We start from the raw sequence: 72,089 nt of genomic DNA on the forward strand, positions 1-72,089 counted from the left end.
AGTGTACTTAATTTGTATATATGTGGGTGAGGGTTGCTGCTGCAAATCCCATTGATTTCAATTGCTACACGCTGCCCCTTGAACTATGCTTAGGAAAAGGGCGCAGAAAAAGGGGAAATCTTTCCAGCCCCCTTCCCTCTGTTTCTCTCCCCTCCAAGCACAGACCAAGGGGCAGCAGTTCAAATTAGCAGTTGAAATCAATGGGATTTACTTTTGAGTAAAGGACAACCACCTGCCAGGGATGCTTTAGGGTGGATTCCTGCATTGAGCAGGGGGTTGGACTCGATGGCCTTGTAGGCCCCTTGCAACTCTGCTATTCTATGATTCTATATAATCCCCTACTGGGATTTCCAGTACTGGGTAAGTGTCCATTGGATAGGGTGACCCTATGAAAAGGAGGACAGGGCTCCTGTATCTTTAACAGTTGCCTAGAAAAGGGAATGTCAGCAGGTGTCATTCGTATATATGGAGAACCTCTTGATCACAACAGTTAAAGCTGCAGGAGCCCTGCCCTCTTTTAAATCTGCTCAGTCTAGTATAGCTCCTGCATGTTTAACTGTGGTGATGAAGAGGGAATTTCACCAGGTTCTCCATATATACAAATGACACCTGCTGACATTCCCTTTTCTAGGCAACTGTTAAAGATACAGGAGCCCTGTCCTCCTTTCCATACGGTCACACTAGGTGCGTGGAGCACCTGAGTCCTCCAACTGCTCCGCCCCATATCCCGGAAGTCTGTGCATTAGGAGCCCATGCAGTAGCGCCAGCCATTTTTGCGTGGACTAGCACGTAAATGTACGTTTTTACGGGGAAATCCTCCGTTCCTCTAGTGGCTCATGGCCTGTCATGCTCGCGGCCATTTTGAGTGTGTCTGCTGTGCCGGCTAATGCCATCCGCCATGTTGGTGACTCCTCTTTATAGTACAGCTCCAGCGGCCATTTTGAGTGTGTCGGCCATGGGAATGAGCGGGCCAAAGCAAGCGAACGGGACGCATCATCAACAAGCGACATCGATATCATGACACAACAAAGGGAAGAAGTGCCGGGCAATGAGGAAGTAAATGTGAGTTTAACACGCGCCTGTTCAATCAGACGTAACTGCATCAAAATCTTTGCCGACTATGCAAAATGGTGGCCTCTGCAGACGCTTAGGCAAAGCAGCCGTCTGGAGCAGTGAAATTGCCCGCAGTATAGAGCAGCCATGGCAATTTTGGCCACTCTATACTTGAGGCTCTATTATTTCAGCATGTTAACCACAGACATGTGTCAGATGACACTTTTAGCCATGGTTAGTGCTGCTAACCATGTTCCATAATGCCAAGTTAGAAGCATATGGGTTCATCGCCTGATTTTTGGGAGTTTTTAAAAAAGTTTGAGGTTTTTTTTAAAAAATGAAAATATGCTGTCATTTTAAAAGGTAAAGGCATGTAGCTTTGCACCATGGTAGGCCCTTAGTAGGGCTTTAGGCATGCCAAGTTAGAAGCATATGGCTTCATCCCCTGATTTTTTGGAGTTTTTTAAAAATCTCAAACCTCGTTGAGGACTAGAAGCTTGAGAAGGAAGTTTCCCAAAAAAGAAATGGAATTACAGATACAGACACAAAAATTAGCACCATGGTAGTGCTTCAGTAGGGGTTTAGGCATGCCAGGTTTGAAGCCTATGGGTTCAGCCTCTGATTTTTAGGAATTTTTTTTGAGTGAGAGTTTTGGTTTTTATAAAAAAATTAAATACTCTGTCATTTTTAAAGGTGAAGACATGTAACTTGGCAACATGCTAGATCTTTAGCAGGGCTTTAGGTATGCCAGGTTAGACGCATATGGGTTCATCCCCAGTTTTTTAGGAGTTTTTTTAAATTCTCCAACCTCGTTGAGGACTAGAGGCTTAAGAAGTTTCCCCCAAAAGGGAAGGAAATTACTGAAACAAACATAAAAATTAGCACCATGGTAGGTCCTATGTAGGGCGTTAGGCATGCCAAGTTTGAAGCATATGGAGTCATCCCCTGATTTTCAGGATTTTAAAAAAATTGAGGTTTTTTTTTAAAAAAAATGTTTAAATACGCTGTTATTTTTAGAGGTAAAGACATGTAACTTGGCAACATTGTAGGTCTTTAGTAGGGATTTAGGTATGCCAAGTTTGAAGCATATCGGTTTATCCCCAGATTTTTAGGAGTTCTTTAAAATTCTCAAACCTCGTTGAGGACTAGAAGCTTGAGAAGGAAGTTTCCTAAAAAAGAAATGAAATTACAGAAACAAACACAAAAATTAGCACCATGGTAGAGCTTCAGTAGGGGTTTAGGCATGCCAGGTTTGAAGCCTATTTGTTCATCCTCTGATTTTTAGGGATTTTTAAAAGTTTGAGTTTTTAAAATTATTTTTTTAAAAATACACTGCCATTTTTAAAGGTACAGACATGTAACTTGGCACTATGGTAGGTCCTAAGTAGAGATTTAGGTATGCTACGTTTGAAGCAGATGGGTTCATTGCTTGATTTTTAGGAGTTCTTTAAAATTCTCAACCCTCGTTGAGAACTAGAAGCTTGAAAATTTACCAAAAAAGAAATGAAATTACAGGTACAGGCATAATAACTAGCACCATTGTAGGTCCTAAGCAGGGCTGTAGGTATGCCATGTTTGAAGCATATGGGTTCATCCCCAGATTTTTAGGAGGTTTTTTTAAAATTCTCTTACCTCGTTGAGGACTAGAGGCTTGAGAAGTTTTCCCGAAAGGGAAGGAAATTACTTAAACAAACATAAAAATTAGCACCATGGTAGGTCCTAAGTAGGGATTTAGGTATACCAAATTTGAAGCACATGGGTTCATCCCCTGAATCGTTCAGGCTACACCAGTTGAGTCACATTCAGGCAGTTTGTGATGGCATCTAGAACTGCGGCTTTGCCTTGTGGGAAAGTCAGATGTCTCATCATTTTGCGACCAGCATGCAGCTACAACCCCCACAAAAGAGGGGCGGTGGGTGTGCAATTCCCCTGAGTTATGCCCATCATGGTACGACTGGAGGAGGGCTAACATAGGAATGTAGGCCTGATTCTGGGATGCCATCACTGGGCCTCGGGCCTCTCCTGAACTTGTGCAGGCTCCTACTGCATGTGCTATTAGTGGCAGCTGTACTGCCTGCTGGCCATTAATGACTCTGAATACTCTTTAGAACCCTGGACTGCATTGCAGGGTTGTTGTAAATCACCATTTCAGCCTCAGGCCAGATCTACACCGAGCAGGGAATGACACTTTGAAGGCGGTTTGAAAATGGTATATGGAGCATGTCCTGGGCCCCATCAGTTGTCAATACCATTTTAAATGGTTACAAAGCAGTAGTGTAAGGGAACAATTCTATGCTCCCTAGACAGTGTCTGGGGGGTCACAGGAGACTGAGGATTCCAGGATCATGGAAGGCAGCGCTCTGACCTCAGATCTGGAATCAATCCTCTGCCCCCCCTCCCTCCTCCTTGCAGCCAACACAGAAAGAACCATGACTGATGCCTCTCCGAGGTCAGGAACTCCCCCAGTGGGCGGGGCAGAGGGGAGGGGATTGGGGAGGTCAGGATGGAGGTTACCTGAGGCTTTTCCAGCCTCCTTCCCACCCCCTCCAAAGCGTCCCAGCTAGACGGGCAAACAAGCCGATCTCATGAAAGGGCAGAGAGGGAGGAGAGGGAGGCGGAAATTACTCCCGCCATGTCTCTGGCTCTCCATGGGATACTTGTGAGGTTCTACATTCAGAGGCTTCCGACCATCGAGGCTGGAACGGATAGGATGGTGTCTTAACATGACTTTGAACTGCTTAAAAAAAGGCATAGGATTGAATCCATTCAAACCGGGCAAAAAAATTATTATTTATTATTATTATTATTATTCCACCTTTCTTCCTCTTGCAAAGAACCCAAGGCAGCTCACATAGTCCTCCTCCTCCTCTCCATTTTATCCTCACAACAACCCTGTGAGGTAGGTCAGGTTGAGAGTCAGGGACTGGCCCAAACTTAGCCTGTGAGTTTCATGCCTGAGTGGGAAAACCAGATCTCCTGAGTCCCAGCCCAACACTCTAGCCGCTACACCACACTGCCTCAATGCCTTCGGAAGTGGTTTAAGCTGGTTCAGAATGCCAATCAAGTAAATATAGGTCTGCGTAGGGACTCCTGCAGATATTAACACCATCACCTTAGCAGTGCTGAAGAAATGATCACCAATTACTGTCGCAAAGGGTTGCTGTGCTTGTGATGTTGGGGACTGCGTTGAATAATCAATGCAGCACCACTGCACAGGCACCACGGGGCAAAGAAGACATCTAGACAGCCCCCTAGTTTCCTTCTAGGGCACCTATTGATTTAGACTTTTCCCCCTCTCCCTTATATTCATCTATCATCTATCGCACCAAGGTCAATTCTTTTGGTTACATTTCCTTCAACGTAGAGTTCCCTGAAATTCTTATAGAAGTGTTGGAATGTGAATTACAGAAAAATTAGCCAATTATTTTGGCAACATCAGGGCTTCTAACAGAAGGATGAAAATTGCAGTATTAAGCCATTAGACCAAACATTCCAATTAATCATGTCAGATATATCGTATAATAGAGACGAGGAATAATCAAAACAATACATTTAGGCAGAAAACCCATTGATCTCTCACAACAAGTGCTTTAAACCTTCCTTTCTATTGCAACTCAAAGGATCCATGGCTAGGATTATGGCTCATGGGTCAGTGGGGGGTGAGGGTGGGGTGGGGTAGAAGGCCCCCTTCACCCCCCTGTGGTTGCCCATGGTGGTCACTGCCTATATCAAAATCCCATCCAGTCCAGAGCCGGATTCTCCACAATGCCGGAGTTCTAGCAGCCGTGGTGACGCAGGATTCCAACCCCGGGAGACCGTTGGTGTCTTGAGAGAGTGTGGAGGATTAGTGTGGGAGTGTGGCGGATTGGTGTGGGAGTGTGGCTGTTTATAGTGTTTCTAGTGCTACCAGCATTTATTGTTCATTTTTCTTTGTAATTTTAAAGTTAAAGTTTAATATTTTGATAGGTTATTAGTTGCAAACTTAATTGTTTAATAGTTTAGCCTTCCCTTCCCTCCCCTCCCTTCCCCCCATCCCAGAGAGCCGACCCCCTTCCCCCTCCCCACACCGTCTTCCACCCACCGCTGCTCACGATGAGCATCATCAACCCAACGTGGCGCAAGGTAAGAAGGGTTCCATCTTGGTGGTTTAAATTTTTTATTTTTTCCCATCAGCAGCTAAACAAACATCCCACATGGTACATACAAACAAGGGTATACATATAACCACTACAATTACACTCAAAACACTTAAGGGTGAGGTTAAAGTATATTTTTCTTTTGCCCTCTTCATGCCAAAAATGCTGATTAATTTCTTCATCACCCTTTATATATCCAATTCAATTTTTCTTATGATCTTATAATTTATTAAAATCTCCTACATTGGATTCACAGAGTTATGCTTCTTTCCTCCCTTTCCCCACATCGCTGTAAGTTTTTCCATCTCTGCAAGTTCCAACATCTTCAACATCAATGCATTCATTTTTGGTGTTATTTCATTTTTCCAGTTCTGTGCGAATAGCAATCTTGCTGCCGTCACCCAATACGAAAACAACATTCCCCCCTTCTCTTTTATTTGTTTGTCCATTACTGCAAGTAAGAAAGCTTCTGGTTTCATTTCTTTAATGTTTTTTGGATTAAGGAGGGATTTGAGTCCAAAAGGTCTTGGCTTTTTTACAAGTCCACCAAAGACGATAAAAGGTTCCTTCTTCTTTTTTACATTTCCAACATTTACTTGAAGCCCCTTTAAACATTTTAGCTAATTTTACAGGTGACATATACGATCTGTACATCATCTTATACAAATTCTCTTGAAGATTTGCACATTGTGTAAATTTTAAACCCTTTCCCCACATATTTTCCCATTCTTCCATTAAGATATTATGCCCAATATTTTGTGCCCGTTTTGTCATACAATCTTTTACTTGTTCATCTTCTGTCTCACATCTTAACAACAATTTAGGGTCCCATCTTGGGAAGTGTCAGCTGGTGACTCTGGAGAGAGAGGGCCAGCGGGGAATCGGGGGCTTTGCTTCTCCCACAGGCACTGGAGGAGATTTCATGGGTTAGGGGGTTCTGCCACAAGTGAAGTCAAAATTGGGGCAGCTTTGCAGGGGGGAAGGCAGGGCACGTCCTGGGGCAAGAGGGAAGAGCCCTATTTCGATGACACCTCTTTCATGCCAGAAGTTAATCGCATGCACCTGGCCGCAGCTCTTTTGCCATCGCTCATATAAAATCACCAAACTTATCTTCATTTTCTGCAGGAGAGAACGAAGAAATGTACTAAAAGTGTGCATAATTCTGGACTGCCTTTTTCAAACCACTTTTTCTTTTTGTGGGGATTTGCACCAAATCACACTTGCACAAATAGGCATCACTAATGCACTTTATTAGATCTATGCTAACGGGCATTAGTGTAAATGGGATGAAATTCTTGGACTTCCTTAAAAAAAGTATTGATTTTTTCAATGAGTGGATGATGGAACGAAAGACACCTGACAACATGCAAAACACAGGCAGAAAGACTGAACGAAATGCGTACACCCTGGGCCCAGCAAGTGCAGCCTGAATTACAGGAGTCAGAAGCGCTGCCAAGCCCTCTGTGGTCCACTGGAAACAGGCCAGTCTCCCCCAGGTAGACCACGCTCTGCCTCCCCCCCCCTGTCTTTTCTCAATGCCACAAGTGGGCTGACTTGCGTGATCCACGCTCTTTTCTTTTTTAAAAATGGAATTCCACTTTCACAGAAGTGTGTTTTACACAGATAAAGCTGAAGGCATCTGCCTGATCTCTGAAGCGCTACCCTAATCTGTTAGGCGATGCTGAGTGTGTTGTCTCCCTTCTGCCCGCCCTGGATCTCCCCTAAAACGTCGACACGTTCTCAGTCATCCTGGATTGGATCCGCCAGTTGTTGACCTGTTGTCCATCTTTCTCTTGCAGGACCTGGGTGTGACCAGCTACCCAGCAAGGCGGCTGCTGTGGGATTTCATGGTGGCGCAAGAACATCAGTTGCGTGTAAGTCTCCCAAAGCGCTGAACTTTCCTGTAGAGGTGGGAGGAAAAGTCAGGTAGGAAGTCCCAATTCCCAGACCTAGGAAGATGCCCTTACCTTACATGCAACAGGCCATAAAAACAACTAGTCGGTAGGTACATATTCAAAATGAATCTCAGCGGCCCCCCTCAGGAATGGGACCTTCGATGCCTGGAGGAGCCAGGGGAGCAGCTCCAGCCCATTAACTGAACCCATGTCCATAGGTGAGATTCCCTTTTCAGTGCATTTACAAACTTATCCCACGACTGAAAATTCCAAATGTGGACAGGTATAATCTAATGTTTCTGTATCTTTAATAGGTGCATCCCATAGTTGTGGGATAAGTTTGTAAATGCGCCGAGAAGGGAATTTCACCAATGTATGGTAGCAAACATGTATTACCCCCAGCGCAACAGATGAAGGATAAATGAGGGATGAGGAGGAAAGCCTAACACAGAATTTAGGAAAGGCCTACGTTTCCCCACCCCCAACATCTGCAAAGAGCAACTGAGTATTCATTGACAAAAAACATCAGTTTCAAAGTTCAACAGCTTGGGAGACAGAGTGTGCGCCTCCTTAAGCACTACACACACACACACACAAAAGCACACACTTTTGAGAAAACACAGGCAAAAGCTGCAGCAGGAGAATTGTCGTTTTGTTTAGTTACAAAGTATCTTTGCGGGGGTTGATCCAGGCATGGTGAACACAGCTAGGGTCACCATATGGAAAGGAGGACAGGGCTCCTGCATCTTTAATAGTTGTATTGAAAAGGAAATTTCAGCACATGTCGTTTGTATGCGTGCAGCCACTGGTGGAATTCCCTCTTCATCACAACAGTTACAGCTGCAGGAGCGCTGTCCTCCTTTGTGTCTGGTCACTCTAGTATAGCGCCTGCAGCTTTAACTGTTGTGATGAAGAGGGAATTCCACCAGTGGCTGCATGCATACACAGGGCATGTGCTGAAATTCCCTTTTCTATGGAACTGTTAAAGGTACAGGAGCCCTGTCCTCCTTTCCATATGGTCACCCTAACACAGCATTCAGAGTGGGAATTTGACTTGCCTTCTTGTGCGATTGTGCTATCGGCGTTTTGTCCACTCACACCCCCTTTTTTGCTTGTCTTTGTGTTTCAGTGTTTGCAAATTGTAAGTGCTAATTGTTTTAGCATCTTAGTTCTCCAAAATCATGTTTCCAGTTTCCTTTTCTTTGCATTTGGACGTATACTTTGCCTAGCCATGGTGAAGAAGTACTATTTGGTTAACTTTAAGATGACACCTTGGTTTGTTGCTTTTTATTAAATTGTATAAAGAAACAGTTTTCTAAGTGTCCACCCTCCACCTCTGCTTCTCGGGCGTGAAAAACGTCCGTAAGAAACTGTTAAAGGTACAGGAGCCCTGTCCTCCTTTTATATAGTCACCCTAGCCATATGGAACGGAGGACAGCGCTCCTGTATCTTTAACAGATGCATAGAAAAGGGAATTTCAGCAGGTGTCATTTGTTTATATGTAGAACCTGGTGAAATTCCCTCTTCATCACAACAGTTAAAGCTGCAGGAGCTATACTACAGTGACCACATTTTAAAGAGGGCAGGGCTCTGGTCATCCTTTACAAAAAGTCATGAAATTCAAAAAACAAAAACCAAGCCCCCACCCCAGCCCACCCCACTTACCTGCTCCGTCGTCGCTGGGCCCGGGCTTGGATCGAGCGCCCTGGTCCGCCCGGAAGCAAGTCCGCACCTGCAGCCTTGCTTCTGGGTGGACTCGGGGGCTCGATTCAAGCACAGGCCAGGCCTTGACGGAGAAGGAAAGTGGTGGGGTGCGGGGGGGGGGGGCTTGCCTGGAGCTGCCACACTTTGTGCAGTGGTGGCGGCAGGTCCAGGAAAGGGGCCAGGTGGGGAAGGGGGTTTTTTATCTGCTCCGTCGTCGCCTGGCCCAGGCTTGAATAGAGCCCCTGGGTCCACCCAGAAGCAAGGCTGCAGGTGTGGCCTTGCTTCCGGGTGCACCAGGGCGCTCGGTTCAAGCCCGGGCCCAGCGACAACAGAGCAGGTAAGTGGGGTGGGGTAGGGGGGGGCTTGCCTGGAGCCGCCGCCCTACGTTCCCCATCCTGCTGTCCCAGCATTCCTGACCATAGGACATACTGACTTGCAATGATGGATCGTCGTAGTCCAACACCTTTGGAGGGCACCAGGTTGGGGAAGGGCTGCTCTAAACAAAAAAAGAAGTAGGTGGCTCTAAGTTGTTCGTCATCAGTTTTCCACAACCCCACAGTCACAACCCCACTGACCTGTCACTTTTTGTTTGATTGGAGGTACCCCTCCTATTACTACTTGTGTGCTATCTATTGATGTGTTTGTATGTAAATGATTTTCTTTATATTACTCTGTGTATAATATTGTGTTTTAAGGGTTTTTGGTCTTTGTAAACCACCCACAGAGCCTAGGCTATTGGGGCAGTACAGAAATGGAATGAGAGAATGGGTGAATCAGTGAATATCAAGGGAGGGCCAAGTTAACCTCCTCACTCAGGGGAGAACCGAACTGGGCGACCACAGGCCAGGCTAAGCTAGCTGACTTGGTTAGGCTCTCGCAGCATGACCTACATCACACAGTTGTAAGATATTCACACTTTTAAGGATGAATTGCGGCGGGGAACAGAACCATGGAAGCCCTATTGATCCTCTTCAAGAAAATGTGGGATATCGGTAAATAAATGTCTGCGGTTTTGTCATTCTTTCTGAAGCAGTATGCAGGTTAAATTCATGGTGGATTTCTTTGCCAGGTACTCTTCTCCCTTTCCCTCAGACACTGACATGGTTTGTGTGTTTTTCCTTCACAGAATCCCCATCAGAATCGCCTCACCACAGCAGCAGGCAAGGTTAGTGCCTCTTCCGTCTTCCCTGTTTTGCTGCCAAAGGCTGTTAATGGGAGGACGGCATGGGTTGCGGTTTAAACTTCCTTGGGGACCAGTAAGAATGGAAAGAGAGAACTCCAGGGCTCTTCTTCCAAAGCCTTTTGTGGGGGTGATCAGGTTTCTTTGTGGGATTGAGAGCATTGCAACATGAGGCTTTTCTTGTGCGCTCTCGATTGGTTACTCAGTTGGTGGTCAAGCCCTTTGGGGACTGGACATGTTGGTGGTCACACCCTCTTGGGCCGGCCATTTGTCCTCCTCTTTGGTTTCCAAAATATGGCCCCCCTATTATTAAGTGACCCCAAAGTTCAACTCCTCACTCAGGGGAGAATGTAACTGGGGGATCATGGGCGAGACGAAACTACTTCACAGGTTTAGGCTCAATGAGCAGACCCTACCCCACAGTTGTAACTTACTCACACATTTTAAAGGTAAAATGGGCTGAGGAGAGGAAAGAAAACTGTGGAAGCTCTATTAAACTCCTTCAAGACAACTTTGCCTATAATAAATAAATACCACCTGACACATTTGTCACAGTTATCATCAGACCTTGCCATTGTTTGTTTATTTTTGCTTCACAGAACGCATGCCTGGCCAAAGGCCAGCCAACCCCTGTGGTAGTCAAAGTAAGTGTGGCGTCTCCCTGTTCCATGTCTTGCTGCCCTGTGGGGATAGTGGGAAGACAGCCTGATGCACCCAGTTTATACATTTATATAGTTACGGCTTTACAAATTCTAAATTTAGCAGAAGGGTATGGTTCAATAAGCTCTGTCTCCTCCTCCCCATTGATATCAGGTTTCACTGGAACCATAAACGTTGCCTCCTTCCTCTTTCTCATTTGGGGGCTCCGTTCCACTGCTGATCTCTTTGGAAGATCTGGGTCAGTCACTACCTCTCAGCCTAACCTTCCTCACAGGATTGATGTGGGGGTAATGGGGAGGAAAGGCAGAACATCAATGTCATTATATATGTGTGTGTATATATATGTCTGTGTGTGTGTATACACCAGAAAAGCAGAACGACATCAAGAATGTGTGGTAGGTGCAACTTGCGCTCAATCTCAGTAAGTTCACCCTGAGGTTTGGCAGCGCTGGTGGCCCTCAGGGCTGTTGTTCCCTAACCTTGACGTACAAACAAAGGGTGGGTTGAGAAGAAGACACTACCGGAAGAAATTCGAGCAAAGCAGAGCCTCCCACTGACTGAACCTTTTTGTCGCCTGCTCAGGAACCCATGATACCATCCAAAGAACTGTCCCACCAAATAGCTGCAGCCCTGGAAGCCTTAGAAGTAAGTCTTCTTCAGGTCTAACGTTCCTGATGGAGGGTGGAGCGAGGAGCCAGGGAAGGAACAAGGAACGAGGCCGTGAATGTGGCCTCTGTTGTGCCAAGAGCATCCAAGAGATGCTTCCTTTTCCTCGGGGGCATTTCCCAACATGTGCACCTGAATGCAAAGTGAATTCAGCGTAGATTTCATAAAAGTTTGATCTTCTGCCTCCCCTTCAGACACCCTTTTATGGCTCTTTTTGTTTCACAGAAACATGTGGTTTCAAGGTGGCAAAGTCTGCTCGCGGCTGTGGGAAAAGAGGTCAGTGGCCGTTCTGTGTTGTCTGTTTTGCTGCCCGGTGGTGTTATTGGGAGGAGATGGTGAGCTGGGATTTAGATGTCCCTGGGCCCCTGAAAGGATATTGTTGGAAATTCGCAGCGTGTTACGCCTTGCGCTCTTCTTTCGTTTTTGTGGCGTATTGGTGAGATTAATACGGTAAGTGGCTGGATGAGGGTGAACAAGCTGAGGTTGAACCCAGGGGAGATGGAGGTGCTGTTGACTGTTGTCTCATCCTTCCCATTGATCTGTTGACTGAGTGATCTGTTGACTGAATTTTTCCAGGAAACATCTGTACCGAGCAGTGCCTGGGAAGAGGCAGTCGCAGAGGCGTTGAAAGCCCTGGACGTAAGTCTCCTACAGATCTGACATTGCTGGTGGATGGCGGAGGGAGGGAGTCAGCGAAGGAGCAAGACCATGGTTGGGGACATTCTAGTGTAGGTTGTTACGGGTGCCTGACTGGGTCCAGGAGTCCAGAGGACTCTCCACTGCCTCTCCACCCACTGGGCCCAGCGTCTTTGGGTGCAACCAGGTCACTAAGAAGCTCACGCAGTGGCATGAGCAGGGGCGGGATTGGTGGTGGCGTGGCAGCTGACTAAGGCAGAGGCGGGCAAGTCTCTCCAGTCATATTCTAGCGCCAGCAGCATCCAAGAGATCCTCCCCCCCCCCCCACGAGGGACTTTTCCTGAAGATCTACATCAAAATGGGTGGTGAATTCACGGTGGATGTCCTAAATCCCTTTGGATTTAATTATTTCTCTTTTTTGCTTCACAGACTCGCTGGGCTTCCTTAGGAGAGGCTTGGGCCACGGAGGTGACTAGGGAGGTCAGTGGCTCTTCTCTTCTGTCTGTTTTGCTAAAGACAGGAGACAATATATTAATTTCTTATTCATTATGCAGAGTTTTATACTGCTTTCTAATAAAACTATCAAAGTACTTAACATAATAATAGATTTAGAGTAAACTATAATAAAATATTTATTTATTTATTGCATTTTATACTGCCCAATATTTGAAGCTCTCTGGATGGTTTAGAAAAATTAAAACCAAAAAAAGCATTCAAAATATAAAACAAACAATATAAAAGCATAGTATAAAATATAAAAACACAACCAGAGAAAACTGAGCAGCAATGCAGAAATTAATACAGATCTAAAATATAAATTCATAACAGGAAAGTTAAAATTAAGTTAATAGGCTGTTAAAATGCTGAGAGAATAAAAAGGTCTTCACCTGGTGTCTAAAAGAGTACAGTGTAGGTGCCAGGCGAACCTCTTTAGGGAGCTCATTCCTCAGCCAGGGTGCCACAGCACAGAAGGCCCTGCTCCTCCTGGTAGCCACCTGCCTCACTTCCTTTGGCAGGGGCTCACGGAGAAGGACCCCTGAGGACGATCTTAGTATTGTGGCAGGTACATCTGGGAGGAGGCGTTCCTTCAGACAGCTTGGACCCAAGCTGTTAAGGGCTATGAACGTTAATACCAGCACTTTGAACTGGGCCTGGACCTAGCAGCTGGAAAAGGACTGGCGTGATGTGGTCTCGTTGGCCAGTCCCTGTTAGCAAAGCTGCTGCCCCGTTTTAAACCAGCTGAAGTTTCTGGACACTTTTCAAAGGCAGCCCCATATATAACACAGATCAGAGGTTATCAGAGCATGGATAACTGTAGCAAGACTATCTCTGTCGAGATGAGGACGCAGTTGGTATATCAGCCTAAGCTGATAAAAGATGCTCCTTGCCACTGAGTTCACCTGTGCCTCAAGTGATAGTTTTGGATCCAAGAGCACCCCCAAACTAGGAACCCAATCCATTAGGGGGGAGTGCAACCCCCTCCAGAACAGAGTGAACACCACCTAGCCGAACAGGTGAACCACCTGCTAACAGTACCTCTGTCTTGTCTGGATTGAGTCTCAGTTTCTTGGCCCTCCTCCAGTCCATTACCGTTCTCAGGCACTGATTCAGAACAGCCACTTCCACCACCTTCTGGAATTGGCCCTCCAAGTAGGAGCAGAGCCACTGCAACACAGTGCCTCCAACTCCCAGCCCAGGCAACCTATCCAGAAGGATACCAAGGTCGATGGTATCAAAGGCCCCTGAAAGGTCCAAGAGAATCAACAGGGTCGCACTCCCCCTGTCCCTCTCCCGGCAAAGGTCATCCCACAGGGCGACCAAGGCAGTTTCCGTTCCAAAATCATAACTGAACAATCAACCTCTAACTGCCTGTGGTTATTTATTTATTTATTTATTTATTTATTTATTTATTTATTTATTTAAAACAATTCTATCCCGCCCTATATCATTAATATCTCAGAGCAGCGTACAGCTAAAAACATACAGTATAAAAACAATAAATATGCACAGTTAAAAACAAATTAAACCATGGTTTAGACTTTGACTGCATTCTGACGTCACAATAACCCACCATGGGTTATTTAAGAGAGTGGATTGATTAACCCTTCGTGGGTTATCGTGTCATCTGTCAGGAGCTTTTTTAGCCCACGATGGCTTATTTGGCCCAAATAATACAACATCAGTTATCGTGTCATGGGGTGGTCACAGTGGGCTACCTTGGGTCGCACTCCGGGTTGTCTGGGAAGAGCGGCCAAAACCGCTCCCACCACTCTCCTCCAGCCGGCAGATCTCTGTTTCCAGGACCCTGTCCCCTCCCCCGACGTTGGCCCTGTGCAACCCCCCCAGGTGTCAAACACCATCTTGGTGGGGAGGCAGCAGCTGCCTGGGGCTGCGATTCGCCCGGTGTGCATCCCTGCCAGTGGATGCTGCGCCTGAAGTTTTGTCCCGCTCCTGCAAGCGTCCCTGGAGTTATAGCCGCCCCCCTTTTTGTGATTTCACTTGCGTGGCTTTGTCAGCATGCAGGATGTTCAATGGGCCTGCTGGGCATCTCTCCTCAGGGAGACGGACTAGGAAGCTGGATTCCCATCCTGCAACCTTCCAAGGGTTTCTTTCAGTGCTCCTCTTCACAATCTTCCTCCGCCCTTCTCTGCCCGCTCCTCCACGTTCTCCGCTATTTTTGAGGCCAAGGCTGCCCCTCCTGCTCATTTCATGCTCTCCACCTTTCCCAGTCCAGCCCTGCTTGATTTCAACCAGCTAGCCTGGGCAGGGAGCCAGGCAGCCTCTCTCCCCCTCTCTCAGGCTCCTCACAGCAAGCACAGATAAGACGTATCGAACCCAGCAAGGTGACAGAGTTGGCCCTCTCCTGAACATCAGGGAAGCATCATGTGATGCAGCCTTCGCCAGGCGGCTGGGGCATGGATTCGGACATCACCAGAACCCAACATGGGTTATTTAAGAGAGGGGGTTAAATAATAATGATAATAATATTAATAATAATTTAATAATATATTTATTTCTTACTAGGGATGTGCTCCGCTCCGATTAGGAGCGTAGAAGCAGTAGCGGATTGGCCTGCTCCGCCTTACCCAGAGGCGGAGTAGGAGCGGACCGCGGACCCCCTAGAAGCAAGGCGAAGAGAAGCGACCATTTTTCGGAGCTCCGAGTTCAGGCGGAGCGCTCCGGTCGCCATCTTGAAAACATTTCGCCATAGGATTGCATTGCGGCAAATAATCGCGCATAACTACGTTGTTTTTGAAGCTATCATTCTGGAAATTCTTGTGCACAGAGAGTCGTGGATGGGGGTCATTTTGAGACCACTCTCAACTTTCTGCGTTGTCTGGGTCGCGGGCTATATTTTTGTGAAAATCGGGTCAACCGCGCGGCTCAAACTGCGTTTTCGGCTTTTCGCCCATAGGATTGCATTGAGGGAAAGAATCGGGGATAACTGGGGGGCGGTTTAAGCTATTGTTCTGAAAATTCTTGTGCACAGAGAGTCGTGGATGGGGGTCATTTTGAGACCACTCTCAACTTTCTGCATCGTACGGGTCGCGGGCTAGACGTTTTTAAAAAATCGGCGGGAAAAATACCTTTTTCAAAGGGCTGAGGGGCAGAGTCAGCTCCCGGTCATGATGATCCCAAAGTTGGAGGAGGGTATAGGCAAAACAGGTAACTTGGGATTCTGGGAAACTTCTCTTTCTTCATCTGAACGGGCTTTTCCCCGTGTTTTTTAACACTGTAGCCCCACCAAATGCACAAACACAACCTGAAATCATATACTAAGCCAAGAATAAGAGATAGAAACACAGCACTGCTCCCCACCCTAACCTTGGGGAACAACTGAATCGATGTGGTGCAAGGGGATGAGCTCCCCTAGGGCATCTCATCGTGGACGTGCCCCCACTCTCTCCTGCACTGGAAGGCCATTAGAGCCTTCCAAAGAGAGTAAAACGGTGGAGCAATGCCTCTCATGAGTTGAAGTGAATGGTCACTTTTCAGTGGTGGAGCAATGCCTGTTCTGAGTCGAAGTGAGCGTTTTACTTCTTCTCAGAGCTGTGGCTGTCAGTGTCTTGAACTGGCAGCTACTTCCCCCTCCCCCGGGCACGTCCCCCTATTGCTGGTAAAAGACAGATATAGCCTTTTAAAAAAAGTTCTTCTTGTTGTTTATTGAGCAACACTGCTGCTTTTAATTCCACCCCTCCTTTGTTTATTGATTGATTTATTCCATTTTATATGCATTACTGGCTTATCCTTGGCTCACTTCCTTATGCCCCCAGAAATGCCAGCTGCATGCCTGCCTGCCTTCCCTCCCTCCTCCCCTGCCCACCTCGCAGGGATGGTGTGTGTGGGGTGCCCGATTTTCAAAAATTCGCCAAAAATCAGGGGATGATGGGATTGCTTTGAAACTTGGCATGCGTGTGTATATCCCCATGAGGTGTCATGGTGCCAAACATGAGGTTTCTAACTTGAACAGAAAAAAAGTTGTATAATTTTTTAGCTTTCAATGCAAGCCTATGGGGGGGGGAAAACGGAGCTCCGGATCTGGATCCGGAGCTCCGAGCGGAGCGGAGCGGAAGTGGGCGGAGCGGGGGCGGGGCGGAGCGGCCCGATCCGGAAAATGGCGGATCTGCAAGTGAAGCGGAGCGGGGGGTCTGTGCACACCCCTATTTCTTACCCACCCCTCCATTTTGATCGAGGCAGGGAACAACAATAAACGATAAAATACATAATACTCCATTAAAACATAATTTACATTCTTAAAAACATCCTAAAAAACATCGTGCAAACGTTTTAGAAATATCTTAAAATTCCATTCGATAATAATAATAATTCACTGAATTGTTCCAGGAAACATCTGTACCGTGGAATGCCTGGGCCCAGGCAGTGAATGCAGCCCTCCTAACTTTGGAAGTAAGTCTTCTCCAGAGCGAACATGGCTGGTGGATGGTGGAGGGCGGGAGTCAGCGAAGGAGCAAGGCCATGAATGGGGCATGGTAGCATAGGATGTTCTACTTCTGGGGGTGCAACCAGGATCACTGTCTGACAATGTGGGATGAGGGGAATATGTACTCCGGCGTAAGCTGCCTGATATCTGGGTGTTTCCTCCCCTCTCCCTGGTCAAAATGGTTCAGAAAGAAGCTGAGGTAATCCTGGGGTAAATAATAGATTCATAAAAATAGCTTGATGAATGTGTTGGCCAATCAGAATTCCCTGACTTTCCCAAGGGCAGCCCCTCAGGGCAGCCCTCAAGCCAAAGGAACGTAAACGTAGGGGAGCTTGAGTGGTGAAAGGGGGAAGTTATCAATTACGCTATAGCCCAAAATAGAGTTTATGTACTGGTATTTTCACAGGAGTCAGAAACATCATCCGCAACTTCACCTTCTCCTCCACCTCCTGCAACAGCATCTGCTACACCTCCTACAACAACAACAGGGCAACCATCTTCACAGGTAAGATCACCTTCTCCGCCCTCTCCTTTTCCTCCTCCATCATCCACAGCATCTTGAAATGAGAGGCAACAGTGGTTCTGCAGTCAACCCATTGACTCCATTTTGACTGGGAAGCAGGGCCATTCCACCAGCCCTGCTGAAAGACCGGTCCTTCCCTGCACAGTAGAAAGGGAGGTAAAAAGATGGGAAATAGCATGTAGGGATAGTCCAAGGGAATGCAGACCACCCGCCTGATGGCATTCTTTCCTTCTATTTAGGCCGAAGGGAACCTCCCCCCAAGCAGAAAGCGGGCATGGAGGAAGAGGAATGCAGCTCCATTGGAGCCGTCAGAGGAAGAGGTAAGGCAATCCATTACACTGCACTCTCTGCTCACAGAGCTATTTGGCTCTTTAAAAACTCACCACATGAGTTGGTGGAAGCCCCTGAGGATGACCCTGGGACCCCAGTAGAACTGGCTGTCATTTCAGGGGATGGGGGAGGGAAACTCACAGTGTGGTGTCCTTCTGCGAGAGCTTGTGTTGGTCACTGCCTGTAGAGCCACTGCGACAAAGTGCGTCAAGGGGTTTTGAAGGGACAAGATGCAATGCTGCTGCCCTTTTCAGCAGCCACCCAGCTTCTCCCACAAAATTGAAAAACACATGGAGGCTGAAATTGTGTTGTCCCTTGGGAAGGGGGATTGTTGGCCCCTCAGCCTCCTCTCCCACGGGGGTCCCTAAGAGTCAGAAAACCACGGAGGCCCTCATCAGCCATTACAAACGTCTCTCTCTCTCTCTCACTCACTTTCAGATTAGGAAGCCAAAAAATGAAGGGCCCGAAAGGAAAAGGTTTGGAATTTTCTTTTGCTTTGATGTTTCAGAAATGCTGGTGGGAAATGTGACATTGGGGATGGGGTTTTGTGGTGTGGCACCATGCCCTGGTCATGCATAGAGATGAGTAGGAACTAGGGCTGTGCTCCACTCCGATTCGGATCGTGAATCCGGGGCATAGCGACCCGATCCGTCTTCACCAAAGGCGGATTCGAATCGGGTCAGGGGGAGCTGTGGATGGAGGTGAAACGGTTCACCTCCATCTGGAGCTCCAAACGCAGGTAAGTAAGGGGGAGGGGGGCTCACCTGGCGGCGGCACCGCTGCCACACCCCATAGAAACCACTTGGACTCATTCCTCTAATGTCTCTGTTTTTGCAGGATGAGAATGGAAAGATACTGGTTCTGGTAGTGCTCCTGCCCCCTTTTCCTTCCTTCCTCCCTTTTCCCCTCTCTCTCTCTCTCTCTCTCTCTCTCTCATTTTTCTTTCCTTCTTTTTCATCTCTCTCTTTCTCATTCCCTTTTTCCTTTTTTTTCCTTTTTTAATGAAAAACATTTACAACCTATACAGCATGCATCGCCTGGGAGGGCTGAACCTACCAGAGTCCGGGGTCAGTGGGCACTCGTGTCCTCCCTGCTGCCGCTGCGATCACCCACGCGCAAGCGTAATCGTCCACTCCCTGATGTGGTCCAGGATACTCTGGTCCCTGGAGGGGTCCTCATGTGTTCCACGGGCACCACGCAGATGCCTGCTTCGGCTTTTGGGAGATGCAGTCGGCTGTGGGGCGCCTGCAGAACACACGAGAACTCCTCCAGGAACTGGAGTGTTCTGGACCACGTCAGGGAGTGGGCGATCACGCTTGTGAGTGGGCGGTTGCAGTGGCAGCAGGGAGGACGTGAGTGCCCACTGATCCTGGGCTCTGATAGGCTCAGCTCTCCCAGGCAATGCATGCTGGGAGTTTTATTTATTTATTTTATTTATTTATTTCATTTATTACATTTATATCCTGCCCCATAGCCGAAGCTCTCTGGGCGATATATTATTATTATTATTTATTTATTTATTTATTTATTTATATAGCACCATCAATGTACATGGTGCTGTACAGAGTACAAAATATCTGTACAGATATACAAAAGTCGTAGGCTGTTTCTTCTTTACAGCCTAGAGCTGTGCATTAAAAAGGTGGTTTTCCATCATAAAATGGCAGATCCCTTACGAAATGACCATCGTAATTTGGATTTCAAATTCTGAGGCCCGAGGCTTGCACAGACCTAGTTGTAACTAGGACAGTGTCTCTTTTAAAATTCGGAGGTTTTGCCTCACATTTGTCAAGGCAGAAATTAAACTGAACCAAAGTGCACTCCTCTCCCTTTAGTTTCTACTATCAGCATATAGACAAACCGAAAATGAAGATACAGAAAATCAATTGATATCTTGAGTATACTGAACTAGTTTCCAGATACATTGGTCTTAACCCACAAGGTCCTTTGTATTGACAAGTTCAGCCTCTCCCTGGCCTTGGGATGTCACCTTCAATGGCGCAGGGTAACTGCCCGTTCTCCTGGCTCACCCAATGGGTGTCACTGGATGTTCTAGCTCTGAAGTTACTTCATCAGGAGAGACGCCGAAAGCAGTGGCATGATCTGAAGCAGGGATTGTGGTCCTTTCAGTCTCTCCGGAATAACTGGCATTATTCATGTTTGCCCAGTTAAGGTTCAGCAGCCTTATCCAGTCCTGGCCCATTAGACTAGGTCCTTTCCCTTTCCCTGCAACTAAGGGCAATTGTAAGGTCTCATTCGCATATATCACCTCTATTTATTGATTTATTTATTACATTTGTATACTGCCCCACACCCGAAGCTGTCTGGGCGGTTCACAAAAGTTATAAACAGTAAACACTTAAAAAGGATACAAAATTTGAAAATCTTCAGAAACATAAAAACAGCAGTATAAAAACAACAGTATCTATTCAACATGGATACTGCCTCTCACTGGGGCATATTCACCAGTACATGTGTGTATCAACATTTTCTCTAGCCATGTCATACGTGGTGTACACCACATCTGTGCTCTCAGCATTCTCTCCTGCACCTGTAATGTGGTGTATCTGCTTGCTGTTGTGAGCTTCCTGGTCCTTTTTCTGTGTCCTTCTTGTACGAAACATTTTAGCGAAATGGCCTCGATTTAGGCACAACCAGCACTCACTATTCCTGTGGGGGCATGGGTGACCATCAGGTTTCCCTCCACATCGAAAACAGGGACTTCGGCTACCTTTGTGGATTCTGTCTTCCCCGGAGAGCCCTTTTCAGCCAACTTAGGCACAGTAGCAGAGACTATCTGAGCATCTCTGGGGTTGTAGAGACCCTCTGCAAATCGAAAGCCTTCTGAGTTGCCACCTCCACCTTGCACAATCTCCAGGGCTTTCTTGAAGTCTAAATTGGATTCTGCCAATAAAGGCCTCTGCATCCTGTCCTCATTGATGCCACAGACAGGGCATTCAAGGTATCTCCAAACTCATAATGCTCTGACAGGCGACACAGGTCTGCCACATAGTCTGCCACAGACATCCCAGGGGAGCGTGAGGGACTGTTAAACTGAAATCGCTGCACAATCTCTCTTTTTGTAATCATTTTTTATTATTATTTCATAAACACATGTAGCCTAAAAGTATTACATAAAGCTATAAAAAAGGGAGAAGAAAAGGGGGAGAGAGAAAGGAAAGGAAAACACACATCAAGGTTAAGGTATGTTTTCGGCTCTCTACACATCAAAAATGTGAATTATATGCTCTCTTTGTTCAATACATTTAACATAATAATCAAATTCTTTTCTTTCTTCTAAGTTAACTAAATCTCATACATTGAATCCACAGACAAATACGTTGTTTTTCTATGTCTCTTGCAGAAATCCTATCAGTGGTTTCCATTCCATTCCATTTGTGAACCGCCCAGAGAGCTTCGGCTATTGGGCGGTATAAAAATAAATAAATAAATTCTGATATAAATGTGGCGGTTGATTGATCCTTCATTATCGCTGTTAGTTTTGCTGTTTCTGCCAACTCGAACATCTTCAATATGCGTTCTTGCATTGTTGGCGTTGTTTCATCTTCCCACTTCTGTGCATATAATAATCTCCCTGCCGTTGTCATATACAAAAGCAAAGTTCCCCCCTTCTCTTTCAGATGATTGTCCATTAGCCCCAATAGAAAGGCTTCTGGTTTCATTTGTATATTAGTCTTTAATATTTTCTGAATTAAAAGGTGTATTTGCATCCAGAATGCCTTAGCTTTTTTGCAGGTCCACCAAAGGTGATGGAAGGTTCCTTCTTCCTCACATTTCCAACATTTACCCTTATACATTTTGGCCAACTTCTTAGGTAACGTACTGTATGCCATCAATACAGCTTCTTATAAAGATTCTCTTTAACTCTTGAACGTAATGTAAATTTCAAACCCTTTCCCCACATATTCTCCCACTGTTCCACTGAAATGTTATATCCAAAATGTTAAGCCCATCTTATCATACCATCTTTTACCTGCTCATCCTCTGTTTCATGCCTTAATCAAAGATTATATACATCTTTGAAATCACATGCTCATCTTTTGTACACAGTGCCATTTCAAACTCAGATTTCGATTGCTCAAACCCACAATTCTTTTTATCTATTTTCAACCTTTCCATAATTTGTACATACAAAAACCATTGACATATATGACCTTCTTTCAACAACTCCTCCCTTGATTTGAATTTACATTCATCTTTTAACATTTCTAATACATCATTGTATGTTAACTATGTATGCATAGATGACCATTCCCTCCTATGAATAGCCTCCTGGGCAGATACCCAAAGTGGTATTTTCTGTCCGAACCTAGGTTTATATTTATTCCATCCTCTTAGGATAGCACGTCTAACATAATGATTATTAAATTCTATGTCAACTTTAGCTTTGTCATACCACAAATAGCCATGCCATCCATATCTCAATTCATGTCCTTCCAGTTCCAACAGTCTCCTATTTTTCAACAACATCCAATCTTCCATCCACACTAAGCAGCAGGCAGAGAAATATGCCTGGAGGTCTGGTAAACCTAGTCCTCCGCTTTCTTTGGCATCCTGCAATATTTTAATTTTAACTCTTGGTTTTTTGCTTGCCAGATAAATTTAGATACATATCTCTGCCACGGCTTAAATGATACGTCCGAGGTTACAATGGGTATTGTTTGAAACAAAAATAACATTCTCGGCAAATTCATTTAAATTGTTGCAATTCTCCCCAGAATAGACAGTTGGAGCTTTTTCCATCTTTTAAACTTCATTCCACACCTTAACATAGTTATGATGAAATAACATACGATTCATATTTGTTAGTACAATTCCCAAATATTTTACCTTCTTTTCAATTTGGAAGCCTATCTTTTCTATCAATTCTGATTGTTCTTGGGAGCTCATATTCTTTGTTAACAACTTTGTCTTTTGCTTGTTAACTTTGAAACCTGCTACTGCCCCAAACGCTTTCAATTTTCTCACCAAGATTTCAATGCCCTTTCAAGGACCTTCCAAGGCAAAAACCAAATCATCCGCAAATGCCCTCAGCTTGTATGACTCTTTTTTTCTCTTTATTCCTCTGATTCGCTCATCTTGTCTGAATATCGTGGTTCAGCAGTTCTAACTCCAAAATAAACAATAACGGGGACAGGGGACAACCCTGTCCCGTCCCCCTTTGTATTTCACAGGATTTGGTCACATTTCCATTGATAATTCCTTGCGCTTTCTGAGAGGTATCAATAGATTTCACCCATTTTATGAAGTTTACTCCAAAATCCAGTTCCTCTAGAGTTCTAAATAAAAAGGGCCAATTAAGATTATTAAGCGCTTTCTCTGCATCGAGAAAAATCAAAGCAGCCTGTTTCTCTGGGTGTTTTTCCAAATATTCCACAGCATCTATGACCGTTCTTACATTGTCTCTCAACTGCCTCTTAGGTAAGAAGCCACTTTGATCCTCATGTATGAATTCTTGTAGGACTTCCTTAACTCTTTCTGCCAAAATTGCCATAAATAGCTTATAATCATTATTTAGTAATGATATCGGCCTATAATTCTTGGTCAAGGTCAAGTCCTGTCCTTCTTTCTGTATAAGTGTTCTACAAGCCATCTTCCAAGTACCAGGTATCTCCCCACTATTCAAAATAGAGTTCATTGTAGACTGTAGTGGTTGTAGGAGATCATCCTCAAGGATCTTGTAGTATCAACCTGACAGTCCATCCGGTCCTAGGGATTTCCCCAACTAATCATTCTTTTCGCTGCCACCATCTCAGCTGTTGTTATGGGACCATTCATCATTAATAGTTCTTCCTTTTAAATTTTGGGTAATTTTTGTTTTTCAATGTATTTATCCATTAAATCTGTTGATATATCCTGTCTCTTATATAAATTTGAATAATATTGATGAAAGACGCTTTGTATGGCCGACCGTATCATCTCTGAATTCCGCTCCATTTTCCTTTATTTTAAATATTGTTCTCTGTTCTCTTTCTTTCTTCAATTTATAAGCCAGGCATTTTCCTGGCTTGTTTGCGGATTCAAAACTTCCTTGTTTCATATAACTTAACTTTTTTCCCATATCCCATATTGTTAACATTGATAATTGTTGTGGAAGCATTTTAATTTGTTGAAGTGCACTTGTCTTTCCAGACGTTTTCCTTAATTCTTCTTCTCTTTTTTTGATCTCATTCAGAATATTTTGTCTTTTCTCTTCCCTTTTTTCCTTAAGTTGACTATTTTGTTGATCAAAATGTCCTCTCGTATAGGCCTTACTTGCGTCCCAGACCATTTGGAGATCTGTTCCTTTGTTCAGATTCATTTCAAAATACTCTTTCAATTTTCTTTTACTGATGTCCACCATATCTTTATCTTGCAGCAAAGTTTCATTTAATCTCCATCTAAATGTTTTACCTTTTCTCCTCTAGACCATAGATATAAGATTGTGATCTGAGAAAGATTTAGGTAAGATTTCTATTTTGCCCACTTTTGTGAAAAATTCCTTAGTTTTCAAGGTCATATCTATTCTTGAGAAGGACTTGTGCCTTTCTGAAAAATAGGTCTACTCCTTTGAGTTGCCATTTCTGCATCTCCACAATCTCTGATGGCCTGGGGTTGCGATGATTTGAGACAATCCCAATCAATTCCTCAAATGATTTGTCACTGGGCTGATCAGGAGCTACTAAACTTCTTTTGAGTCCATATGTCTTTGCTCCACAAAGAGTCAGTCAAAAGGCACGCTTCTGGCTATCATCATCAAGGCCATGAGCAATGAAATACTGGGAATGTCTCTCTGCATAGTGTACCCAGGCCTCCTGGTCAGGATCAAACTCCTTCATAAATCCATAAACAGCCATCTTCAGCCACACTGTGTGAAGAATCAAAGGAGTGATGTATCCTGTTTATCCTTGTCACCAGTGTAATAGAGGTAGCTTACACCGGTAAAAAGAAAGAATAACTGGCTTACTTCTTCGTACATTGCCATTTGGAGTCCATCTCAAAACCACGCCCAGGAAATCAGGCTTGGAGGAAGCTTAGTTCCAACTACTCTAAGACAAACACTTTTGCTACATTGCCCCTAGGTGCCAACACATAACATATATTACAGTTTCCTTTAAGGTGCAAAGATCAATCTTTGGATAGAATTCAGGAACTGAGATGGCTCAGCTACTCCCTCCTTTCCCACATTCTTTCTTGCTGCAAAGAAAATAGTGTGATTTTGCTTTGATTTGCCCATCCATTGGGGGGGGGGATAGTCTCTGGAGAAGGTGTAAATCCCAGGGTCCTATATCCCCTTCCGGAGAGCACCATTTCGTAAAGTCTCTTCCAACGCCAGCAATTACAGATGAACGACACTTCTAGTCAGTACTCATGTCCTTGCAAGTTTATTCCCAAGTCCCCATAGATTAATTGGGGTTGTACCTTCTTAGTTATGACTTCTAGGCTACAAACAGCAACCACATTTTCTTTTCTTTTCTTTCCGCTCCCAGTCTCTTCTGTTGCTTTATTGATGACACTGTTTAATTGAAGAGTGTCATTTCCAAAGGACAGCGGAGTGTTGATCCGAATCCCACCAAGTCCCTTTCCAAGGGCCAGCAGAAGGAGAGCGCAGGTTAATGTGAGGTCCAGAAGGGAAGTTGCAGCTTCTCCTTCATCCGCTCCACATCTCAGGCAGCAGCGTCATTCACAGCAGCTGAGGCCTCAGCCTTGTTCTTGCTCTCCCTGTCTCTCTCCCTGTCCTGCCCTGTCCTTTCCATTACTACTTTTCCGAACAGCACAATAGCTGAAGCTGTTGAGCCATCGAAAACAACAAAGTCCTCTATGGTGAGGAGAGAGGATTTCAGCCATCAAAGGGATGAACCGAGAATACAAACGGAGCCAACCAAATGCTCCCAACCTTTCTTGCATGGTAAACATCGGTCTCACGCCTCTGACGGAGCAAAAACCGAGGCTGCTGCTATGGCGAAAAGAGGTGCAAAGCATGTAAATTCTACTGACTTGACTAACAACCCATTGCACTGAACAAGCTGCAGAGCAAGTTGAACCAAGGAGGACTCTTGCAAACTATTTTGAATCCGTGCACTGATCCTTTGGGCAGAAACCTTGGGATGGTGGAAGACCATGTGACATCCTCCCCTGCTTTGACTGTTCCCAATTGAAAGAGAACGTTTTCCAGGTGCTGAGAAACTCTCGAGGGCTGTGCTATCACGACACCGAGGTGCAAGTCTCTCAGAGATCAGAGGGAGAATAACCCGGAGTCATCCCAGACGTTGCACAAGCTAAGAACTAAAGGGAGTATATCATTAATAGAAGAGGTACACTTTGCATCCTTCTGAAAACCTGGAAGTGATTTCCCGAAATGAGAAAGGATTAGGCTCATTGAACTAAGCAAGTCAGAATAGGATCACTGCTGCCCTGAGAAAACCCCAAACCTTTCTATTCCTCCCAAGACACACACGAGAGGCCCCCAGTGTGTCACATAAGAAGCAGACAATGGATGTGCCCCCCCTCTACCGTGTAGCAGCATCTGGCTCCAAGAAAACAAGAGGGGTTTCTCTCATTCTGGGCAAGAGGGGCCCCTTCCCCCCTCTCCAAAGCCCACAGGTCCTCAAAAGGCACATTTCTCTGCTCACTGGGGCACGTGGGAAGGATATAGTTCTTCTTTGCTCTCTCTCCAGCCCAGACAAGGGCCAGTAGGACTTCCTGAGCAACACCCTGAACAAGCGGGATAAACCTAGGCAGGGTGCAGGGCTCCTTGGAGGGGATTTAAACAGAGTTCTGGTCGAGAAGGAAGACAGAGGGTCAGAGACTCTTCATTCTTCTCACCAAGTTAGAAGCTTCTCCATATATGGTGGAACTGCACCCAGAACTGGTTCCAGAATAGCCACATTCCTCTTCTTCTGGGCAACAGAGTCTAGCATCACCATCAGGTTTTTCTCCATCTCCCTCCTAAGCCCTTTCGTTGCATCTCATGGCTTGTTAGAGTGTATGCCTGAGGGCAGGGCCTGCCTTAATTTTAAGATCAGGAAGAGAGGTCCTTCTCATTTGCCCACCCGTGGGAGCAATGAGGTGGGTGTCTGGACTTCCACTCGAAAGACTAAGTCCCCAGCTGCCTTGGTTGAGGAGATGAACTGGATGGTCCTGCACTAGGAAGAGCAAATATATGTGGGTGTGTGGGTGCGTTAGGCCATTATGTGTTTGATTTGTAGTTTCACTGCTGATGTTTTGAAGTATTTTAGTGTTATCAGCTAGCCTAGGATGAATGTCCTTCAAGTTGTATTCAGCTCCTTAATTAGGAGTGTTCTAATTGTTTTAAGAATTTAATGGGAGCCTTAAGCAGTTATAAGTTGTGCCAGGAGCTGGAAAGTTTCTGTTCGGGCAGCATCCTGAGTTATTTTACTATTATTTGACATTTGTATGTGAGTGTGTCATTTCATATATCTACATTCTTAGCATATTTTACTTTTTACAATTGGTACATTACCTGTTTTATCTATAGATCTGTTTATTTATTCCCTTCTGGGACTACTGCAGTCCTTTGCCAAACGGAAAACAATCCTCCTTGGTGGAGCCGTTTATATACGTTTTATAAAATGTATCGTTCTGTAGGCTTCATGTATTACAGGAAGGATTGGCAAGAGCCTTGAATTGGGAAGTTGAAATTTAATTTATTTTAGAAAAACCTATTTTTGGATAACTTTTACTTGGATTTTAAGTAGGAATTTTTTAAAAATAATATTTTTAAATAGAATACTGCCTTTGTATTTACAGGTCTTAACGCTGCAGTAGGGCCTAGTGATACTTGTGTTGTCTGTATGGTTGATATATGTTTGTATAATTGTGAATGTTCATTTTACCACTGAAGAAGACCATAGGTCAAAACGCGTTTGGTATTAGTAAAGTGTTTGTAGGTAAAGCGAGGTTTTGAATACTACAATATTGTGTTTTTATTGGCCTGATATATACCATGTATTTGTTTCCATGGACTTGCGACTGGATCGGCTCTGTTAACTTGGAACCCCCCAACCTAGAACCTTTTCCAAACCAGTGCCAAAGTTTTGTGCCGTTTTGTGCTCCAAACCCCGAGTTTTGTGCCACAACACAACCGACAGCTCTGTTTTGATACTTCAAGCGGGGGCTCGTAGTTAACACACCAAAAAATGAACTTTCTCATAGAACCTATTTATTTATTTCATTTCTACACAGCTCAATAGCCAAAGTTCTCTGGGTGCTTCACAAAAATTGCAAGCCACAAGTAAAGCATAAATAAAAATATACTACACAATCATTAATGGCTCTAAGAGAGCTAGAAAACAGTTACAATAAGATACCAGACCCAATAAAACAACTGACAAATGCTCCATCACATGTTATCAGTTGCCTGTGGGTTTTTTCCTAATTCGATTAAGCATCGATTCCCTAGTAATTATATCAATCAACCTTTTTTTCCTTTTTCCTTTTTTTTTTTTTTGTATATTATACATATCCATATAATTGTCGGTTTGATATTTAGTGTTAGGGGATTGTTTGTATTCATTTTCTTTTCTGTAACACTTTAAATAAAATAAAATATTTTTTTTAAAAAATCTGGTGTCTGGAGGCTATCTAGAAAGAAAGGGGGGCAGGGTTCCCATGTCTGGAGGCTATCTAGAAAGAAAGGGGGCAGGGTTACCATGACTGGAGGCTATCTAGAAAGAAAGGGGGGCAGGGTTCCCATGTCTGGAGGCTATCTAGAAAGAAAGGGGGCAGGGTTACCATGTCTGGAGGCTATCTAGAAAGAAAGGGGGCAGGGTTCCCATGTCTGGAGGCTATCTAGAAAGAAAGGGGGCAGGGTTCCCATGTCTGGAGACTATCTAGAAAGAAAGGGGGCAGGGTTACCATGTCTGGAGGCTATCTAGAAAGAAAGGGGGCAGGGTTACCATGTCTGGAGGCTATCTAGAAAGAAAGGGGGGCAGGGTTACCATGTCTGGAGGCTATCTAGAAAGAAAGGGGGGCAGGGTTCCCATGCCTTTCATTGCTGTGTAGAATTTTACACTCCCAATTGCCCTTCACCATCACTGGGATAGAGACATCCAAGAGACTGAAACTGACTCATGTGCTCAGCGCATTGGCAATGTTATGCTCCTCTGCATGGAATCCGATCACAAGGAAACCTTTTTGTGTGGGGGGGGGGGGAGACCTCCCCTTCTGGGCACTAATGTACAAAACATCCCTTTACTGTTGGCTATTATAATCTAGTTAGTACAACACTTCCCTGGATGTGCTCCGGAACTCACTAAGCCCTTCACTACCGCTTTTGGGGTGGGTTTTTAATTACTATTTTATTTTACAAGGTATTTTGTTAAGGTCTGTGGTTTTTTGGCTTTGGGAAAGAAAAGCCAAAGTGCCTTCCTTGTTACTTTTCCCAAGGTCAGAGCTGAAGGAAGGGGCCCTTGGCAACAGGGCTCAGAAACTCCCCTAGCAGCTGGACAGACTCTGGTGGGTCAGGAGGTTCATCCTGACTGGTGGCAGTCTATCAGAAATTCTTTTCTGCTGGGGAACTTAGGTAAAGAAGGGGTCCACCGGGGGGGGGGGGGGAATCATCCCTCTCCCATCCAAACAGACGAAGACCATCAGAGCTCAAGTAGACCGAGTAAAGCTCCACCAAGACCAAAGCCCTCTTATACTCCTTCCTGCCAAGGAGGAGCCAATAGCAAACCTAAGAAGGCTCGGTCAATCCAGAGCCAGAAGGTTCTTCACCACCAGGATGCTGCAGTTATGTGGTTCACCACAAGCAAAAAAATGGTCAGTACAGTTCCTGGAAACCCTCTGAGCATATTCTCTGTTTTGGCATCTGCAAAAGAACCTCTCTGTGGCTGTCACAGAACCCCTGAATGTTGTAGAGATTTCAGGGACATATTCTAGGTGACATTGTCCACATAGGTCAGCACCCTCTCTGAACTGAGAGATGTCAAAGAGCAATACCTAAATTCTCCGTAGCTGTGCATTGTCAAGGACGTTTACTAGAGTCATCGAGCCACCTTTGAGGGTTCCAAAGTAAATAGTTTGGCTTTGGCAAGTCTCCAGAGTCGTCTCCAGTTTCACTGTTGTGCAACATCTATGACTGTGGGGCATGCATCAGTTTGGGTTTAGGAAACCGTAGAGGCAAGATTGTGGCAAGAAACCAGAATGATGCATGTATGAATTTCTCAATCCAGGCTAGAAAACCAGAGGGGCTGGGGAGATCTTGCTCTTCACAGTTGTAGCCTTCCTAAACCCTACTTGTAACTTCAGCTGAACTCCAGATAATTCAGGAACGTAGCACCAGATAAGACCAAAATATTCAGCATTGGGTTAAATTATGAATATCTCAAGCTGTATGATCTTTCTCCATAAACATGCAAACCTGTGCAAGTTTAGTTGTCAGTTGGTTCCATTGACTTCAGTAGGACTTAGCTATTCCATCCATGTTCTGTAGGACCATATCTCTTGGGTGCTCTGAAAGCATTCGTGAACATAACCGCCAGCTGTGCAATATGGAGGTGGTAGCCTGAAGTTAAATATTTTACACAAAGCTCCTGATGGGATAGAACACATCTGAGTCATGGCTCAGCTTCCAGGCCCATGCAATGGAGCATGTGAAGAATTCCTTTAAGCGTCTGCATTTCCACAACCATCAAGCAACTCTAAACGTCTGGAAAGAATCATTAGGGCTTGCAGAAGAAATAATAATGACTTTCAGATAACCTTGAGCCTTGGCACCTCTCTGTTTGGAGTTTAGCATTTATTGATTTATTAATTTATTGATTTATTTCATTTTTATACCGCCCAAAAGCCTAAGCTCTCTGGGAGGTTCACAAAAATTAAAACCATGAAGAGCATAAAAACAATCAACAAATTTAAAACACAAATACAAAATACAGTATAAAAAGCACAACCAGAATAAAACCACACAGCAAAATTAATATAGGTTAAAATATCAGATGAAAACAGCAAAGTTTAAATTTAAGTTAAATTAGGTGTTAAAATGCTGAGAAAATAAAAAGGTCTTCAGTTGGCGACGGAAGGAAAACAATGTAGGTGCCAAGCGAACCTCTCTGGGGAGTTCATTCCACAACCGGGGGGCCACAGCAGAGAAAGCCCTCTTCCTAGTAGCCGCCTGCCTGGAATTTATACATATTTATACATAGAGAATTTATACATATGCAAATATTTCTTGATGTGAAACCTCCGTAAAAACATATTTAGCAACATTAGTTTTTCAGCTTACAGTTTTAAAAGATAGGAACCATGGAGGCTTACAGACTGGTAGCAATCCAGTACACAGTGATGCCTCTTTCAGCCTCCCCAAATTTGAAATTGCCATGATTCAACATTTGCATTTTAGAAGCAGGCCAGAGTTGCCAACCTTCTAATCCAGCTGGACCAGAACATTGGTGTTTAAAAGAATGAACAGGTGTTGGTTTATATAATGGAACAAACAGTAACTGAGAAGCAGTAATAAGTAATGGCTCTAAAACCCTAGATCTACACTACTGCTTTATAGGAGTATTGAAGTGGACTGATAACTGTTGGGGCAAAATCCACATTCCATAGACCGCTTTCATAGTGTTGTTTCCTGCTTTTCATTCCACATTCAAAAAGATTTGACACACGGTGTCACTCCAGCCACAGGAGTGCAGAACCCCTGGCCCATTGAGCCCCCTGGAGGGTTCCCCCTGTTATCTCCAGTCTGAGATCAGAGATAACAGCCAGGATTCCCTGGCATGCTGCTCTCCCTTCTATTGGGAGGGAGGGAGGGAGGGAGGGATGGGTGGATAGATAGGCCATCAGAGCATGTGAAAAGTGCTTCTCCTTCAAGTAACCAGAGGGGTACAGCAACAAGAGGGCAAATAGGGGTGAGCCACTGGTCGGAAGGCTTCCCTTCCCTCATCTTGTCTCCAGAGCCTCCCCCTGTTTTTCATAAGAACATAGGAACTTGCCTTATACTGGATCCGACCATCTGGCCCAGCATTGTTGACACTGGCTGGCAGCATCTCTCCAGGGTTTAAGGCATGGATTTCTCCTGCCCTTCCTGGAAATGACAGGAATTCAACCTGGATCCTTCTGCACGGGAAGCAGGTGCTCCACCACTGAGCCACAGCCCCTCTTTAATGCCACTCCTCTGCTCTTCTTGCTGCTCTCACTCCCTCTTTATTAGTCCCGCTCTCAACCCACACACTACGGCTCCTTCCTCTCTCAAATTGATCTCAGTGCCCTCTGCCCATTGAAATGACATGACCCGTCAGACCAGTGCATCCCTGGGCACATAGGGGGCATATCTGGTCCCAAGGAGGAAGTTGAGGTGTGAACCGGGACTGACGTGTTGGGAGCCGTGCAGCTCGGCCTGGAACTTGTGGCCAAAGCCCTCCGGGCAGCAGACACAACCTTCGATTTAAGTGAGTTCATATTTATTAGCCAAGCTGCAGATAAAACCCTGTGAGGACAGCCCCAATAAGGAGTTTGAGGGCAAAGCCTGAGGTTAAGAAGAGGCCCTTTCAGCCCCAATGGGCGAGAGAGGAAGGAGAGGCGTGGGAAAATGCAGTTCCCCTGCTTCCTGAGATGGCACAGATTCTCCCGGCTATGCTAATGTTTACTAAATAGGGTGTGTGTGTGTGTGTTTGTGTGTGTGTGTGTGTGTGTGTGTGTGTGTGTGTGTGTGTGTCTGAAATTATCATTATTATTATTGGGTAGAAAACTTAAAATCATTTTACTATATGCCTTAAGCAGGCCTGGTCTAGGCAGGCAGCTGCTGCTGAGTGTGCAGAGGCTCAGAGGGGCCAGTCCTTGACCCTAAGCCTGCTGTCGCAGCTGCTGCCATCTTCCTTCTCCTCCTCTGCACCCACCTGGGCAGCCCTAGGGAGTCCCATGTGGCTCAACCTGCAGGCCCCACGGTACCACATTTCAAAGGATTGTAAGACATTTTGAATAGCACTGATCTGAACCAATCAGACACTGCCTTTAGGGCAGACTTGGCCAATGAGGGTACAGAGTGTTTGTTATATCATCCCTGGGCCCTAATTGGCTGAGTCATACCCAAAGGTGCATCTGATTGGTTCAGACCCTCGCGATTACACAGAAAGCAACCTCTAAAATTCAAGAACCTATGAAAAATAAAATTACACCACTAATCAACGCATTACAAATCCGTTCTTTGACTGAGGCTATCCAAACTTTTACAATGGTTATGAATGAAGAATTTTCCGATGGGATTATAAATTTTGGCAGAATCTTTTCTATTTTTTTTCCCTGTAAAAATGCTGACCGAGAGTCTACAAACACAAGATATTCCCCTGAAAAGAGAGGACATGGAACATTTTTCTACAAGTGTCACTGGCTTTATCATATCTAGGAGGGGCCTGGATAATTGGTTAACTGAAAATGGTGGCTGGCTGAGTATTTTAAGATGCAGCGATGGTTATTTTAATATTGTATTGATTTTATATTCCCTTTTTTTAATACTATTTTTATTGATTTTCAAGTAAGGACAAATACAATAAACACACATAGGTTGTCTGAGCTGGGAGTTGGAGGTACTGCGTTGCAGTGGTTCCGCTCCTACTTGGATGGCCGATTCCAGAAGGTGGTGCTGGGGGATTATTGCTCTGTGCCGTGGCACCTAAGCCACGGGGTTCCACAGGGCTCTATCTTATCCCCTATGCTGTTTAACATATACATGAAGCCGCTGGGGGAGGTTATCCGGAGATGTGGACTGAGGTGTCATCAATATGCGGATGATACCCAGCTCTACATTTCCTTTTCATCAAACCCAGGTGAGGCAGTGGCTGTTCTGAACCAGTGCCTGGGCATGGTAATGGACTGGATGAGGGCTAATAAACTGAAACTCAATCCAGACAAGACGGAGGTACTGTTAGCGGGTGGTTCTTCTGTCCAGCGAGGTGATGTTTGCCCTGTCCTGGACGGGGTTGCACTCCCCCTAAAGGATCGGGTCCGTAGTTTGGGGGTGCTCTTGGATCCAGAACTGTCACTTGAGGCACAGGTGAACTCAGTGGCAAAGAGCACCTTTTACCAGCTTAGGCTGATATAGCTGCGCCCTTATCTGGACAGAGATAGCTTAGCTACGGTTATCCATGCTCTGATAACCTCTCGTTTGGATTACTGCAATGCGTTATACGTGGGGCTGCCTTTGAAAACGGTCCGGAAACTTCAACTGGTGCAAAACAGGGCAGCACGCTTACTAACAGGGACTGGCCGACGAGACCATATTACGCCAGTCCTTTTCCAGCTTCATTGGCTGCCAGTCCAGGTCCGGGCCCAATTCAAAGTGCTGGTATTAACATTTAAAGCCCTAAACGGCTTGGGGCCAGGTTATCTGAAGGAATGCCTCCTCCCATATGTACTTGCCCGGACCCTAAGGTCATCCTCAGGGGTCCTTCTCCGTGAGCCTCTGCCAAAGGAAGTGAGGCAGATGGCTACCAGGAGGAGGGCCTTCTCTGCTGTGGCACCCCGGCTGTGGAATGAGCTCCCTAAGGAGGTTCGCTTGGCACCTACATTTTATGGTTTTAGACGCCAGGTGAAGACCTTTTTATTCTCCCAACATTTTAACAATCTATAAATTTTAAATAACATGGTTTTAAATTTGTAATTTTGCATTGCTGCTGTTTTTATCTGGTTGAGTTTTTATATTGTATTTTATATTATGGTTTTATACTGTTGTTTTATACTTTGAATGTTTTTAATTTTTGTGAACCGCCCAGAGAGCTCCGGCTATTGGGCGGTATAGAAATGTAATAAATAAATAAATAAATAATAAAAGAAAACACTCAACAACAATATAAATGTTCCCACAGCACCACTATAAAAAAGCACGGGTGTTCATTCCTTCAATAAGCACTTGGTACAGAAAAAGATGCAGGTTAAGTTAGAACCTCTGACCAAAAGGATTCCTGAGTCATTGGGGGTCTAGGTTCGCCAGGATTCATATTAATAAATGTGAAAAAGTCCAGCCAGTTTTCCACAAATGTGTCTGATGTTATTTCTCCTCTTGCTAACCTGCTATGTTGTGTCAATTTATAATTTAAAGCTAGTTTCCAAATCTTATCAAACCAGCGTTGATGGTCAAAAGGTCTGTCGCTTTTCCAGAATTGGGCAATTTCCCACCTGGCTGCAACCAGCAAATGGGTGACCAAGGCTTTGGGAATAATTTTTCTATTGGCATTCCTAAAAATAGAAAGTAGAGCCAGTGCTGGGTCAGTTTCTACTTCAACATGAATAATGTTTGTAATGGTTTGGAAAACCCTTGACCAAAAAGTTTTGACCTGTTGACATTCCCACCAAAGATGAATATAAGTGCCAGGAACGGAGCAACCACGCCAACAGTGCGGGGATATAGTAGCACTAATATGGTGCAGTCTAACAGGGGTGATATACCACCTGTGAGTGATTTTCAGAGTGAGCTCTTTAACTTTTGCTGATATTGTTTTATAGGGTGCTGATTGCCACAAGCTTTTCCATTCACCTTCAGTGAAACTGGTGCACAGGTCATGTTCCCAAATCATTTTTAACCCTCCCTTATCTGGGAATTAACAATTCAATATCATGTGATATATATCAGAAGCTCCCCCTTTAACCTTTCTAGAATAAGTCAGGCAAGCTTTCTCAAATATAGTAAGCGAGCGTGGAATGTTATGGAATTGATATAGAGCATTTGCAAAAGAGACTATTTGTAGTTTTTGGAGCCAGGGACAAGGGAGTGGGCTCAGGTTTGCCTCTAATTGTTGCATTGATATGATTTTTCCTTGTATAAAGAGATCACGAATATGGAAAAAACCTTTTTCTTCCCAACCTGCAAATTGTCTGTACTTAAATTGATCTCTGAATCGGGGGTGGTCTAAAATCGGGGTTAGGGGAGAAGGGGATGGTGCAAACCATTTTGCCCACTTTGCCCATACCTTTAAATTTGCTTTCAAAAATGGGTTATTAATTATTTGAATATGTTTTTTCAATGTTGGAAGGAATGGGATCGCCCTGATCGTAGGGATGCAGGGGGCGCTTTCAATTGACACCCACGGGATTGCTGTCTCATTTCTAATTATTTTGAGTAGTTGCCTCAATTGAAAAGCATCATGGTACAGCCTAAGATTTGGGACACCAACCCCCCCTAGTTTAGTTGGTCGGAATAGTGTCGCTTGATTGACCCGGATGCGTTTGCCCCCTCCACTGACTGTGGATAGAGCTTGTTGCCAACGTTTGAATTCATTTCCAGGAATCTCTACTGGCAGGGTATGAAATAAAAAAGACAGTTTAGGCAACAAAGTCATTTTCAGGGCTGCATTCCTCCCTAGCCAAGATAATTTAAGTTTCTTCCACAGTGTCATATCTTTTCTTAGAGCATTCCATAAAGGATCAAAATTGCGCATACGCAGTTGTTTGATTTCCTTAGTGATCTGAATGCCTAAGTATTTTAAACTGCCAAATCTTAAAGTGACTTTGGAAATTCGTTGAATATTGCGAATGGCCTGATTGGCTAACAAGCAATAAAGTTATGAATATTTTTCTGTTCAGCCAAAGGGATATTAAACACAGAGCAAATCAGATTTGTCATAATTGACCTCCAGACCAGCAACTTCCTTGAAGGTATGTATGTTTACTGTATGAAGGATTCCCCTCTGCTGCTGCTGCTGGAGGTGTACAAATTGTGCATGGACTACAAAATCTACCACGAAGCCCAAGCCAGGCTCCTTGCATTCTAAGCCAGCATTTCAGAAGTAAGCAGAAGCTTAATTCACTTGATGAAGCTTTTAAAAATACCCAAGTCTTTAACAGCTGAGGCAGATTCTGGTGCCTCTGCTTTGTATATTGTTGTGAAAGCTGCAGGTGTTCGATGGGCTGAGTGCCATGCTGCTTCTCTCTTAAATTCTACCAGCGCTCTAAGACAATTTGGCTTCTGTGGTGAGAGGATCCTCGAAACTACAGATGGTTGCTTTTTAAATAATTATTGGTCGCATTGATACCCCGCTGTCGGTGCCCCTCCCGATCCCACCCATGAGGCAGGTTAGGCTGAGAGTCTGCGCCAGGCCCAGCGCCACCCTGTAAGCTTCATGGCCAAATGCGGACTTGAACCTGATTCTCCCTAGTCCCAGTCTAACACTGTAACCACTACACTATGCTGCCTCTCAGTGGGAGAAGAGACACCCCAGAGTGAACCTCACCCGTTTCCCCTTTCTTCTTCAATGAATGAAAGCCTGTAGGAGAAACCAAGCGATCTGGCACATGGCAGAATATTCCTTGAGTGATCAAACTATGAGTCCAATTTATAAAAGGTTTATTAAGGTTTAAGATGAGGAAGTGGGAGAAAGAAGAAAGCATATATAGAAGTTTGTTTGAAGAAATGTGTAGTAAATGAGTTATGGTGAAGATTTTTGTGTTTGATTCAGATACATTTGTTAATGTTAGATAATTGGTTTGATTTTATCATATTTAATTTTTGCAACAGGCCCGTTCCTCTTCTTAGCCTCTTAGGCCTTTCGTTACTCCAATTCCAGCCCTGTCTGGGATGGGGGGGGGGGGAGAATCAACCAGTTAGGCGAAGCTGCTGCTGCTGCTGCTGAGTCGCATGTTTGTCCTGCGCTTAGGGAGAGGAATGAGGCAGGCAGGACAAGAGGCGTGCATTGGCGCAATCTTTGTTCCCGACAGATACATCCACCAGGAGGAGGTCCTGCATACATTACATGGGGTAAAACATGGGCCACGATCCTATTCTTTGGGATCCAGCGGAGGGATTCCTAAAGGGAGAGGCATTGACCCTGTTTCGCCGGCATGCTAAACCACGGTGGTTAAGCATTTTGAGGTAAACATCATGGCTTAGCATGTTGTGTGAACCATTCCTAACCATGGTGGCTATGTAACCACGGTTTAAACACGCACTCACCACTTGCTGCAAGAGGGTCGACGGCCTAACCGTGGCTTCGCATGTCCTCTGAACAGGCCCGAAGTCTACTGAGCCTGTTTCCTTAGTTGTGTTCTTTTGATCGTGAGTTTAATTTCACCAGATGAAGAACAGTTAACACCCACACACCACACCTTTCCTGGTGTGTACAACTCCTCATTTCCTAAACCTCTGTTGCGGAGGGTGGCTGTTCGCGCAAGTTGCCTCAATATGTCCCTGGCCTGAAGTCCGGGTGGTGGGCAGGAGTGTTCTGCAGCCCGCCTCGCTTACTCCAGGTGGTCTTTCCACAGCTTCCAGCCACACGTGATGTGCCGCCTCCCATCCTCCCCAGGCCCTGGGTGGAGTCACAGGCTTCATGTCTCCTGGAAGTGATGCTGCCGCAATGCAGGACCCAGGAGGAGTTAGGAAAACGCCTTCAGCTTTTTGCAGCTCCCAACATTGCTCTTCCTCACGGCAAGGACCATTTTGTGTGTGTGTTTCCTGTGGGTGGGTGTTGCCCACGTAGCCTAGTCGCTGGATTGACATTTGTGGATTTTAACTGGAGCTTAACTTCAGCCAGGGTGTCGTTTTCAGTGCCTGGCCTCAGGCGGCCCTTAAAGGCAAGCTAGGGTTAAAGAAGTCTTTAGCTGCCAAATTTGGTCTCCTTTTAAGTGTAATAGAACTTAATAATAATAATAATAATAATAATAATAATAATAATAATAATAGATTGTGGCACAGAAATGGGATAGGAAACCAACAGAAATTTGGCAGAGCAGTAAGTAGTTTGCAAGTGCATTGAAAGGCCCGTGCCTTTCGACAGAAGGCCAAGCCTTCTACCTCTGCAGTCCCTGTCCTCTGTGTTCATCACTTGGGGAAGGGAAGGGACTGGGGCCACCAGTTGCTGATCAGCCTGACGTGGTTTATTTGTTTAAAACATTTGCTCTAGACTGATTCCAAGATGGTTTACAAATTTTTAGAAATTAGGAATGCATTAAAACAGTGAAGTGCTTAAATAAACTGGCACATGAAAAGGAGCACACTTGGGCAAGTTAGCTCTTGGGTACGTGAAGAGGTTTACACCTGGCATCTGAAAGGAAAGCAGCATGGATGCCAGTGGTACATTTTATTTATTTATTTATTTATTTATTTATTTATTTATTTATTACACTTATATACCGCTCCCATAGCCAGGGCACTCTGGGCGGTTTATAGAAATTCTAAAATTGAGGTAAAAACAAGTATACAAAATTTAAAACTCTAAAGCACAGTACATACACACATAAAGCATTAAAAACCGATTAAAACTAAACATGTGGGTCATTAGGATGTGCCGCCATATGCCTGGGCAAAGAGGAAAGTCTTAACCTGGCGCTGGAAAGAGAGCAGCGTTGGTGCCAGGCGAACCTCCTCAGGGAGATCATTCCACAGTCTGGGGGCCACCACCGAAAAGGCCCTGTCCCTCGTTGCCACACTGCTTGGGCACAGCCACTGAAGTGGCCGTCTCTGTCCTCGCTGCCCAATGTGCTTCTGGCCAGGGTGGCGCTCAGAGGAGGAGCAGGAGGAGCAGGAGGAGGAGGAGGAGGAGGAGGGGCCTGGGTGGCAGGTCGATGCGGCTGACCTCTGAGTCCCCGTTTGCTCCTTCCCCAAGGCTCTCGCCTCTGAAGGGCTGATGGCGCCACGTCTTCAGCAACGGCCCTGTCTTTTTTCGTTACTGTTTTTTGTGCTCCTTTTGTACATTGGGCCAGATTTGAAGAAGCTAAGTGCCCTCAGCTCTGCCTTGAAGGATTCTTCTGTCTTAATTGATGGTGCCATTTTAAGCAGTTACACTGTTGAGAATTTCCAGAATGAGCGCAGAAGAATTCTGGAACAGCTGCAGGAGAGACGCGCTTTTTCCGTGGCACGGGGAGTGGCAGAACTTGCAGAGTTGCCTGTGGACAACGTTGTTATCCAAGAGGTGTGCTGTAGTCCGTGTGGGTCCAAGGAATGTCTGGACACATGTTTGGAGCCGCCTGGGGCGGGCGCTCCAGAAAGCATAGGAATTTCCCCGAGCATCTTGCCTGTCCGTTTGGCATGGGGTCAGGGTGGGGTGGGGGTTCTCCCAGGCGGCAGGTGCTTCAGGATTGGCCTCCCCCCGTCCTTCTCCGTGGTGCTCTGCAGGAGCTGGGCTGTTCCTTCGGTGAGATCTCCGCCCATGATTCTGAGAAGCTGCTTCGGGTGATCCTGTCCTCCCAGCAGCCAGACAGGGGCAAGAAGGCCCAGGCCTTCCTCACCACCCAGGGGCTGGAGCCAGAGATGGTGGCGGAGCTCGTGGCTGAGGAAGTCACCCGAGAAGTGCTGGCGCCTTTGCAAGGAAAAGGTGTGTATGGGCGAGTGGGGGCTCCAGTTCATAGGCCCATAGAATAGTCGAGTTGGAAGGGGCCTGTAAGGTCATCAAGTCCAACCCCCTGCTCAATGCAGGAGCCCACCTTAAAGCATCTCTGGCAGAGGGTTCTCACTGCTGTTGGTCTGTTTGCTCCGTTCCAGGCAGCTGATCGCCAAACTCTGGGAGTCTGGCTGACATTGTGCCTCTTGATACCAACCAAAACGTTGAAGTGGCCCTTTCTCGATGCTGCGTTACGTTGTCAGCTCACGTTTATTTATTTATTTATTTATTTATTTAAGCATTTTTATGCCGCCATTCAGCCAAAAAAGGCTCTCATGGCGGCTTACAAAAGTATTTCCTGACAGTCCCTGCCCACAGGCTTACAATCTAAAAGACATGACACAAAAGGAAAGGGGATTGGGAGGGAGGAGGAGGAGGGATCTGTGACTGCCTGCACCCCATCCCACCCTCTTTACATCATCATCACCACCACCATCATCCAATTATTTATTACTGGACATCTTTCTCAGACCCAAAGCATCTTACAACAAGAATGAAAATACTTTTAAAAATTAAAATAATAAGTCACTGCTTCTGCCATGGCCGTGGCATTTAAATGGCTTTCTTGGGCCAAGGGTAGAGCTCGTGCAACTTATGGGGGAAGAACTCCTAAACTTGCGAGAGGAGAGGCTGCCTTCGTGGCCCAGGTGCTCAGCGGAGGAATGTGCTGTGGCCGCTATGTCATTCTGGGCCTGCTGTCTGTACAGGGGAAAAGCAAGTCTTAAATCCAGCAGAGGAGAGCGAGGCGTTCCTGCAGTTGGCCAAACTGTGCCAGGACCCCACCCTGGTTGGCGTGAAGCTATTGGATAAAATTTCATCTGTCCCTCACGGGGAGCTTGCCTGCAGTAAGTGTTTATCTCTGGACGTCCAGTAATGTCACGCTCACGAGGACTTGGGTCTTGTGACTAAGACGGCTACCCCAAACATGCGCACTTGGCCACAGATCTCGTCGCAGTCCCTGGGACGTCATGTCCGAGTACACATAGATACGACTGTGCTGTAGGAGCGACCTCGTGTCCTGTCCTTTTGCTCTCTTTGCGTGGTGGACATCTGGGAAATGCGATGCCAGGAGCTGCATTCGTGGAGGCCTCGGTTCACATGCTGCTGCAGTTCCCCAGGCTGCACGTGTGTCTAGGGAGCAGTGCAGGTTTACCGCTTGAGCCCTTTGAGAATGTGCGAACATTCCCAGAAGGGGAAAGCGGTGGTCTCCATCTCTGACCTTCATGACTCAAGCCTGGGAACTGGGTCTCTGGGTCTCCCACAGCTGAGAGGTTGGCTGCTGGGGGTCCCATTCAGCAGACAGTAACAAGGCAGGGACTTAAATCCCGCTCTTTGGCTTTTGGGCCACATGAACTCTGTTTTAAGCAAAATGCTTACTGATGGGAGCCCCCATTCCTCCCTCCCTTAGCTACAGAGCTCCTGATCCTCGCCCATAATTGCTTCAGCCTCACGTGTCATATGGAAGGGATTATTCGCGTTCTCCAAGCTGCCCGAACGCTCACGGACGAACACTTAGCACCCAGCGAAGAATACGGCCTTGTGGGAGGTAGAGACGGCGGCGGTGGCGGCAGCCCCAAAAGCACCCCGTGGTGGATGTTGAGTGGCTGCGGTGCCCCTTCCTCCCCCTGGTCTTTGGGGTTTTAGAGCGGCAGGCTGTTGTGGCTCCCACTGATTCCCGGAGCTCCGCTGTCTCCCTCACTGAGCAGGGAAGGCCGTGGCAAGGCAGACGCTCGCCTGCCCGCGCCTGTGCAGGGTGGCCTGTGCTCCGACACAGGTCTTGTTCTGTTGTGCTGCATGTTGACTTACGCCAGCAAGCATCCTGCAGTGTCTCTCATGAGAAGCAGTGCCAGGAGTCGGGCCTTGTGTGTGGAAGCGAGTGGCTCTCCACTGGTCTGGTGAGAGAGCAGCCATTGCTTCCTCCTGGCCTTGCGTTCGTTTCTTCCGTTGCTCAGTCTCTCAGCTGGGGAGTTCTTGCCTGCAGCTGGGAGGTGTCCATAGTGTCTGGAACCCCACTGAAATGGGGGAAGTGGCTGGTCAGTGGCATTCCACAGGCAGGGACTCTGTCCCAAGTGGAAGAGTGGGGCTGTCATGACACAGCACTGCTCCAACGGCAACGTGTGGGGTGACGTTTTGTGGGTTCTGAAGCTCAAGCTCTTTTCTCTCCCCAAAGGTTCGACTTCTCACTGGCATCGGCAGGTACAACGAGATGACCTACATCTTTGACTTGCTGCATGAGAAGCACCACTTTGAGGTGCTAATGAGAAAGAAGTTGCACCCGGTGGGTACAAACAACAGAATCCACCCTTCCCAGTCCAAGAGTTCCAAATTGTAGAACCTCCAGTGCCTTTGTTCTGCTTGTTTCCCTCTTCCAAAATAACCGCCCCAGTCCCTGCATTCCCACGACATGTTGCCCCGTGCTACCGAACTCTCCGTCACTTGCCCATGCCCTCACCCTTGAAGGCAGGGGTGGGCAACCTCTGGCCCTCCAGGTGTATTTGGCCTACAGTTCCCCTCCCTCCGCCTTAGCCAGCAGAGCCAGTGATGAGGGACGGCAGGACTTGGAGACCTGGATATCTGCTGGAGGACCACAAGTTGCCCCACCCCCGTCTTAAGGGCAGGTTTTTCTTGCCACCTTTACGCTCCTTCACAAGCGACTGTGAGGCCTGGCGTTGCTGTTGGAGGGCTCTGCTCAGCGCCAGAGCTCACTTGCCCTGAGGATTGGCGCTGGCCAGGTCCCAAGCCACGCGCTGCCTTCACTCTCCGCCCCTCCCTCTTTGGCAGAGCGGGACCCTCAAGACGGCGCTGCTGGACTACATCACCAGGAGACAGCGAGAAGCACAACATGATCGCCCTCTGCTTCAGCATGTGCCGGGAGATTGGGGAGAACCACGAGGCGGCAGCCAAGGTCCAGCTGAAGCTCATTGAATCCCAGCCTTGGGGTAAATTGCCGCTCGTCCCGGGGAGCCCCGGGCGGGAGCCACCCGGACCTGGAAACGGTGGGATGTCTGAGGTGTTCGATCTCAGGTGGAGGAGGAGGAGGTGCCGTAGGGGTGGGTTTGAGGGGGTGGGGTGGGATGGGGGAGCGTGTGTCCCCTGACACAGAGTAGGTCCCCTGACACAGAGCAGGCGGCATCGCTGCCCACCGTGGTCATACAATCAAGAGTCAGGGGAGACCTGGAGCATAAACACTGACTCTTGTGGCTGCATTTCTACCCACACAGGATGCGAAGAGGTGCGAGAACCTCTGGGCATACGCTCATGCTTTACGCTCTGCCTAGTCCTTTTGCACACAGCCACCCTGGGCTCACCCATTTGAATTGGCCCGTCGGAGCCAAGCAATGGTAGACCACTACGCCAGAGAACTATTCCTATCGGTAAAGCATTAGCATTAGTGAAGGTCAGTGACCCTCCATCCAGGATTTGCAGAAGAACTCCCATTGTGTCTGAAGGGGAGAACTAGCTCAGGCCCTCGTTGTTACTTTCGGCTTCGCATGCTGCACCTTTGGTGGTGGGGAAAAACCCTCCTATTTGCAGCTCCAAATCACAGTCTGCTCTGCCCATGCAAATCCAAACCTGGTGTCCGGTATGTATCCAGTTGCCCTGTTGCAGCCTTCCCAACCTGGTGCTGTCCAGATGGTTTGGACTACAGCTCCCACTGACCATTTCTGACCATTGCCCATGCTGGCTGGGGCTGGTGACAGTTAGTCCAAAGATCTGGAGCGCAACAGGTTGGGAATAATGATAATTTTATCTCTTACCTGCCTCTCCGTTTGGATCAAGGTGGGGAACAACAGTAAGTATAAAATACTGATTAAAAACATAGTATACACTGTTAAAACATCCTAAAAACATCCTAAGACTCCACTGGATATGCCTGAGATCCGTCTTTATAGCTTTCTTAAATGCTAAAAGACTGTTAAGTTGACGAATCTCCTCCGGCAGGCCATGCCACAGTCTGGGAGAAGCAGAAGAGGTCCTCTGGGTAATACATGTCAGCCTAATTTTGGCTCGCTGATGGAAATTCTTCCCAGAGAACCTGAGTGTGCGAGGTGGATTGTACAGGTGAAGGTGACCCCGCAGGTAGCCTGGACCCAAACCAAGGCTGTCCTGTTGCAGATCAACCTGAGCCAGAAGAGCCTGCTGGAATGTGCCATGTCCCTGCCCAGGTTCTACCCGGTGACGAAGAGGACAGGAGAGCTTTCACCATCGGGAACAGCTTACAGCTATTGTTGGATCTTGAGTATTTTTCCTTGCAAGAGCTTGATTGGAGCTCGGTCCTGTTGTGGGCCCAGACACTTTCCTTGTTCTTTCTGAGAGCCTGGCTACTTTTCATGCTGTGAATGTGACATGCAGTCAGGATCTCAGTACGATGGACAGAGAGCCTTAGGGGGCAGAGTCCTTTTGTTGGCAGGGGGCAGCGTGCAGCTCCTAGCATGCTCCTGCTCCTGCTCCAACTGGGATCTCTTCCCTCTCCACTCCCAATCTCTCGCTAGGCGGCAGTCGTGGCTGAGGCCTATGACTTCGTTCCGGACTGGGCTGAAGTCCTGTATCAGCAAGTGACTGTAAAGGAGGACTTCAGCTACCTGGAGGAGTGCAAGCAGCGTGGCCTGCTCAAGGCGAGCACCTTTGAGGAAATGGCCCAGGAGTAAGTCCTCTGCAACCAAGTGAACCATTTGAAGCCCAATTCTCCAGTGGGGAGACTTCTCCCAAATCAGGTTTTCTGTATCATTGGGATACTGGCTTCATGTCTTCAAGTCCTTCAGAGTACGTACTGAAAGGGGGTAGATCTCATTCTTTCGGCACTAGGTTGAACTAATGGAGAGGCTGGCCGTAGGATGAAAGCAGAGGGGGTGAGGACATCTGTTAACAGTATGACCATCTCTTTCAGGTTCAAGCAGCGTGCAGGCAATGAACCGGCTCTAAAAAACCTGAAGAAGCTGTTGACCTATTGTGATGATATCGATGTGTATTACAAACTAGCTTATGACAACCAGTTCTACGACGTAGTGAACATGCTTCTGAAGGATTTCCACATTGGCAAGAACACACGTGAAATAATAAAATGGTTCTTTGCTTTCTGACCTACATTGATAGTGGAGGAATGTCTCAAAGGTGCAAAGGTGATCTTAGGACTTTGCACTGCTTTTAGGTCTAACTTTTGTGTCATTAAACTTTATTACTAAATTTATTATTCGGGTTATGAACGGAACAGCGGAGTCTTAAAAGACAGAGACTACAATCCTGTTGTAGAACTCCGTTAAATTTTACTGATCGTATTGCTTCGTGACTCCTCTGTCTCAAAGTTACATTTCTCCCAAATCATTTTAAATTCCTTTTACTGTATGGTGGTTAAAACTACTGTTAAGCCAAGAGCAAGTAACACACTGGCCAAATGTCAACGCCAGATTAAGGTTGTCTCTGGCCAGCGCAGTATTGAAGTCCAGTGCGCATGCAACATTTACACATGCGCACCCTTCAGCCCTTATTTGCCAACCGTGAAATTCCCCCAGCAATTCATCTCAGATACAAGGGAATTGAAATAACACTTTTTCCAAGGAGATACAACAGAAAGATATCATGTAATTTTGTTTTATTTAACGGCTGTAGCTCTCAAGCGTGTTAAATTAAATTGCTATAACAAAGTCAGAGGTGTGGCCTTTCTTGTTGCTGTTCTCGTTCTGCTTTTACATATCTGTGGTTGGCTTATCTCAGCACAGCTACAATCCACAGAAAATGTGCGTAAGTGGGAGCCCAGCTGCCCCTGGCATCGCTACATCGCCTCTGAGCTCCATCTTCCTCCCCTGCATAGTTCAGCTGTTTCATGCAAGGCTTTCACAGCAGATCACTCTAGGACCTGCCAAAAATGCCTCTCCAAGGCAGGCTTGCCTCTGGTGCGGATGTGATATTTACTCTGCACATGATCCCACCCCCATCCTGTCCTCTGAGTTTGAGCCAGAATCTGTTGGGAGCCGGAAGCCTCCTACCACTACTAGCACCACAACCAGCAAGAGCGTGGAGAGCGGCACTTCCAGGGATTGGCCCACAATGGTGGAGTTCCATTCATGTCGTGAGTCGCCAAGGGCTGGGAATGAAGTCTTTGGAGACGTTTCTGAGCTGTCTGCTTGCTTCGGGGGGTGGAGTGGGGTGGGCCACGGAATGAGTCCACCTCTTCAGTTGGTGCTGGGACCTGTGCATGTGTCATCCCGTGAGGGCTGCCTCCAGTGAGATGGCTCATAATTGGAATGGCAATATTCAAAGAACTGGGTATGTTGGCCTTGAGAAGAGAAAGATGAGGAGGGTTAGATAGCACTTTTCAAGTACCTAAAGCATTGTCACACAAAGGAGGCCAAAACATGTTCTCTGTCATCCAAGTGCGGATTCTATTTATTATTTATTTTATTTATTATATTTTTATACCACCCAATAGCCGAAGCTCTCTGGGCGGTTCACAAAAATTAAAACCACAGTAAAACACCCAACAGGTTAAAACACAATTACGAAATACAGTATAAAAAGGATTCTGGCTGAATAACAGGGAAATTTCTCTACTGGTTAGAGCAGTCAGAGAAGGGAACCAACTGTCTTGGGAGGCAGTGGGCTCCCTATCACTGGAGTAGTCAACCAGAGACTGGACCACCATCTGGCAGCGATGCTCTAAGAGGGATTCCTGCACTGGCGCTGAGGAGTGGGTCGAACGCCCTGGCCTAGAAAGCCCCTTCCAGTTCTATGATGCAGCCTGGGGAATGAACTAGGGCGTGGCAGTGTTGGGCCTCAGTGGAGGGCCCCCAGAGCCACCGCCCCCCCCCAGCCCTCCCTATGTATTCTATTTTTAATTTGACCAATAACAGGTGTTCTTTGGGCAGATTACAAACAGAATAAAATATAATGCAGAAAACAAAGGGTGTAGGAATCAATCTTTTTAAAATATATAAAACTAAAATCTAGCCATAAAATCTAAAAACTAAACTCTAAAATGGCTGTGAGAAAAGAAATGTCTTTGCCTGGTGCCAAAAAGATAACAATGTAGGTCCCAGGCGAACCCATTCCCCAAATCGGAAGGCCTCTGCCTCACTTGTAGCCTCCCGTCCCGCCTCCTTTGTCAGGGGCATTTTTAGAAATGCCTCCGAAGAGGACTGAAGGGTCTGAGTAGGTACATACGGGAGAACACTTTGCTTTAGAAATGGGGGTGCAGGGGTGCAGCTGGTGTTCAAGCTATGCAATCTGTCTGCATTTAGTTCTGAGTATCAGCTGAATTTAATATTTTTAAAAAAATGGTGTATCAAGCATTTGTTTCTTTATCCTAGCAACCATCGAGAGAGTCCTAGATACAACCTGAAACCATCACAGTACTTGATAGAGGCTGATTTTGACTGGCTCCTCCACAGGACCATTTCTGCTCAGGAGAGGTGCTGCCTCTCCACAGGGCCGGTGCTACCATAGAGGCCACTCAGGTGGCCACCTAGAGCGCCAAGCTAAGAGGGGCGCCGGGCCCAGCGCAGCACTCACGCGTGTTGGCTGTGAGCCGGCCTGCCTGAGGATTCAGTTGGGCCTGGGCGGGCGAGATGGCGCCCTGCGCCCTCCCAGCTGAAGCAAAGCCAGGGACACTGGGGTGGAGGTGGAGGTGGAGGTGGAGTGGCTCCACGTTCAGACTTCCAGAACGCGCCCGGAAGAGAGAGAGAGAGAGAGAGAGAGAGAGAGAGAATGTATGGGTGAATGGGGTGCATGGGGTCTTTGAGTGAATGTGTGTGTTCATGCGTGTGTTTGTTTGGAGTGAGTGATGCTGAGTGCGTGTGTGCGTGTGCGTGTGAGTTGGGGGGGATGATTTGGAGATGATATTCCTATTAAATAATGCATTTTAGACCCATAGACGTTCCTTTCCAATTTGTTTGCTATAATTGGCATGACGTATTTCTTGCACTTTAAAATCAATGTAGCAGTTTCAAGTTTTGTGCTTCTTATTTTTTCCAGGAAACATATATTCTTAAAAATCAAAGTTGGCATTGTGTGTGTGTGTGTGTGTGTGTGTGTGTTTGTGTGTGTGAAAGTAGCTCACCTTGCCTAGGGCGCAAAATAGTCTGGCACCGGCCCTGCCTCTCCATGTAAAGAAAAGAAATGGAAAGACCCAGGATAAAACCAGCCAGTGTAGAGGCCCCTCCCTGAAAGAGGGAGCAGAAACAGCAGAACAGTTCTGGGAAGAAATGGTCATGTCGAGAAGCCCTAAAGAAGCCCTGAATTCCACACTAAGTTGTTACTGGAGTTCCTGAATCTTCACCTTTAGTGGGGAGGTGGAAAGTCTCTCACAAATCACCTAATACGATGATTCGCATAATGAAACTTTTATGTTTGGTGCCACCACTCAGGCTTAAGATTGGAAACCACTGCGTCCAATATCACTATGCAATACTCTGGATGTCCCCATGCAGTAGACTCACCACTTCCATCCTATCTAGTCCAGCTGTAATTGATAGGAGAGAGAACAGTGGTGCTTAAAGACATCCTAAAGACATCCTGACAACTGAAGGAATACGTCCATTGTGCTAAAAGCAGACTGGGAGGGCTCTTCCCCCAGCCGTTGCCTTCATCCTCCATTGTGAACCTTAAAAGTTCTGTTTGTTTTTCAAGTTAGCCAAGACAATAAAGGTGTGGCAAAGCCTGTCCTTGTCAGTATCTGCTCTTAACTCATAAACCATCGCCAGGGCTAGCCAATTTCCAGTGCACCCCCAGATTGCCTCCCACCTATACTAGTGGTGAGTCTGAATAGACACCCTTTATGGAGGCCAAGAAGACCCTCCCACCCCACCCCACCTGTGCCAATCGGGACCTCTGAAAGGGCCTCTTAAGAGGCCATTTCATATGTCCCGATTGGCACGGGTGGGGGGAGCAGTCATCTTCGAATCCAGGACGCTGGGGTTGGGGGGCGGCTTCAGAACAGCGTGCCTGCCTAGGGCGCAAAATAGATTGGCCCTGGCCCTGGGTACATTAGTGTATGGGATGTAGCAAACTCTGGTACATTAGAGAAACATCCTTATTCTGTTATTGGTTTCTCTTTTGAAAGGGAGATAATGACCTAAATCCAATTGCTACTCCCAACTGGAGTCGACACAGTGAATCAATGGGAACTTGGCAAGTCCATACTTATCTTCGTTCCATTGCTTCACTGAGTCTGCTCATGTGAGGACTAGCAACTGGACTGGTGATCTGACCTATTTCTGTAATAGCCAGAAGTGCAGAATGCAATACTGCAGGACCTAGAGTTCAGCCAACTAGGAATCAGATCTTTTCTAGGAGTGAAAGAGAGAGACGGTATTTTAAAATCTGTAAAAAAAAAAAAACCACACACAATGTGTTTTACATTTTGAGATGGTGTCAAAAGGCGTGCCTCAGGTAGTACGAGGTTGAGAACTAGAGCTCCATATGGAACTGTTCAACATCTGCACACAACATAATTATCTCCAGTTAGAAAGATGAAAATGGAAACAGCCTTCACAAAGTTTGAGGGAAGCCTTTAGAACAAGGAGTCGCAGAGCTGACTCAAGTATGCGGGCACCAAACGTGATCTTGAATGGAGTAGTGAGCACTAACGGAATCAAAGAAGAGCCACGCTGTTCTAGATTAAACCCAGAACGGGAGATGGTTTAAGACCACCATGAATCTCACCAGGTTTGCATATTCTCCCAATATCCATCACACAGAAAAAATAGAGACATAGCACTTACTTGGGCACGAAATCCTGGTTTGACCGGGCTTGCACAACTTCCTGTAGGCCATCTTTGTCGCGGGATTTAGAAGGGTGCATTCTTTGCAAAGGTTTTGGATGAAGTCTGACTGCAGGGCAAAGGGTCATCTTGTGGTGAGTGGCCGTAGTCAATGCCTTCACGGCAGCTGAATTCGTTCTCTGAAAAAAGACACATGCGATGCAAACTTGAGGCGACTGCCCTGGCAGATTCAGGACTAGCCATTAATGCTTGCCCCATGTCCGAGATAAGCGTGTTCGGTGCCGGCTGAGCGCTTTCAAGGGGATTCCTTTTAGCTGGTAATCTTATAGTGTAGGAAGCCATCTTGGCCATGTGAGTGAACAAAGTGTGCTAACTGGTTGCTGTCAGGGAACAGATGAGGCTACTATTAACTTCTCAGGGATTATTCTCTTCCCAGCCTTCACGCTGCTCTATGGCCAATACAGTTGTCTTTCTAAATGACAGATATGCAGAGCTGCCGTGTCATTTTTACTTCACAAACATTCAGGAGCGTCTGTTCATTCTCCTGCTTCCGTCTGGGTACTACAGGGCAATGGCAAACCTGGTTTTCAAAACTGGCCCTGCAGTCTGCCAGCACTTCACACAGTGGGGATACGGAAGCAGAGAACTCACCAGCTGAAGCACACCCAAAGAGGCAAAGCCGGGGGGTGGGGTGTCACGACGCTAGGGGCACTGCTTGTAAGCCCAGAATTACTGTGGACATCAGCCCAAATCCACTAAAACGGCAACCAGCCAATGCTGTCTTTGCCCAACCAGGCACAGAACACCCATGTTTTTGAACAGCGTTAACTTCTGGTGGCCGCCTTAGGCAAGCCATTCTTTTCCAGCCACAAATAACCTTCTACCATAAGGGGGAAAGGAACACCGACACCCCCCCCCACCCCCAATATTATAGGCTTGATATAAGATAATGTGCAAGAGAAGTGCAAGAACTACAAGACAGTATTTTGAGAAGTGAGGCACCTGGACAGAAACAAAAGCTATGACTAATTTTGCAAATCAGAAAAGACCTTTTGGCTATGACTAAGAGAAGACAAAATCCAGCCTATCAAGTTACGATAGTTGCTTGCAGACAGTCTCTGAAGATTGTAGTCAACAAAACGAGCGTGTTTTCTAAACCCTGTGAAGCGATCCTCCCTCCGCACTTTTGGAGTCTGCTTTAAAATCTTACAGGCCATAAGGAAAAGGAGTAGATGCTAGAGCTTCAGCATGGGAGCTCCTTTGATCTATTCACAAGCAACGGGGTTTACCTTGAATACCAACGAACCAGTTTCGGGCCGGTACTCCAGGAACTGGACACCACATTTCCGACAGTAGGCCTCTAAGGTATTTTCATATTTCAATTTTGCAAGCTGGCTTGGGCTCTTTATCAAGCCACCTGAGGTTTTGTCAGTGGGCCAGTATTCATCCAACGTAATTTCGGCTCGCCTGTTAAAAAAACAGAGGGTTGGAGACCTGGAACGCAAATACACCTGCAATTAAACTTCACGAACGGGAGCTCTGCATTACCGATTTAAACCTTGCCCGAAGGGTGGAGCCAATCTGGCATCTGGGTAGATGACAACGTATTTCCTGCAGATGCCCACAATCTCATCTAGGTTCAAGTTGGTCAGGTTGACTTCGCCTTCGAAGTAGATTGAGCCATAGCCTAGATAGAAGACGATGATTAGCACGGGGTCAGCCCAAACTGGATGGCTGCGACGATACACCAAAATCATCCTGCGCACACAGCTACATGTGTCTTAGAAATGTAGTGTAAGCATGTGCCAGAGGTCAGCCTTGGAGCAAGCAAAGTGATGAAAGAGGAGAGTGCTTCTGAGAACATGCAGAGGGCCTTTTACACCTCAATAAGCACTGGTGCAGCTAGGTAATTTTAGACATTAATTTTAAATTAATGAAGATGAAGGTAAATTAAGGTGCTGTGGGGTAAATCTTTTGCAACCACTAGGCAAAACTAGAATCATAGAATAGTAGAGTGGAAGGGGCCTATAAAGCCATGGAGTCCAACCCCCTACTCAATGCAGGAGCCCACTTTAAAGCATACACGAGAACATAAGAACATAAGAATTGCCAGGCTGGATCAGACCCAGGGTCCATCCTCACCTTTCCGGCCAATGGTGAAATTGGTCACAATGCACTCTCCTTGGTCGCTTGTCATTTGGGCCAGCTCTTCCATGGATGGAATGGTATAGTATCCAATTCGTGTTAAAATGATTCCTGAAAGACCCAAAACCTGGTTGAAGGCCACTCTTTTCAGGAACTTCAAAAACACATGCAGTGATTCAGTGATAGCGCAAATTAACAAAACAGTCAACCACAGAGAACTTCAACATTTTCACACTAAAGAGCGTGAACATGGCTTGAGGAAGAGCTTATGAAGCAAGTGGGGGCACCTTAGGGCTTCTCCACACAGAGGCTTTTCATCCTGCGATTTCTACTGGGCCTTCTGCTTCCGGATTCTTTGCTGGATTGATTGGCCCATTACATGCATTTCCCTCTGCCCTTCCTTCCCCCTCTCCCCGTTAATCTGCGAGAGAAGAAATCTGCCCAGAACAACAAAGACCGAGAAAGCCTGATGCAGCAAAAAGCAGGTCCCCACTATACTCTACTGGCAAGCAGGATGGGATGATTCAGACAAGCACGTTCCATGATGGCCGTCAATCCAAGGGGCCCTTTTCCAGAGCCCTCTGGGCCTTTTGAAAAAGACCTGCGAAGCGCTGAGATCTACACTGTTTGGATCATGAGTCGCCACAACCCGGTTGAGTATTAAGAAAAGCAGGTCAAGGCTGTAAAATTCAGTGAAACCCTCATGAGGTTTATCTATTTAGGGAAAGGCCACTTGAATCAGGACTCTCCGTGTAAAAGGCAGCAGGCAGAGAAAACAGCCCTCCCCGGCTCTCCACCATGGCCAGGTTTTCCAGTCTGGACACGAGAGAAAAGAGCTGGATCACCAGCAATAGGAACGCAACTTCACCTGCTGGATGCACATGATATACATCTTCTCCATCCTCCTCACTGTCATGCTGTAGGGACTCCTCATCACAGAAGGCCTCCTCACTGCCCCCAACTCTACAAGCTTCCGAAGCACAGCGCTCAGCACTCGGAGAATCTCTGCTTTCAAAAGAAAAAGTTTCTAGTCCTTAAGCTGGCTAAGGGTAGACTTGATAGTCTCTGGGCCGTGCCCGGCAAGATCTCAGAAGCCAGAGCAGGGCCTGTGCAGGATTTCTAGTGATAGTGGATTCTTTGCCCCTCTGCGTAACGAGAAGGCTTGCGGAATTCAAGTACAGTACTGCTATTTCAGGCATTCCAAATAGCGCCGTATCTTCTTTCCCCATCTGCACTCTAGAAAGGTTGCAGAATTCAAGTAACCACAGCTGACTTTTGGACTGCTTTCCCATGACTTATGCAAAACCCTGTAATTATGCTTGGTAACAGCTATCATTCCCTGAGAGGATTCAGCCCACTCACAATGGGGGATTTGGGGGGAGATTCTAGGGAATGGGTGTACTTGTGGTTGTACATATTCACTGGGCTCCCACGAAAGCACAGCCTCGGATCAATGTGCTGCTAAGGAGCTGGAACACTCCAAGGCACCCAACAGGCCTTGCCCTTCACATCTTACTCTGCAACGCTTTGAGGAGGCTCCCAAGCAGCAGCCCTCAGGATGGTATCAGTGACAGAAGGCAAGACAGACGGCTTTCCAGTGGAAGCGTTACCATTACGACACACGTGGCTCTCGTATTTCTTTCTGCTGTGCAAGCTCCACACACACAACATGGAACTTGGCACAGCATTGCTAGCACCACGGCTACAACAGAGGAGATTTGCAGATGCTTCAAGCTGAACCACTACAGCTGGAGCCGCATCTTTAAAAGTCGTTTGTTTACTTCAGAAGCCAGCAGAGCAGAGACCATGCTTCTTCCATACCTCTGTAAATGGGTTTCTCCATTGTTTGGATCCCCAGATGTAGAGGCCACGTCACCAACTGTGCACGGATTAGAGCATGAAGTAGAGCACGGATTGTTGCTGTTCAAGTTCTTTGACACCAGCTTTTTAAATGTCTCCCTAAGAGAGAGAGAGAGAGAGAGACCAAGGTGACAAAGATCAGTTGAAAAGTCACACCACGATCCCACGGCCGTGGAGCGGACCAGGGTGGACCAGTCATCTTGCCTTGGCGGCTGTGACCCACAACTGGGTCATGCCCTAACTGTGGCAACTGTAAAAGGGCTTGATTTGTTTGCGATGCTGAATAACGGGGTAACTAAGGGTACAAATCAAACAAGGCTCCAGTGTATCAGGGGCTCTATGCTTGAAGGTTTTGAGTATAAATAAGGCCTGATGAAATAAGATTTACTAGGAGTTTCTGTATCAGATCTAACTGTCTTGTGACATGCCCCAACTTGTTCCAGCTGTCTTGTTCCATATAAAGAATGGACTGACTGGTAGAACGTTGTAATAAAGACAGGGTTATTCTTTATAAATATCCAACGGTTACAAAACAGAAAGATGAAGAAGAGCTGTTGGATGCACAGATAAAGAACCAATACTCTTTTTGTCGTAAATAAAGAATGGCCAAAAAGAAGAGGCTTTCCAGAGGGGAAAGAAATGACATTTTCCAAGGAAAAGATAACCTGGAGAATGATATAGACCAATCGATGCCAGAGTTTCAAAGTAGGTCAGAGACAAAGATGGAGGCTGTCAACAAAATGGCGCTTAAGTGTCCTTTGCCTCCTGTTTTCGCAACAAGTTTGTCCCTGACAGTTTTTAATGATCCTTCTGCACGCAAAGGTCCTTTTTTGTGGGATCAGGATTGGAATGACCGAGAATATTGCTTGTGCCACTTTGTGTTGGATGAAACTTAAAAGATGGAGTAATACTAAAAATGTCCCTGGAGTAGAGGGAGGGAATTATTTAAGCCTAAATAAGTTTAAAGCAAAAAGGTTTTAAAGGCTTCTCATAAATAATAATAAAAACAGGAGGGGGGTCATAACTTACCAGAACCAGGCCGGCCACGTCCATCGCTGATACTTGCTATTCTGAGCAATTTGCCAAATCCTACACAGGGACCTAAAAGACAGAGACAGGTAGAAAGAAAAGAAATGAAAATAATTCAGAACAAGTCCTTGTCAGCCATTGAAATAGCAGCATTGTCCAAGCAATTGGTTTTGTATAGTTAGCTAAGACAATAAAGGTGTGGCAAAGCCTGTCCTTGTCAGTATCTGCTCTTAACTCATAAACCATCGCCAGGGCTAGCCAATTTCCAGTGCACCCCCAGATTGCCTCCCACCTATACTAGTGGTGAGTCTGACTAGACACCCTTTCTGGAGGCCAAGAAGACCCTCCCACCCCACCCCACCTGTGCCAATCGGGACCTCTGAAAGGGCCTCTTAAGAGGCCATTTCATATGTCCCGATTGGCACGGGTGGGGGGAGCAGTCATCTTCCCTGCCGCTCTCCCAGAAGTCTCAAGTCTTGGGAGACTTCCGGGATGAGCTAGCTGAGTCCAGACTTTTGGAGGAGGTGGGGCGCGTGTACGCGTGCCAAGAGAACACCGGTTCACTGGCCGGCCGGCCAGGTGGGCGGCCATGGCAGCAGTAGCAGCAGCCTTGTGGGCTAAGGCAGTGGCAGTGGGAGTTGCAGCCGCAGCTGTGGCGGTGGCCACAGCTGCTGCAGAAGCAACGTGGGGCAAGGTGGCGGCGGCAACCGCATCAGCACGGATGAGTCTGCAGCGGTGGCGGCAGCAGTAGGAGCAGCAGCACAGGGCGAGATGGCAGCGGTCCTGGCGACTAGCGAGGCAAGTCGGCGTTGGCAGCGAGTGCGGGTGGCGCTCTTCAGTTTAGTAGAAAAAATCCTCCCTTGCGGTATGTTTAGTAACGTGGTTCTCCTTTAGCAAGCCATGGTTCTGCCACCTTTGGGCAGACTAGCAGGGAGAGAAGAGCGGCGTCTCTTGACTTCATGTTTTGTAGGCTACTTAATTTTGTCATTTGGAGGTTGGAGCCGAAGTGAGGTTCTTGCATCTCTACGGGCTAGTGGGAGGGATTTTAAGTTCTAGTTAAACCTCATTATTATTATTATTATTATTATTATTATTATTATTATTATTATTATTCTTTTCATTTAAAAGAACTCTGTCTGTGGGGTTTCGGCTGATTTTCTTTCTTTCTTTCTTTTAAAGGTTTGCTTTGGAAGTGGTGAATTCTCTTTCTAGGGAGCTAGGAAAGCAGTTGAGGATTCCAAAGTTATGTGCACTGGTGGAGCTTGGGGGGCTGAATAGCTGAGGGGATAGAGAGTCTGCACAAAGGGGAAATGAAGCATCTTCGTCCCTGGGTGAAGAACCTTTATCCAACGGAATGACCTCACAGGGGCCTCAGAAGAACAGAAGAGGCGTGTGCTTGGGGATACAGGGTTCTTGGGAGGGCGCTGAGGTCCAGATACCCAAAGGGCCAGGGGGTGGCAGGAAGGAGAGGAGGGGCGACTTCACACAGCCCAGGGGCAGGAGAGGTGCACGGGGAGCAGGGCACTTGTGTCTGCACGTCAGGGACAGAGCGAACGGACACCTCACGCAGCGCCCACTCAGGAAGAGGAGGTGGCCTGGCCTGTGTGGGGTCGGTCTCAAGGGATGAATCCTGCACGCTGATTCAGAGTAAGTGAACCACCAAATCCTTGGCTTCAGGCCTCTTGTGACTAGAATTTCGTTTTAACGACCATAAAAAAGCAAACCCCCAAATCCCACCTCCTGTGGAACACAAAACCACCGCGTTCTTTCCTTCTTTCCTTCTTTCCCCTCTAATAGAGCTGCAGACCTGCTCAGGGGCCTTGTGGCGAGTCAGCCCTGGGGCTGGGCTGATGAGTTCCTGGGCTCTCCTTTGAGCCTCACCCACAGATGTTCTTTCCCCCAAAAGAAAATGTTACCCCTTTCTCCACCTTTGGTCATAGACGGATATATTCTCCCTCTCTCTCCCTCTTTGTGGTCATCTTTCAAAAGTGGTAAAACTTTCATACAAAGGATTTTTTTGAAAAAACAAAACAACAACAACAAGGAGCTATTTCCAAAACAATTTCCCAATCAAAACACATTCCCTCCGTAAATCTAAGTTGTCGTGGGGCGACGGGGGACGTTTTGATGCACAGCCTCTGCCCCTGCCTCTTTTACAGCTACTCAGTGTTCCTACAGAGGTTTTCAGGCAAGGGAATGACTTTGGGTCATCTCACTCGCACGTGATACAGATGTCATATAAATGCCCTCGAGTCTTGAATCGAAGCTGCTTCTGGGGGGGAAAAACATGCTTCCAATCCCTATCCTCACGCTGCACTGTGTTGTGGCAGTCTTGTGGTTAGTGAGCTGGGATGCCAGCTGAGCCAGAAGCCTCTTCAATATAGCGGTTCTTCTGTTAGATAGAGCCTCGCGTGGCACAGAGTGGTAAAGCAGCAGTTTCTGCAGCTGAAACTCTCCCCGTGGCCTGAGTTCGATCCCAGCGGAAGCTGGTTTCAGGCAGCCGGCTCGGGTCGAATCAGCCTTCCATCCTCCCGAGGTCGGTAAAATGAGTACCCAGCTAGCTGGGGGAAAGGTAATAACGGCCAGGGAAGGCAACGGCAAACCACCCCGCTGTAAGGCCTGCCAAGAAAACGTCAGCGAAAGCGGGCGTCCCTCCAAGAGTCAGTACACTGAAAAAGGAACTTACCTGTGAATTTGGGGATAGGTTTAGCTAATTGCTCTGAAAGTGGTTTTATTTTAGTGTGTTAAACATAGTAGTACAGGCAACATTATTATCTTCAGTTAGAAACATGAAGGAGTCGCAGAGCTGACTCAAGTATGCGGGCACCAAACGTGATCTTGAATGGAGTAGTGAGCACTAACGGAATCAAAGAAGAGCCACGCTGTTCTAGATTAAACCCAGAACGGGAGATGGTTTAAGACCACCATGAATCTCACCAGGTTTGCATATTCTCCCAATACCCATCACACAGAAAAAATAGAGACATAGCACTTACGTGGGCACGAAATCCTGGTTTGACCGGGCTTGCACATCATCCTGTAGGTCATCTTTGCCGTAGGATTTAGAAGGATGCCTTCTCTGCAAAGGTTTCGGACGAAGCTTAATTGCAGTACCAAGGGTCATCTTGTTGTTACTAGCCATAGTCAATGCCTTACTCAATGCCTTCACGGCGGCTGAATTCGATCTCTGAAAAAAGACACATGCGATGCAAACTTGAGGCGACTGCCCTGGCAGATTCAGGACTAGCCATTAATGCTTGCCCCATGTCCGAGATAAGTGTATTCGTTGCCCGCTGAGCGCTTTCAAGGGGATTCCTTTTAGCTGGTACTCTTATAGCGCAGGAAGCCATCTTGGCCATGTGAGTGAACAAAGTGTGCTAACTGGTTGCTCTCCGGGAACAGATGAGGCTACCATCCAGTTCTCACGGATTATTCTCTTCCCAGCCTTTGCGCTGCTCCATGGCAAATAGGTTTGTCTTTCTAAATGACAGACATGCAGAGCGGCCGTATCGCCTTTACTTCACGAATGGTAAAAACAGGCTACAGCCTGTGAAAGGGGAAAGGAGCTACTGCGCTATTGTGAATGCTTGAAACAGTAAATGCTAGTAAATGGGGAAAGGAGCTATTACACTATTGTGAATGCCTGAAATATAGGAAAAGAGGTACAATGCTATTGTGAATGCCTGAAACAGCACTACTGCACTAATGTGAATGCTTGAAATAGCACCACTGTGATACTGTGGATGGAAAAATGAGGCTAGGTATTGTGAATGGAAAAGCAGTCTTATCGCAACAGGGGGGGGAAAGGAAAAGGGGGAAGGAAGGGAGTAGCCCCACCCCTTGACCAGGTCCCAGCCAGGTCAGAGAAATAGGCATGCCCAAGATGTAATGCCCGGGGGCTGGGGCACACTGTAGTGGAACTGCAGGGTAGCAGCCTTTAAGGGGAAAAAGATGCACTAAAAGGACTTTCCAAAACTGCAGGGTCACTGCGGATTGGCAACAGTGTCATCAGTCACAAACAAACCTGGTGTGCTGCCCCTCTGCACTAAATCAGTTGTGTGGGTGGGGCCCTAAAATATTGTCACTAACGATATTTTGCTTGTGACAAGCAATCATTTTGCACTGTTTTACGTTACAGTGTTTTGTGATAAGAGCTTAAGAGCAGCTCCGCTGGATCAGAGCAACGGTCCACCCACCCAGCATCCTACCTTCCGCTGTGATCACACCAGATGCTTCAATGATGCCTACAAGCAGGGCCTGGTGGCAAGAGCAATACCCTCCCCCTAGTCTTGCTACCCAGCAGCTGGTATTTAGCAGTATACTGCCTCTGAATGTGGAGGTTCCATATTCAGCTTCCAGGATTAAGAACCACTGATAGACCCCTTCCTCCATTCATGGGTCTAATCTCCTGTTGAAGCCATCTAGGCTTGTGCTTCTCACCCCATTCTTTGGCACCCAACTCCATCCGTGAGTTATGCCTTGTGTGAAGAAACACTTCCCCGTCTCTGTTCCGGATCTCTTGGCAATCCACTTCATTGGGTGATCCCCACCTACCTCCTGCTCCTTTGGGTCAGGCTTTGGGCTTCTGAAGAGGGGACGATCCCCAAGGGGCGAGTCAATCGAGGTGTTGTGGAGCTGCTGAAGAACTGCTTGCGGGTCTCCTGAAGCATTTGGACGGAAATGAAGGACAAAAGTCAGTCCAATAACCCACAGGGAAATCCAGAGGCGGCCAACTTGTGGCCCTCCAGATATTTTGGCCTACAACTCCCATGATCCCTCACCATCGGCTATGCTGGCTTGGGCTGATGGGAGTTGTTGGCCCAAGTTTCTGGAGGGCTACGCGGTATCCAGCCCTGCACAGAATGATTCAAGAAGCTGCTGAAAGAAGAACTGGGGTCTGTTGTCCTGCAGATAAGCCCAGGGGGCAACAGCTTCCCTTGCCCAAGTGCTGTGCCCCTTCCCCGTTAGCTGTGCAGGGGCTGGAAGGTGCTTCCAGGCTGCTTCCGTGGGGCCCGGTGGGCAAATCTGTGTGGGTGGCTCTCCCACTCAGATAGGCTTCCCAAGCCCATGCCATTCCAACTGAGCTCTCTGAATCGCTCCACAAGACGAGGCACACACACTCCAGCGGCACACCAACAGTGTCAGCAACCCAAAGTATTTGAAGTAGCTGCAGAGTCAACATGACAGAGGGGCCGTTTGCCCGATTGCCAGGTGGTTCACAAGCCACGGAGCACATGCCAGTCACAGGTGGCCTAAAGCACGTTCCGTGATGGCCGCCAGTCCAATGTGACCTCTTGCAGAGCCCACTTGGCCTTTTGAAAGAGACCTGTGAATGTGCCGAGACCTGTGCAGCTTGGCTCATGAGTCAATACAACCTGGTTGAGTCTTAAAAAGACCATCTCCGAGTTGGAAAATTCACTGGAACCCTCATGAGGCTGCTCTCTTTAGGGAAAGGCCACTGGAATCAGGACTGTCAGTGTAAAGGGCAGCATGCATGGAAAACAGCCCTCCCCTGCTCTCCACCATGGCTAGCTTTTCCCGGCTGGACCCGAGAGAAAAGAGCTGGACCACCGGGAATAGGAACACCACCTGCTGCATGTCCATGATGTTTGTCCTCTGTCGTCTCATCACGCTCCCCCATAATGGTGCTTTCCACAATGTTGTGGTTGTTGCTGTTCGTGTTCCATTGCGTCTGGGGAGGGCGGCTGGCAATGCGGTCGGCGCAGAGCTGTAACACTTTGCAAAGGGGGCTCTCTTCCTCCTCCTTCTCTCCATCCTGCCTGGGGCGCTTGCCAAGTGCCATGGCGTGCAAGTTGACGCTGACAAAGGAAGACACACTATTTGTGTGGTGCCATTCATGGAAGAGCAGTCACCTGAACCAGGACAATGGATTTCCATAGCCTGTGGCTTCTGGATCATCATTATCATTATTATTTATTTATTTATTTATTTATTTATTTTATTTCCCACCTTTTTTCCTCCAAGAAACCCAAGGTGGCATACATAATCCTCCTCCTCTCCATTTCTATCCTCACAACAACAACCCTGTGAGGTAGATTGGGCTGAGAGTCTGTGACTGGCCCAAAGTCACCCAGTGGGTTTCCATGGCCGAGTGGGGACTAGAACTCGGATCTCCCGACTCCCAGTCCACCACCTTAGCCACTACACCACACTGGCTCTCATACCTCTAAGTACCTCTGTGAAACAGAAAGGCCTTGCCCAACTTGGTGCCCTCCAGATGTTTTGGACTTCAGCTGCCATCAGCTGTAGCCCACATAGCCAATGGTCAGGAATGCTGAGGGTGTGGTCCAAAACATCTGGAGGGCACCAAGTTGGGCAAGGCCGATATGGGGAATTTTGGAACAAGCTATTTACAGTGGCATGGCCAAGAAGAGGCACTCAAGAAGCCATCCTTCCGGGATGCATGGCAATGCCTGCAAGAAGCCCAGTCAAAAATGTTCAGAAACGACACAAGGAACAACACAGCTACAACAGAGAGCCTACAGAGAAGAGAGCCAAGGGTAATTCTACTACTGTTTACCCGAGCCTTTAATGAATTTATACACATGGGTTGCTGTACGGATTAGGCATTGGTCAACTACATTGAATAGGAAAACAAAGCAAACAACCAAATCAGATGTTAGAAAGTTGAGGCAGAATCGGAGCCTGGAGTAGGCAGAAGGGTCAGAGCCTGAAAACATTTGGCCTTTACCTGTTTAGGAAAGAGATCCAGGCCAAATCCATTCCAGCATTCTAATGCTGTCTTCTTAGCACTGACCCGTGGGTCAGGTCATGTGTAGAAGCCTCAAGTCACTGCTGAATTTAAACATGCACACTGTGGGGAGGCCAACTGAAGGACCTAAGGTGAACTGCATTCCCTAAAAACACGACAGCTCCAATAAAAATGTGATTTTGTGGGGGCCCTTCTGTCCTCCAAGGGGATGTTCCATTTCCATTCTTCTAAGACAAAACTCATGAAAATAAAAGCTTTTAGAATGGTTTAGCAAGTAGTCTATTTCCCTGGGAGCACCAGGGAAATTGGAGAGTTTCTCGCAGACCATTTTAAATAACAGGACAGTGCTGACTCTACCATGAAGGTAAGCAGGTAGTTTTTACTTCCTCGTCCTCATTTTGTATCGGAGAGTTGGGAGAAATTTGAGCACACCCAACCCTATTTGTCCCCACCTCTACACACTCCAGAAGTACAGCGCTCAGCATTCTGAGAACCTCATTTTCAAAAGAAAGTTTCTAGTCCTTAAGCTGGCTAAGGGTAGACTTGGAAGTCTCTGGGCTGTGCCTGGCAAGATCTCAGAAGCCAGAGCAGGGCCTGTGCAGGATTTTCAGTGATAGTGGGTTCTTTGCCCCTCTCCATAACAAGAAGGCTTGCGGAATTCAAGTACAGTACTGCTATTTCAGGCATTTCAAATAGCGCAGCATCTTCTTTCCCCATCCAGTCTAGAAAGGTTGCAGAACTCAGGTAACGACAGCTGTTTTTTGGACTGTTTTCCCGTTAAGTATGGAAAACCCTGTAATTGTGCTTGGTAACAGCTTTCATTTACTGAGAGGATTCAGCCCACTGACGATGGGGAATTTTCGGGGAGGTTCTAGGGAATGAGTGTACATATGGATGTACATATTCACTGGACTCCCACGAAAGCACAGCCTCGGATCAACGTGCTGCTAAGGAGCTGGAACACTCCAAGGCACCCAACAGGCCTTGCCCTTCACATCTTACTCTGCAACGCTTTGAGGAGGCTCCCAAGCAGCAGCCCTCAGGATGGTATCAGTGACATGAAGGCGAGACAGACGGCTTTCCAGCGTAAGTGTTACCATTACGACACATGTGGCTCTCGTATTTCTTCCTGCAGCGCAAGCTCCACACACACAACATGGAACTTGGCACAGCATTGCTAGCATCACGGCTACAACAGAGGAGATTTGCAGATGCTTCAAGCTGAACCACTACAGTGGGAGCTGCATCTTTAAATGTCGTTGGTTTACTTCAGAAGCCAGCATAGCAGAGATCAAGCCTCTTTCATACCTCCGTAAACGTCGTTTTCTATTGTTTGGATCCCCAGAGGTAGAGGCGACATCCCCAACTGTACAAGTAGCACGAGAGCATAGGCTTTTCCTTCTGAGGGACACCAGCTTCTTGAAGCTCTCCCTAAAAGAGAGAGAGAGAGAGACCAAGGTGACAAAGATCAGTTGAAAAGTCACACCACGATCCCTCGGCTGTGGAGTGGACCAGGGTGGACCAGTCATCTTGCCTTGGCGGCTGTGACCCACAACTGGGTTGTGGCCTAACTCAGAGCAGGGGGGAATCACACCAATGACACCACTGCTATTTATTTATTTTTATAAAAAGTGAATAAACAGTTTTAAAATCTCTGCACCGGCTGCCAATTATTTTCCGGGCAAAGTAGAAAGTAGAAAGTGTTGGTTATCACCTTCAAAGCCCTACATGGTTTGGGTCCAGGTGACCTGCGGGATCTCTTTCTCCCGTACAATCTGCCCCACACACTCAGGTCCTCTGGGAAGAATTTACTCCAGTCAACAAAAACAAGGCTGACAACTACTACCCAGAGGACTTTTTCCTCTGCCGCTCCCAGATTATGGAATGACCTGCCAGGAGGGACTCGTCAACTTAACAGTCTTCCAGGGCCAGATCTACACGTCGTTGCGAAGGGGCTTCCGTGCGCCTTTTTTAAAGACGTGCCTAAAAGAAGCGCCTCTTTCTTTGCTGTGTGTACTGTGAGCTAGGCAGCGCCGCCTGCGGAAGAATCTCTGCCCCATTCAAAGACGCTGCTCTGGCCGCTTCCCCCTCGCATGTTCTTCCATTCGAATAATCCCCCCTCCCACCCGGCGGCTCTTCTGGCGTGTCCCACCGGCGGCGGCTCCTCCTGCAAAACACTTTTCTCCCTCGGTCTGCAGATTTTAAAAAAGCTATAAAGACTGATCTCTTCCGTCAGGCCTACCCAGTTGAATTTTAAGATGCCTTTTAATAATGTGCTGATTTTAATAATGTATTAGTTTTAAATGTTTTAATTATATGTATTTTATGGCATTTGCTTATTATTATTATTATTATTATTATTATTATTATTATTATTATTATTGCATTAGTCCAAAGGTTACACAAGTGACCAATTAAAATTTGTCAGTAAAATTGTTAAGGTTAAAAAGTATTCCTAAAATAACTAGCTTTACTTATACAATACATGACACTATAAACCCGCATCAGAACGCATTTCTCATTATTCAGCATCTCCCAGGCAATTCATAGCAATGGAAACTACATACTTCTCCCTGTATTGAGCAGCCTTTACTGCAAAAGGTGCAACCCTCCAAACCAGATATTGCTTAGTTCCTTGTAGCAAAAATCCCAGTTTCCTCTTTACACCCCAAATTTCATTAAAAAAAGGCGGGGGCAATGTAACTAATGGGCTTTCCTGTCAATGTATAATTGACATTTGAGAGTATAACCTGCCAAATCCTCCAACGCCGCTTCCTCACAAACACACAATCTCTCTTGGACAGATACACCATGAAACCTAGTGGAATTCATCATACAGTCCATTTGTTCGAAGCGCAATCCATTGAAAGCCCTTCAGTATTCCACCGTCATGGAGATTAAGAGGTACCTTTGCGTTGATGCTGATGTCTGGTACCTGCCACCACCTAGCTATTCTAGAGGATGTACGGAAAGCTATATCAGACTGGGTGTCAACATCCAAGACTTATTGTTTAAAGCAATTTCTAGTAACATTTCCCCATGGGTTTAAAGCCTGCAAGGAGCAACCAAAATTTAGTAATTTGAGAATTTCTGCAGCCATGAAGTACCTAGATTGCTTATTCTCTGTTTCTCTAGACCTGTAATCATTCTCATCCCCATTTCAGTTTTGAAACCCCTGGGGCCATTTTGAACTTGTTCACTTTTGGTGAGATTTGCATATCCCCACGTTTCTGCACTGAATGTTAGCATTGGGATCATTTTTGCTTTAAAAATATCCAAAATCGCATGCATTGACCCAGGGTATCTGAGACTCAGCAAACGGATTAGGGATTGCGCATGGGCAACTGATGTCAGTGATCCTCAGGGTGATGTGACACTTGTGCTCGTCATATGTGTCTTCTCAATTGCCTTCTCAGTGTTCTGCATTCTTTATCAAACCATAAAGTCTTCATAGGCTTTGTATCATTTGAACTGACAGAATAGCAGTCGTTAAGAAAGGTTTCAGAGTATCACACACGGCCTGATGCGCATGTAGAACTCAGTCAGGATCAGAATCACAAGACACAGTGATATTGAGCAAAGATCTAGCCATATTCAAATTCTGAAATGCTTCCAGCTTGATCGTATTTATTTTTTTGCTATTTTCATCTCTTTTCCTGATAAATTTCCTGGTTCTAGGAAAACCAGTGGTCTGAAAAAGTTTCAAGTCTTAAGTCGGATTCAGCAACCAGCATTACCACTACGAGTTGGGGATCCCTGTCTTCCCTAGGGGGAACTGTTACACTGGAGAATAGATGTGCTTTTTCTTTGGAAACACAAATGTAATCGAGAACAGTGCTGGAATAAGCCAAGAAATGAGTAAAAGGATATGTAGTGCTGGGACCATTGCCGCCTACAACATGCAATCCAAACATCTATGTTAGCCTAAATAAATTTAAAGCAGCACAATTTATCTTCACAACTCTGAATTTCCAGTAATTTAGTTCTACAGGGACATCTTGCGATATACCACCGTGTTCTGCAACTAATGGTAGTGATGAGTCCAGTCTGTCATTAACATCATCTCATAGGATAAGCAAAGCCTTTGGGAACTCCATATTCAGCTCCGTCAGTACTCGCTCCAAGTGCTCTTCTTTAACCAGGATGGCTAAACCCCTTACAGGTCTGGCCCTGTGATTTCTTTTGTCGGTTTAACTACACTGTAAAATGTGGAATCAGTAACTCATCTGTTGCAGTGAGCCATGTTTCTTGCAGTGATATCAGTGTGTCTATAGATAAATATGTCATCAACTCACAATCCTGAGCTCTGGCCTTCCTCTCTCCCCCCCCCCCCCCAGCTGTATTCCATGACATAAGAGCAGAAGACATCCTTTTTTGGCCTCAAGCGAACCCTCCTTTGATTTCCTCCTGCTGATGTTTCTGGCCTGGGGGTCTTTCAGATTATGATCCTGCTGTTTGCGTTGTCAATTTATATAGCCCAGGTTTGTCATCTGCACCTCAGATAGCTCTTCCTCCTCCTTGATTCCATAGAAACATAGAATAGTAGAGTTGGATGGGGCCTATAAGGCCATCAAGTCCAACCCCCTGCTCAATGCAGGAATCCACCTTAAAGCATCCCTGACAGATGGTTGTCCAGCTGCTGCTTGAATGCCTAGTGTGGGAGAGCCCACGACCTCCCTAGGTCATTGGTTCCATTGTCCTACTGCTCTAACAGTCAGGACATTTTTCCTGATGTCCAGCTGGAATCTGGCTTCCTTTAACTTGGTCCCGTTATTCCGTGTCCTGCACTCTGGGAGGATTGAGAAGAGATCCTGGCCCTCCTCTGTGTGACAACCTTTCAAGTATTTGAAGAGTGCTATCATGTCCCCCCTCAATCTTCTCTTCTCCAGGCTAAACATACCCAGTTCTTTCAGTCTCTCTTCATAGGGCTTTGTTTCCAGACCCCTGATCATCCTGGTTGCCCTCCTCTGAACACGCTGCAGCTTGTCTACATCCTTCTTGAATTGTGGAGCCTAGAACTGGATGCAATACTCTAGATGAGGCCTAACCAGGGCCGAATAGGCAGGAACCAGTACCTCACGCGATTTGGAAGCTATACTTCTATTAATGCAGCCCAAAATAGCATTTGCTTTTTTTACAGCCACATCACACCGTTGGTTCATATTCAGCTTGTGTTCTATAACAATTCCAAGATCCTTCTCGCTTGTGGTAGGATTTAGTTTAAAGCCCTCCTGATCAAGTTCTTCATGCTGTGACCAAACACATTCTTCCCAGCCCTTAGGAGGTGCAACCCATCCCTTGCCAGCAGTCCATCTTCCAAGTAGCGTAGCCCGTGGTCCCAGAATACAGATCTCTCACGTCGGCACCACCTGTTAGCATAGGTGCCTCCATTTTCTTAAGGAAACTGTGAAGCAGCCATTATGTAGTAAGCAAAACGCCACGTCTCCAAGGGTGTCTCCTTGTATCTGTCTTATCTAATGAAAACAGTAGCCTCGGCTCCAGGCAAAAGTTAGCTTACTGTAACTTACTGTGAGCAAAGGGATTGTTTAGCAAAGATTAGCTATGCTCCAGTGTTACGTTCTGATTGGTTAATGCCGCTACTGGGCACTGCCCCTTTCAAGCTTCAAAAGCTGTGCTGAATCCCCTGTTTCGGTTGTCTGACTGCTCGCCTTCAGAGACCAGACCTTGATTACTAAACAATAAAGTGCTTTTGAACCCTCTGTCGCTGGAAGTGTGGAGTCGTGCTTAGGGGCTGATTGGATCTCGTCCCTAAGGGCAAAGAACTTGTACAACACACCTTCGTAGCCAGTCATTCACCCAGAGTATTCTTCTTTCCCTTTCTTATCCTCTTCCAAGAACCGGGAGGATGGATGGGAAAACTATCTGGGCCCCAAAGTGCTTGAGTTTCCTTCCCAGAGCTTCAAAATCTGATGGGATTTCTTTGTAGCTCCGCTTGGCAATACCATTTGTTCCCACATGGATGAGAAGAAAAGGGTATGTGTCAGTGGGCAACATTATGGGACTCAACCAACTAACGTTTGAAAGTGCTGGACACATGTCTTTTCTTGGATAAGGGATATTGGATGTTGCCTTTTGTTTGGCTAGTCTCTGCGGGGAGCCAAATGCCTCATCTTCCAGGTATCTCATACCTGCCCAGGCAGAAGGTCTTCTTAAGTCCGTAAATTTTACAGTGGGCATACTACTTCCCTCGTATGGCATCTCTGTTCTATCTTACTTAGTGGGTTAGTCTCTACTGCCTTGAGGCAAGATGATGCGCCCTTCCCAGGCCTAAGAGGTTCCTGTTCATCTCCATCCCTTCCTTTATGACTATGGTCTGGCTGGGCTGAACAATAGCCCTCCATTAGCCAGTATGCCCCTTCTTCAGAGTCTGTGCATCTCCCATTTCCTGCCTGGAGATTTCTCATCTTTTCTTTCAGGCACTCTAATCTCATTGCAATTGCATTCTGTGCCTCTACTGGCAAAGCACAAAAAGAACGTAACAAGGCTTTCTCCTCGGTGTTGAAAAGAAAACACTTTTCTCTTAGGAGATATTTTCCAATGTTCTTGCATTCTGGCAGGTTCTGTCTCTTTCTGCGCTTGAATTTCTAAATTTAGAAAAGTGGGGTGATTTTCTGGGGTAGTATCGACTTTGCTGCCGAAATGAAAACATAAAAAAGAGAACATTTACTTTGAGGTTTTCATTTTCTGCCAAAAAGGCCCTCTTTGGCAGAAAAGCAGAGTTGAAATATGAAGGAATGAATTAACGAATTAATAATAAATTTATTTATTTATTCGTTAATTCATTCATTCGTATTTTAAAGCTGCTTTCCTATCGAAGGGAGCCTTGCTTGGCAGGAAATGAAAACATCAAAGAAAATGTTTCTCCCCCTCTTTATTTAAGTATTTCGAGAGAAGGATAAAAGAAGAAAGATTGTGAAAGGGCTTTTTCTAGAACACAGGTTTGAACTGATTCTCCGCAAGGAACCCCAGGAATTGTAGTTCTGTGAGAAGAGGGAGTTCAAAGGCATGTCTCAGGTATGATGCGCTGGAGAACTGGAGCTCCAGTCTATGGTACTGTTCAACATCTGTACACTACATCATTATCTTTGGTTAGATACATGAAGAAGGAAACAGTCTTTACGAAGTTTGAGGGAACCCTTTAGAACAAGGAGTCAAAAAGCTGACTCAAGTATGCGGGCACCAAACATGATCTTGAACGGAGTAGTGAGCACTAATCACATCCAATAAGAGTTTTCATCTGGTTTTAAGCTAATGCTCTAGATTAAAACCAGAATGGGACACAGTTTAAGACCACCAGGACTCTCACCAGGTTTGCATATTCTCCCAATACTCATCGCACACACAAGAAAGAGATAAAGCACTAACTTGAGCACAAAATCATATTTCGGCTGGCGCAGCTCTTCGTCCTCTGGGTCGTCTTTGACGTGGGATTTAGAAGGGCGCATTCTCTGCAAAGCTGTCGGACGAAGCCTGCTTGCACGGCGAAGAGTAAGCTTGTGGGGAGTGGGCGGCAACAATACCAGCAGGTGCAATAAATTCCCTCTCTGAAAAAAGACACATGCGATGCAAACTTGAGGCGACTGCCCTGGCAGATTCAGGACTAGCCATTAATTCTCGCCCCATGTTCGAGATAAGCGTGTTCAGTGCCGGCTGAGCGCTTTCAAGGTGATCCCTTTTAGCTGGTAATCTTATAGCGCAGGAAGCCATCTGGGCCATGTGAGCGAACAAAGTGTGCTAACTGGTTGCTGTCCGGGAACAGACGAGGCTACTATCCAGTTCTCATGGATTATTCTCACCCCAGCCTTCGCGCTGCTCCATGGCAAATAGGTTTGTCTTTCTAAATGACAGACATGCAGGGCTGCCATGTCATCTTTACTTCACGAATGGAAAAAACAGGCTACAGCCTGTGAAAGGGGAAAGGAGCTACTGCGCTATTGTGAATGCTTGAAACAGTAAATGCTAGTAAATGGGGAAAGGAGCTATTACACTATTGTGAATGCCTGAAATACAGGAAAAGAGGTACAAGGCTATTGTGAATGCCTGAAACAGCACTACTGCACTACTGTGAATGCTTGAAACGGCACCACTGTGATACTGTGAATGGAAAAATGAGGCTAGGTATTGTGAATGGAAAAGCAGTCCTATTTCAATTGGGGATAAAGAGGGAAATGGGGGAGGAAGGGGTGGCCCCACCGCTTGACCAGTTCACAGCCAGGTCAGAGAAATAGGCATGCCCAGGATTTAATGCCGGGGGCTGGGGCACACTGTAGTGGAACTGCAGGGTAGCAGCCTTTAAGGGGGAAAAGATGCACTAAAAGGACGTTCCAAAACTGCGGGGTCACTGCGGATTGGCGACAGTGTCATCAGTCACAAACAAACCTGGTGTGCTGCCCCTCTGCACTAAATCAGTCGTGTGGGTGGGGCCCTAAAATATTGTCATTAACAATATTTTGCTTGTGACAAGCAATCATTTTGCACTGTTTTACGTTACCGTGTTTTGTGATAAGAGCTTAAGAGAAGCTCCGCTGGATCAGAGTAAAGGTCCGTCCACCCAGCATCCTACCTTCTGCTATGATCGCACCAGATGCTTCAATGATGCCTACAAGCAGGGCCTGGTGGCAAGAGCAATACCCTCCCCCTAGTCTTGCTACCCAGCAGCTGGAATTTAGCAGTATACTGCCTCTGAATGTGGAGGTTCCATATTCAGCTTCCAGGATTAAGAACCACTGATAGACCCCCTCCATCCTATCATGGGTCTAATCTCCTGTTGAAGCCATCTAGGCTTGTGCTTCTCACCCCATTCTTTGGCACCCAACTCCATCCGTGAGTTATGCCTTGTGTGAAGAAACACTTCCCCGCCTCTGTTCCGGATCTCTTGGCAATCCACTTCATTGGGTGATCCCCACCTACCTCACGCTTCTTTTGGTCAGGCAATGGGTTTCTGAAGAGCGGATGATCCCCAAGGGGCGAGTCGTGGAGCAGCTGATGAACTACTTGCTGGTATCCTGAAGCATCTGGATGGAAATGAAGGACAAAAGTCAGTCCGATATCCCACAAGAAAATCCAGAGGCGGCCAACTTGTGGCCCTCCAGATATTTTGGCCTCCAACTCCCATGATCCTCACCATCGGCTATGTTGGCTTGGGCTGATGGGAGTTGTTGGCCCAAGTTTCTGGAGGTCTACACGGTGTCCACCCCTGCACAGAACGATTCAAGAAGCTGCTGAAAGAAGAACTGGGGTCTGTTGTCCTGCAGGTAAGCCCAGGGGGCAACAGCTTCCCTTGCCCAAGCGCTGTGCCCCTTCCCTGTTAGCTGTGCAGGGGCTGGAAGGTGCACCTCAGCTGCTTCCGTGGGGCCCTACAGAAGAACTGGGGTCTGTTGTCCTGCAGGTAAGCCCAGGGGGCAACAGCTTCCCTTGCCCAAGCGCTGGGCCCCTTCCCCGTTAGCTGAACGTTAGCTGTACAGGCTCTCAAAGAAAGCTCACAATGGCCAATGAATGCACCTGAATATGATGACTTGGTGGACAAAAGAGACAAATTGATGGAAGGTTTGGACAAGGATTTTCCGGCTAAGGCACACTGGTCAAAGATTTATTTGGTTAAGTGGAAATTGCAAATGCCAAAGAGACTGCAACTTCTGCAATGGTGGATCTCTCTGTAAAGGGGCTGCCAGGACCTGTGCAGCAGAAATATACACATGTAATTTTAGGGTGGGGGAGAAGACTGTGAAGGAGCCAGTGAATGCAGTATAACAATGTCTGGGTGCTCAAGAAAGGAAGAGAGAAGACCTAAATGGTTCCATCATGGTTATGCAGGCGACTCCCTTGAAAACACAGGCAGGCAGGGGTGGAGGGAATAGCGGAAGAGGGGGTCGGGGAGGTTTTAGTGGCAGAGGAAGGCGAGGAAGAGGTCAAGGACGGCAAGGGGGGCAGCTGCAGGGAACCCCAGTTGGAGGACTGAGAGCTGAGGTGCTGCCTTTCAGCCCAGGCTCAGGAGAGTGTTTTCATTGTGGTCAGACAGGGCACTGGAAAAGAGAATGTCCTTACGTTGAAAAGAAAGTGCCATAGGAAAGCGCAGCTACAGAGGCATGCGGAAGAAGGGGGGAAGTGACTCAGACTCAGAAAATGATGGGTTTACACAAATGTGTAGAGAAAGGTTGTGGTCTGGAAGTGATAGAAATTGGGTCTGGATTGGAGCAGACTATGATTGGGATTTGGAAGATGCTATGCATTTTGCCTGTGTTCAAGTCACTCCCCACCCGGGAGTGGGTACTCAAGTCTCTTTGAAAGTACCTGGGTGCGAAGTAGAACTTTTGGTGGATACAGGGGCTACAGATTCCACTCTTAACCCACAAAAGTGTGCCTTGCCTCTAGGGCAAAAGAATGTGAACGCGATTGGATTCAGTGGGTGTCTGAAACCCGGCCAATGTCAGAGGACGTGTCAGTGGAAGTGCCAGGGAGGCAAGAGATTTTGGAACATGAGATTTTGGAGCACTCCAGTCAATGTACTAGGTATAGACTTGTTGTGTGAG

At 46.6% G+C, this 72,089-nt stretch overlaps 1 pseudogene; it reads left to right on the top strand.

The window, feature by feature from the left end:
* Positions 1-5,145: 5,145 nt before the first annotated feature.
* On the top strand, positions 5,146-45,698 carry LOC134410234 (spatacsin-like; annotated as a pseudogene).
* The last annotated feature ends 26,391 nt before the right edge of the window (positions 45,699-72,089 follow it).

The sequence above is a fragment of the Elgaria multicarinata genome, chromosome 17 (assembly GCF_023053635.1).
Source record: "Elgaria multicarinata webbii isolate HBS135686 ecotype San Diego chromosome 17, rElgMul1.1.pri, whole genome shotgun sequence".
NCBI lineage: Eukaryota > Metazoa > Chordata > Lepidosauria > Squamata > Anguidae > Elgaria > Elgaria multicarinata.